The following is a 69,191-nucleotide window of genomic DNA, read 5'->3' on the forward strand; positions in this document are numbered from 1 at the left end:
ACAACGGGACGCAATTCACCGGCCACAAGTTCTTGACGTTCTGTGACGACCACCACATCCGTGTGGCCTAGTCGGCCGTGGGACATCCTAGGACAAACAACCAAGTAGAGCGTGCCAATGGCATGATCCTACAGGGCCTCAAGCCAAGAATATACAACTGGTTGAAGAAATTTAGCAAGAAATGGCTTGCCGAACTCCTGTCGGTCATCTGGAGCCTGAGGAACACCCCGAGCCGAGCCATGGGGTTCACACCGTTCTTCCTGGTCTATGGAGCTGAGGCCATCCTCCCCACTAACCTAGAGTATGGCTCCCCGAGACTACAGGCCTACAACGAGCAAAGCAACCGCACCGCCCGTGAAGACGCCCTCGACCAACTGGAGGAAGCCCGAGACGTTACGCTACTACATTCAGCCAAGTACCAGCAAGCCCTACGACGCTATCAAGCCTGACACATTTGAAGCCGAGACCTAAAGGTGGGCGACCTGGTGCTGAGACTGAGGCAGACCAATAAGGGCCGCCATAAGCTGACCCCGCCATGGGAAGGGCCGTACATCGTCGCCCAAGTGCTAAAGCCCGGGACCTACAAGCTAGCCAACGAGAAGGGCGAAATCCTCACCAACGCTTGGAACATAGAACAACTATGTCGCTTTTACCCTTAAATTTCCAAGCATTGTATACATTGTTTCTCAAAATACAATAAAGAAGCATTCTTTAATTGTTCTAATTTTTGAGAAACCCCCCGAGCCCGTCGTGGGCCTCAGCGTTACGACAACACCATAAGGGAGACATGGCTCTGCCTCTACAGAACCGAGCCTCCCTTAGGGGCTAGAAGGGGGGATTCCCCCCCTAAGTCCCATGCACCATTTTTTAGTCGTTTTTCAAAAAAATTTCTACGCCAAACTCTCTGGCGTACTCTGACAAATCGATTGTAAAAGACCTAAGGACCGAAAGTCTGTCTCAGAACCAAAAGGCTGGACCAAAAGGCTGGCCGAGTCACGAGACGGCCTACGCCTCTGGGCTACAGCACTCCCTCACCACCTTTTGCCCGAGGGGCAGTTTAGGCTCCGAGGAAGTTTTTTGCAAGAGATATGTTCAGCAATGAGACAGAGGGCAGAGGCTCGGAAATACCATAAAAACAATTAAGAAGCATAGACACATAAGTACTTTAAAAAAGGCCTCGACGACCACAAGCGTCACGATAATACCCTAATCTGTTTACATGGCCCCTTTGGCCCAGGTCAAGGCTCAGGGTCTTCAGCGTCGGCGGACGGCATGGGAGGAACCACCTCCTCTTCGAACAGCTTGGCCAGCACCATGCCAGGGCCCTCAGCCACATCCATCAGCTTCGTGACCTCCTCATTGGCCTCCTAGTCATCCTTAGCCAAGACGTAGTCGTCACTAACGACCTCGAGGTCGACGCCGGTGTAGTGCGAGGTGACGACGGCCAGGGCGCGCTTGACGCCCGTGTGCAGCACTCCCCGGAGTCGCTCGCGCACTTGGCCACTCAACGCGGTCAAGCGGCTCTTAAGGGAGCTGCCCGACTTGACCCCCTCAACCTCTAGGACCTCGTAGATGGCACGAGCGGCGCTCTGCAGCGCATTGTGCTTCCTGATCTCGGCCTCAAGCATCGCCTGCACTACGACAGAGGCCTTAGCTACCCGGAAGACCTCCTTCTCCAACCCTGCGCCAAAACAAATAGGATGAGGTCAAGCGCAAAAGAAAATAAGCCAAATAGGGGCGAAGCCCTATGGGACTCACCCTCGGCTTTCTCTTTCCAACGCTGGGCCTCGACCCAAGAGGCCTTGGCTTTCTCCTTCCAGCCCTAGACCTTGACCCGAGAAGCCTCGGCCGCCCTGGAAGCCTCCTTCTCTAGCTCTGCATCACACCAGGGAGTTAGGGGTCGAACACAAGAAAAACAAATAAAACAAGGGGAACAGGACTCACCCTCGACCTTTCCCTTCTAGACCATAGCCTCGGTCCAGGAGGCCTCGGCCACCTTAAGGGCCTCTGCTAGGGTGCCTTTCGTCAGCAGGTGCGCACCCTGCTCCGCCCCTAGTTGCCTAGCGAGGGCCTTGGCAGAGGCCGTCGCTTCTTCAGCCCAGGACCTGAAGGTGGCCCAGTCGCCGGCCACCCGGGTCAGCTCCTCCTCCAACTCCTTGATCCGCGCCGCCAAAGGGGTGGCCTGCTCCCGAGCTGTGGCCGCCTCGGCCGTCATATCAGCACAGCGAAGGCGGAGGTCCTCCACCTCTACGCTCCACGCTGACAGAAGCTCATTGGCATTGGAGAGCAGGTCCTTCTATTGCCAGAGCTGATCCCAGACGTCCCTCTCCTACCAGAGGAACAACGACTTCTTGAGGGACTAGGCCTCGAGCTCCTGGATAGGCAGAATGGACGTCATGCACTGCGAGAAACTCGAAAGAAGACGACACCGCACGTGAAAAGAAGGCGCGTACCTGGGCGACCCCGGGCAGATCGTCGGCCATGACGGACAGCGCTGTCCGTAGCGACCACTCTGCCAGACGGTGGTATTGCTCGAAGGTGTCCCAGTGCCCCCCTCGGCCGCATCCTCGAGGGCAAACAGAGGCTCCCCCTCAGGGTCATCCCGGCTCCGCCACAAGACACGTGGGTGATCCTACCCGCGGGGCTTGGGTTGTACCCGCACAAGGGCCGAGCTTCCCTCGCCAGAGGTCAGAGCCGGCTGCTCCATGGTGCCGGCCGCCTCAGCATTGGCCACCTCCTTCGCTCGGAAAGTATCATCGGAGGAGATCAAATGGACCTCCACTTCCTAGGCGTTCTCCTGCAATGGCAGTGGGCCTTGGACCGGCGACGGTATTGAAGCTTGCCCCGCCTTCGTCTCCAATTCCTAGGCCGCTGACTTCACCGCGCCCACGCCGGGCTCCGCCGCCTCGGCCTCGGTGGTCCCGAGGGCTCCAGCCTTCGCCACCCCGGGCTCGGTGGTCCCATGGGCCCCGGCCTCTGCCACCCCGGCCTCGGTGGTCCCGGACACCCTGGCCTCCGTCGCCTCGGCCTCGGAGGTCTTGAGGGCCTCAGCCTCAGCCTCGATGGCCTCAGCAACTAAGGGCGCCTTGGCCCCATCTAACTCGTGGGCCTTAGCCTCGCAGGGTGTAGGCGCTTCCTCCCCCGCTTGCGTTGGGGCCGCCTCAGCAACCTCTCCTTGGGCGACCGCCTCCTTTAGGTCGGCCCTCGCTGATGCCACGCCATGTTGTATGGCAGCTTGTGCCTCCACCACCCATTGGGCGGTGGGGCTAGTGCTCACCTTGAGCACCTTACATGGCGCCAGGGCAGGCACTTCCACCTAATGCTTCTAGCTGAAAGCAAAACACCGATAAGATCAGCATACGACCAAGGAACGAAAGGGAAATACTGCCAACTCCGCCGAAAAAACACTCACCTTGAACGGGGACACAACCGCTTCGGCACTGCACCCCTCCTCTGCAGCGGCGGTGGCGGTGGCACAGCCTCTGTGCCCACCGGTGTCGGTCGGCCCTCGCCGAACTCCGGCACCCCCTTGACCCTCTGTGGGGGTAGTTGCATCGCCCTCGCCACCGCCTGCTCCACCTCCGCTGCTGAGCCCACCGGGCTAACGGAGTGCTTCCCTAATGCCCGTGCCTCGGGCGTGTCGGCCTCGGCCTTAGGGCAAGCGATCGCTGACCCCGAGGCGTCCTCTCCTCCTCCTCCTTGAAGCACCAGGTTGCTCACCGACGCCTCGAGCGCTGCCCCCCCCCCCCCCCCGACGTCAGGGAGATAGTCTAGGGGACCCCGCCCCACCTCGCTCTCATCATCTTCGCCTGAAGAATCCGTCAACAGTGACGGCGACGGAGACGCCTCCACCAAGATACCATCCTACCTCTGCTACCGGCGGTGTTTCTCCAGCTCTTCGTGCTCAAGGATCTTCCTCTTGCGCTTTGCCTCCTTGGCGTCCTTTCGCTTCTTCTACGCCTCGGCGAGCGCCCGGTTCACTGCTCACCGATCTGCATCCTCGGGAATGGGCGGTAGGAAGGCTCGCACGTCCCTCATCCCCTACAGGGACGATGAACACAAATAAGGGATCAGAAAACAGTGAGGAACAAGGAGGCCTCGAGGGCCATAGCAGCGCATGACTTACCAGAGAGAGGTACCCCTATGATGGGTGCATTGCGATAGGGGTCAGACCACCGCTCTTCAGCCACCCCTCCACCATCTCCCTCACCCGATGTAGAATCTCCTCGTCGGAGAGGGCGACGGTGGACATCCGGATGCCCTCGATCGGCTCATCTAGTCTCATGTCGAACAGGCGCCGCTGCCGAGCCATCAGTGGCAGCGCCCTCCGGCGGTGGAAGGCCGCCACGACCACAGCCACCATGAGGCCACAGCTACGCAGCCTCTCTAGCCCCTCTAAGAGCGGCTGCAGCTTGGGCTGATCGACCAACGCGACGCCGTACCTCCACTTCTCCAATTGGCTCTCCACGATTTGCCCGGTGTAGGGGGGAAGTCTGCCGTCATCATTATGGAGGTAGAACCAGCCGGTGTACCAATGGTGATTGGATGATGTGAGCTAGGCCAGGATGTAAAGGTGTTGCCGGTCTTGGTGCACTTGGAGAGTACAGCCGCCGGCCCTCATCGCCTTCCTCGTGCCCGTCAACTTGGTGGTATGCCCTACCCGTAAGAGGTGGAGCCACAACTCCCAATGGGGGGTAATGCCCAGGTACCCCTCGCAGACGGCGACGAAGATGGCCGCCTACGCGATGGAGTTGGGGTTGAAGTTGTGAAGCTCCGCGTTGTAGTAGTACGGGAGCGCCCACATGAACCGGTCCACCGGCAGGCCGAGACCGCGCTTGTGGAAGGACACGAAGCTCATGATGTAACCATCGCGTGGCCTTGGCTCCGGCTCGCCTCCCGGAGCAATCCACTCCGGTCTGTTGGGGTCGGTCATCGGGCGGAGGAGGCCGTCGTTGACAAGCGACTGCAGCATCTCCATGGACACATCGGACGGACCCCAAGGATCTGCCTAGAGGACAACAGGGCCATCGGCCATTACGCAGTGGAGAATGCGGCTATGGCGGTAAGCCTCGCTCCCTTTCTCCCGCTCTCTCTCCCTCTCCCTTCTCCCTTCTTCTCCCCGGCGCTCTCTGTTCCTAGCAATGGCTCGAGGGCAGCAAAAGCAAAGGCAGGCAAGGTAAGGAGGAGAGGGGCGAGGCTCGTCGCGTATTTATGTAGGAAGGGGGCAAAATAGATGGGTGACGAAATCGGGGAAGTTTCCCTTAGATTTGGCATAGTTAATCTAGATCCGATTTAACCGCCCACGCGCCCACTTTTTCCTTATTAATCACGCACACAGTAACGTCCCATCCGCTAACACCACGTCGCATCTGACCACAGCAGTGGTAGGTGCCGTTCGGCCTCCTTGAAAAAACCGCCTCAAAAGGTGCGCCTGCCGTTGTCAGCCGATGGGAGGGGAATATCCCCCACCCGATTCCTTTCAGACGAAGGAACTAGGCACCAAGCCCGTTACGGTCCAGGGGTTCGAAGGCTGGGCCCCCCGAGGGTTTCGACAGCTACCCTAGGACAATAGAGTCAGGGACAACTATGGGCAAGCCCATACATGGCCGAGGCCTGAGCAAGCGATCGCTCGAGATGCCCTAAGTCATGTCCGAGACCGACAGGGAGGTATTCGAATGTGATCCCACCGTAGGGAGGCATCGAGCCCCCGGGGCCAATCGAATGGCCCTAGAACCCACTAGAGAAGCCCTCTAGTACTTTTGGAGTGCGTCTCTGGACCGCTAGCCGACCCCTATTGAATGGGGCATGGGCCTCCACTCGGACTTACCCGATAACAGCTCGCCAGAAGTGTCACCGCTCGCGCCCACCGAGGGTAGCCTGGCATATTCCACCCCTCCTTCTGAACAAAAAGGATGCATGAGGGTCACACAAAAAGCCAGGGGAACTCCTGATCGCCCTCTCGCTCTGTGCAGAGGCTCAGGGGCTCTTCCTGCAACCTTGCCGAGACCCAGTGACCCAGGCTCGCACCCGAGGGCTCAGCAAACAACCCCTCCTTTCGAACGAAAAGGATACACGAGGGCCACACAAAAAGCCAGGGGAACTCCTGATCGCCCTCTCGCTTTATGCAGAGGCTCGGGGGCTCTTCCTGTAACCATGCCGAGACCCAACGACCTAGGCTCGCACTCGAGGGCTCGGCAAACAACCCCTCCTTCCGAATGAAAAGGATGCGCGAGGGTCACACAAAAAGCTAGGGGAACTCCTGATCGCCCTCTTGCTCTATGCAGAGGCTTGGGGCTCTTCCTGCAACCTGGTAGAGACCCAGTGACCCAGGTTCACACCCGAGGGCTCGGCAAACAACCCCTTCTTCTGAACGAAAAGGATGCGCAAGGGTCGCGCAAAAAGTCAAGGGAACTCCTGACTGCCCTCTCGCTCCGTGCGGAGGCTCGGGGGCTCTTCCTACACCTAGGACGAAGACAAGCAACCTAAGCTCGCACTCGGAGGCTCGGCGAAATGCGATAAAGGGCATCGAGCCTGTTACGGTCCAGGGGTTTGAAGGCTGGCCCCCTGAGGGTTTCGACAGCCGCCCTAGGACAACAGAGTCAGGGACAACTATGGGCGAGCCCGTACATGGCCAAGGCCCAAGCAAGCAATCGCTCGGGATGCCCTAAGTCGTGTCCAAGACTAGCAGGGAGGTCTCCGAATGGGATCCCACCGTAGGGAGGCGTCGAGCCCCGGGGGCCAATCGAACGGCCCTGGGACCCACTAGAGAAGCCCTCTGGTACTTTTGGAGTGCGTCTCTGGACCACTAGCCGACCCCTATCGAATGAGGCATGGACCTCCACTTAGACTTACCCGCTAACAGCTCACCGAAGGTGTCACAGCTCACGCCCACCGAGGGTAGCCTGGCATGCTCCACCCCTCCTTCTAAATGAAAAGGATGTGCGAGGGTCGTACAAAAAGATAGGGAAAATTCTGATTGCCCTCTCGCTCTGTGCAGAGGCTCAGGGGCTCTTCTTGCAACTAAGTTGAGACCCAGCGACCCAAACTTGCACTCATGGGCTCGGCAAACACGATAAAACCCCTCGCTCAACACGTGAAAAGCCCCTAAAGGAATAAATCCACTCCTCTAGGGCCTTGGGGGCTACACCCGGTGGGTGCGCTCACACGCACCCACCGAGGCCTCGAGTATGAAACACCATCCCGCCAGGAGCTGCCACGAGCCAAGTCTCGTCAAAACCTCAGAAAGAGCGCTCACACTCTCCCCGAGGCTCGGGGGCTACTATCGGGTACCATAAAAAGGGGTCCCCTAAGCAAAAGCCAAAAAATCGCTTAGACCCTGTCAAAATCAAAGCCAAGAGATAACTACTAGCTAACCCCCCACCTTGTCCGAGGCTACCGATTCTTCGCCTCGCTCGAGGCCTCGCATGAAGGGCCTCGGACAGGGAACCAATTCTCCGTCTCGCTCGAGGCCTCGCGCATAAGGCCTCGAACAAGGTACTAATTCTCTGTCTCGCTCGAGGCCCCGCGCATAAGGCCTCGAACGGGGAACTGATTCTCTATCTCGCTCGAGGCCTCGCACGAAAGGCCTCGGATGAGTTGCCGATTCTCCGCCTCACTCGAGGCCAGCTCGGCAACAACCCTGTCGCCTCCACCTCGGCCGATCTGCTTGACAAAACGTCACGTCTAACTAACACGACCAACCACTCCCGCGATGCTAGTCGGACGACGGCTCGACACAGTGGAGTGACCAACGAGATGGGAGTCGCATCAATGCCATGCCGTCCAGGACAAGACCGGGTAAGGGTTACCGGTCGCTGTGCTCGGCACTGTGCCCATGACTGATGCCCATACTGCACTATGCTACCTAACCCCTGCTCCGAGGATAGCGCGGCGTGGGGAGTCAAGTCCATGTACCTATAGCCTTGGAATCAGTGTACACGACCAACTGCTCCCTTCGAGCCTCGGCAATCCACTTCAAGGTCTCGGTAGCCTCAGGATTCACGCCCGCCAAGCCCCTCATGATGGCTCAGTGTCGATGAAATATGGTCGGCAGTCCACCGAGGGGGTGCCTGTGGTGGTAGATTATTGGTAGGATACGTGTAATCAGGAACCAGATGGTTATAGAGACACAAGACATAAGTTTATACAGGTTCAGGCCACCAGTGTGGTGTAAAACCCTACGTCCTGTGTTCTATTATTTGTATTGATCTAGGGTGAGATCTGTTATGATCTGTCCTCTAGGAGGACCCTTGCCCCTCCTTATATATTCCAAAGGGACAAGGTTACAAGTAAAGTATCCAATTTGGTACAATTACAATATAGCGTGCTCCGCACGCTTCATCTTGCGGGCTAGGCCACCTCTGGTGGTGTGGCCCATGTATACCTATGAGGGTATAGGGGGTCTATTCCCCCACAGCTAGTCCCCGAGCGCCTTGTATCCTTCGAGTAGCGCCATCTTGAGCTTGCCAGAAGGATGTAAGGGGCTCAAGATAAGATTTGAAAAATATTTCCTCCGAAGTGTGCCCACTTTGACTCTTAGTCGAAAAGAGACATGGTCATCCTTATAGAATCGGAGGCGTTTGAACCATCAGAACAAGCACATTCACCTTGCGGTGAAGTGTGCCCACTTAGTCCTCGAGTCTGGTAGTAGCTGATGTAGGCACGTGGTGCCAGGGTCTAAAAAAGTCTTGTTAATTAGATACAGCATGCACCATCAGGTGCATCGTACCGATGTAGTCCCCGAGCTTGCTGGAAGGCGAGGTATGAGCCTTGTAGCAAGGTCTAAACGAGAGAAAAAAATATCCCAACTGTATGCGAGTCGCCAGTCGCATGTAGTCAAGACGCGAAGTCCCCGAGCTGTGGTCAGAGAGTGGTCGGGCCAGTCCCCGAGCACAGGTCAAGGGGTGAGCGGCAAAGTCCAAACTGTAGTCGGAGAGTGGTGCGCCAGTCCTCAAGCGCAAGTCGAGAGGCAAACGACGAAGTCCCCGAGCATAGCTCGAGATCCCTACAACATAAATATATAGAACGGTAGTACATGATGTACAAAATAATAAATTATAGAGAAAAATCAGCGGTGCAGAAATAGTGTATGACGCTCATCAGTCATTTGCAAATGAGCATGATGTGATAAAGCAGTTAGTGTTTTGTAAACATCAGTGTTAATATGAAGTTTGTGTTTATACTTGATATAAACCGCCCGACCAGTTAGTATGTAGCTGAGCCTTCAGCCCTAGCTAGCTTCACTGAAGCGTGGAGCGCAGAGCCCGTGTGCGTGTAGGAAGGCGTCACTAAGGAGCCGCTGCCGATGACCCGTAACACAGAGGGCGGACGCTCATACACGTGTGGAGAGAGCCGGTAGATAGGGCCGTTTCTGGAGACATCGAGCATCAACGTGACTGGTCGAGGATTTGCATTAAGTATAGCTGTATGTCATCTTTAAGATGGTATACATGGACAAACGTTATTTGAAGAATAATCATGACGAGGACGTTTGTGGAGAAACGTCGTAATGAAAATTGTATTAAATATAAATATTAGAAGTGTACTTATCTCTGGATAGAAATCTGGTCGATGGCGATAAAGTTGTCCGGTCCTTGTGCTTTTTGGCCTGTTGTGACGGTGGTCGCGGTTGTCATAGCACTATTCTTCGCGGCGATCATCATTGTGACGTGGTATGGTGGTCGAGGTGGTCGGAGCTCGGTGGTGCCGCTCGGGATGTGGTCGACGTGGTCAGAGCTCGGCGGAGCCGCTCGGGATGTGGTCGACATGGTCCGTGGTCGACGTGGTCGAAACTCGGTAGAGCCGCTCGGGACGTGGTCGACATGGTCCATGGTCAACGTGGTCGGAGCTTGGCTCCTCCTTTCTTGATAGCATGATCAGTTTGAATGACTTGATGGGCTCGGACGAAGTCGAACTCATGTTGGAGACGTGGAAGAGCAGCAACAAATCTATACGTAATGTACGGCTCACGTACATGCATACGTATGAATTTTTGTCCTTGCATGGTCTTCAATATTTAGCTTGCATGACTTTCTAGTAATCGGCTTGCATGGCACTTTGTAGATGTACGTATATATGTCTTTCTTTATTTGCTTGTCTTAGGACTCGGACGTGCCCTTGCTTGCCTATTTGGAGTCGTGGCCATGCGCCGCCGGACGCCGACAACAACTTCGATGGCTTCAACAAGTATATGTCTTCTTCGTTCATGCATGGCAGCCGTGGAGGGAAGCCAGTCCCTTGAGACGAAGCGGGACTAACTAGGCCATGATTGATCAGATCGACCTTTGTCGGACGTCGTGCTGAATGTTAGGGCTGTTGTTTGACTTCGTGCACATTGGTAGCTGTCCACGAAACGTGTCGTCGTAGTCCGCCCGCAGGATCCCTAGTTGTCGCGGATGACAACGTTGGTGAAGAAAATTCCCATCTGGCTCGCCAAAGGACCAGCACGCACAACCCCTAGAGGGGACCCCTACCTAGCACGCCACTGTCGACGAAATATGGTCGGCAGTCCACCGAGGGGGGTGCCCGTGGTGGTAGATTATCGGTAGGATGCGTGTAAACCAGATGGTTACAGAGACACAAGACACAAGATTTATACAGGTTCAGGCCGCCAGTGTGGCGTAAAACCCTACGTCCTGTGCTCTGTTATTTGTATTGATCTGGGGTGAGATCTATTATGATCTGTCCTCTAGGGGGACCCTTGTCCCTCCTTATATATTCCAAAGGGACAAGGTTACAAGTAAAGTATCCAATTTGGTACAATTACAATATAGCGTGCTCCGCACGCTTCATCTTGCGGGTTGGGCCACCTCTGGTGGTGCGGCCCATGTATACCTATGAGGGTATAGGGGGTCTATTCCCCCACACTCGGCCTTGGCACCAACTGAGCCTTGGCTCTTCACACTGTCAACACACAGCGACCGGCACAACGTCCGCCATACCCTACGTCAGGCTGTCACTAGAGCCCCCACGTCGCATAGGATCGAGCGTGACCGGCGCGTCGCTCCAGTGCATCAAGGACAAGACCGCTTCACTAACCATGCCACCATAGTGACAAGCTACAGGGCTCAGACATGCCGCCCCTGTTCACATGACGCTACGTAGTAACCCCATGTATCACCCCTGTCCCCCCTTCAACTATAAAAGGGAGAGACCGGGGCCGTTTCTAGGCACGCATAGACGCATACGGGCTCATGAGTTCACGAACTTAGGCATACACGCACAGACAGGAAAGAGGATATAGGAGATAGACGAACACGCACACACACATTCGCTTCCTCACCGCGAGAGATCAACATCTCAAGCAACCCACGCCGTTCCATGTAGAGACCTGGGGCTAGCTCCCTCTCTCACCCTGCTTGTAACCCCCTACTACAAGCACTTCGGTGCAAGGAATACAAGATCGATCTCTCAGACTGGACGTAGGGCACCTCTTGCCTGAACCAGTATAAACCTTGTGTCTCTTTGCATCACAATTCGGGATTAGGGGCACGCAGTATATTTTCACTAGTTGGTTGAGGGCCCGCTGGTCCAAAACACCGACAATTGTCATCAACAAAGTTTGTACTTTAAACTTTATTTAAGTATCACACACATGTTCTATAGTATTTTTGTTTAATAAAAATTGGTTTTAAACCCTACTTGATATGCATGAACCATCGAACCAACTTTCGTTTAGCATTTTTATTGATCATTTTGAGTTACAGAAATTGATCTACACACTTCACCACATGCATTAACAAACAAGTATGATGCTCATGACATGTTTTAGTAGATGATTAACGGGGTAACACCGAGGGTGTTACATCCCGTGTCGCCGCTCTTTTTTTTGATATGGGCTTCTTCCCGAGACCGGTGCCACTCACGAAGGGGAAGACGTGGGCAAGTAAGGCTACTTCGGTCTTTTCGGCCACGCCACGGATGCTGCTTCACAGAACATATCGACAGAATGGACGGAAGGGCCAGGAATCCAAACAAAACTCGATTTTGAGCCAAATAGCTAAGTTCGACTAAAAAAGGGTCAAGAAACTAAGAGACACTTTTTTAATGCCAAGGAAATAATTTTCTCATAAACCCGCGTTTGTCCCCTTCCGTTGCTCCTGCAGCCTGCCTTGCGCTGCTCCTGCTTCTCCGCCACCGCCGCCGCCATCCGTTGCTCCTGCCGCTCGTCCCGTGCTGCTCCTGACCCTCCTCCACTTCCTGCCCCGTTGCTCCTGCCACTGCTCCGAGCGCCTGTCCCACTGCTCATGCCGCTACTCTTGCTCCGCGTGGTCGTCTCGCTGCTCCTGCCGCTACTCCGCCGTTCGCGCCCGCTGCTCCTGCTCCGCCACCCTCTCGGCTTGACGACGCCGACAGGCGCCACCAGTGCAAGGAGAAGCATCAGGACCTGGCACAGAAGCCCTCTAGCCTCGCTTGCTGCTACGGCTGCGGCGTCCCGATGCAGATGGTGGAGGAGGTCGCACCGGGATATGATGCATGTTGCAAGCTCACATTTTAAATGTTTCAGATGTTTTAGAGGTATGTTGTAAGCGTTTCATGCAGATGTTGTAAAAGTAGATCAGGATGTTGCATATATTGCAATAGTTGTGCACATATGTTGCAAGAGTCTGTCTCCAATGTTTCATCTGTTTTTTAAACGAATGTTGCAAGTGTATTTATTTGGATGTTGCATATGTTGCAAATGTTTTATCTAGATGTCATGTATGTTTGCAATGGTTTTCAATTATTTTTCAAGTGTTTTTTGCAAGTATTTTAGACGCATGTTTCAAGTGTTTCATCTGTCTTTTTTATATTGTAAGTGTTGCATTCGAATGTTTTAAAATAGACTCGGTGTTGCACATGGGAAGATTGGATGCGGGAAAACGTACTGCAGCCGCGGACGTCGTCCGGACGTCCGGGCGCTAGCTGTGCCGTTCTATTATTCGAGCAATCTTTAACATAGCTACTATTCATGCATGGGGCATCTCCTCGTGGTACGTCTGGCCAACAAAAAAAGGGCACAAGGGAGATTTTGAAAACATACAAATTTTGCCGGTGTTTGAGTATAAGGAAGTGAATTGCAGTGCAGGTGCATATTTGAACCCATAGTGAGCACGGACGTTTGATTTTCTGAAGGAGCTAAATAAGAATGAAAACAACGCCTCTTGTCGTGAACACAACCATGGGGGGGCATCTTGCACCCAGCATGAGAGATGTGGGGGAACAATTACCTCATCAAATTCTACTCCACACCACCAAAAGCATCAAACAAAAAGCTCATACATACGGCATTGTTCAGCCCTGCTCCCAGATGCTATTTAGTCCAGACGCCTCTCCTCAGGGCCAGACACTACACTAGCATTCTTTCTTTCGCAGCCTCCCGTCTCTCAGTCTCCACCCACCTCCTCTGCTTCTTCTCACCTTCTTCCGTCTTGGTTCAACCTCCTCTCTTCCTGCTCAGCCATGGCGGCTGCCGAAGAAGGGCCAGAGCCACTCAGGTATCAGGTGAGAAGCTCGGAGTCCAGCCTATCCAAGACGCTGCTGCTGCTCATATTTTGATTGATGCTTCCTTTGGTTAAATGGTTGTGATGTTTATTTATTTTCTTGTTCTCTGTTGCCAGACTCTGGCCTTAAGGGTGAGCATCCACTGTGAGGGCTGCAAGAAGAAGGTCAAGAAGGTGCTCCACAGCATAGAAGGTATGGCATGCTTCACAAGAAACTGGAAGAACAATTTCAAGTTTCGTTTTCAGAACCTTCAAGCAGTGAGCAATCTTTTGTTATTTCTTCTCACTAAATCAGGTTAGTTCTTAAAGACTTGACAAAAATCTGAACAAGTCTTTGCCAGTATCGCCTATGTACTGCGCTTTTTCGCCTTCTGTTGTTTGATCTTTTTCTTTTGTGTATGTATATTGTTGTTGCACTGATGCACCAGCTCCTCTGATTCTGATCCAGGGGTGTACAAGACGGACATAGACACGCAGCAGCAAAAGGTGGTGGTCATCGGCAACGTCTCCGCCGACGTGCTCGTCAAGAAGCTCCTCAAGTCCGGGAAGCACGCGGAGCCGTGGCCGGAGCCTGCTGCTCCAGCTCCACCGGCAGCCGGCAGCCCCCCCGGGCCCGGCGGATCTCCCGGCAGCGGCGGAGGAGGCAAGAAGAAGAAAAAGAAGAAGAGCAACAAGAGCCCCGCGGCCGCGACGAACAACAAGCCCGCCGAGCAAGTGCCCTCGCCGGCGGAGGGTAACGGTGGACCCAGCCCTCCGGAGCAGCACGACAAGGCTGACGGCGGCGCCTCGTGCGATGAGGCATCGGATGGTGAGCAGGATAAGCCTGAGGCTGGCGGCGGCGGCGGCGGCAATGGCTCCCCTGACGCCGGAGAAGCCCACGAGAACGGTGCGAGCGGCAAGGTGGTCCCTTTCGCCATGACGCCGCACGGCCCGCAGCCCATCGCGCCCGCCGCCAACGGCAATGGCGGCGGTGGCAAGAAGAAAGGCAAGAAAGGCGGCCACGGCAACGGCAATGCCAATGCCAACGGAGACGGCGCCGGAGCGGGCGCCGGTGCAATCGTGGAGGTCCACCCCCCGCCGGACGGACCCATGAAGCCGGCCACCGGCAACTCTGGCCCTCTCACCGTGGTCGACGCCGGACCGTACCCGCCACCGCCGCCAGCCGCTGCGATGAGCTACCCGGGGTACTACGCCGGCGGCGGGGTCCACTCGCCGGCGTACGTCATGAGCTACAGCACGGCGCACCCGAGCTCGGCGCTCCGGAGCAGCGCGTACTACCACCCGATGGCCGGCGCCGCGTACACGCCGGGGGGCGGCGGCGGGTACTTCTACTCGACGGCGCCGGTGTCGGCGGCGCCCGGATCGTACTACATGTTCAGCGAGGAGAACGCCAACGCGTGCAGCGTCATGTGAGAGAGAGGATTATATTAGATGGTTAATCGATCAATTGATTTGGATTAGTAACCGTGAGAAGATGTTGCAAAGCCTGGCTGTGCTAGTTATTAAGCTCTTGTTCTGGCCAAGAACTGGTTGTGATGAGTTTCTTCAACCTGCAACGTTTTGCTGTATCTGGAAAATACATGATTTTTAGATGTGTTATTAGTTATATATTAGAGTAGTTTACTATATGAAATTGCAGCATCATTTGTTTGGTTGTTTAATGATTATTGTTACTACATCTTGCTGCATAATCTACACATATATCTGGGTATTCTTTGATGTATGCATATGGGCTTATGGGCAAGGAAATATGGTGTGAAGAAGGAACAAAGATAATCACAAAAAATGCTTCTTCTACCGGTTGCAACAAATTTCCCAAATTGGCTAGGTAGAGGACGGATCCTGGGAAGCTACTTGTGTGAGTTTTTTTTAATTTTTTTTTTATTTTTTATATTCAGCAATACGGTTATAAACATGTGTTATACTACGGGCATGTTTAGTGTGGCTCTAGCTCTGGTGGCAACATCGGCAGAGGAACCGGACCAAATGCCCAAGCCCAAAGAGAAGCCGTTTTTTTAGGGTATGGAAGAGGAGTCGGAGCCATTTTTATCGAAGAATGAGCTATATAGTTCCTATCTTCGGCTCCGGCTCCGACGGAGGAGGCGAGGAGCCGAGCACTACATACAAAAGTCATCAATCTGTAAAGATACCCGAGTCACAAGGCAACGTCTGTACTTTCATGGTATTGTATTTGAGAGTGTATCATATATATATCATATAGTATCAAACTATCAATATATCATACCTCTCTTGTGTACAAAATTGAGGCATACACAAGTACAAATGAGGCAAATATTTTTTTTTTGCCCACTTATCAAGTTAAAACTTTAGGGGTAGGTTGCGCTGGACTGCGTGCTAAAGTTGTATGTAATAACAAACAAATAACACTTTTGTAGGAGAAATACAACAGACGAATTTTCAAGTTTGGGTTTTAATGTTTCTTCATTGTCAAGGATAGCAACGTGGTATATAATGTATGACGTCAAATTTGTATGCACCTTACTCATTGGCAACTTGAGGGAAGACACAGATGCTCTGATTTCAAGACGAAGGTCTATTTGCAAGAATATACTGTTGTGATAAATTCTCTCTGTGTCAACGAAGAATGTCAAGGTCATGTCTCTGTAGTTTTACATTGAAGACAGTCTCAATTCTTGGGGAAAAGGTTAAAAGGTGATTGAGAACTTGATAGTGAGGGAAGCGTAGAAATTGCAGAATAGTTCATTTGGCTGAAAATGTATCACTTATTTTTAGTTATTCTCAACGACCCATGAAGTTTGTATGAAGAAAAAATGGAGATACGTTGAGCATCCACACGTTTTGAATTGAACTCAAATAAATTTGGAGCTATTTCAGTTGTGTTTCCCTAGTCAAGCTTTGCCGAAAACCAGAGTGTAGGGGGTTGAACAAGTCCAAAAATATATATTTCTGTTCTTGTACCTTTTCAAATTGTCTTTATACCTGAATTAAATTATATAACAATTCGTGATTTGCATTTGCATTAGCATGGAAGTAGTAGTGGACCAGTGGTGGGGTTACAAAGGTACTTTTCAAGCAACTAATGAGGCTTAGAGCAGATCACCATGTTTAATTATTCAGGGTCGCCAATCTTTAAGCCTTTGAAAGATGCATGGAGCAGAGGTTGTGGGAAACCAGAACACCAACCCGAGTGCCCAAGGAAGCGACCTCAACCTTCCTACTCTTGTGCTGCTAGGAGCTATGGAAACATCGCCATGATGTTGTGTTCAAAGGAATTACACCGAGCGTAGACAGGTTAATGGCCACTTGCAAAGCAACTGCAATCGATTGGCAATGCCGATTGCCAAAAAGATCCATCGACTTATCTACTTTCTGGAGATCCATTAGTCTCATGTAACTAAGTTGTTTTGCTTTCCCATTTCACATCATTTGTAACTTGGCGCCATGCCTAAACTGGGCTTATGCCCCTCCACCCACCAGGTTTTCCAGGGATTTGTGGTAATTCATCAGGTGGGGACCATTCGTCCCCCGGTTGCCTTCCAAAAAAAAATATGCATGGAGCGTTTTTTATTTGAAAAAGTGCCTTAGTACGTGCTTAATCACTTGAGCTCTATCATATTTTTTTTATCAGAACGGTCTCTAGGGACCTTAAAAGAATGGATTCAGATGGAAGGGGGAAAGGAGTGGAGAGAAAAACGAAGGAAGAAACAAATGATGGGACCTAAATCCAATTTAATGGCCTTTTTGGGGGTCAAATCAAGGCCCTAATCTTGGTGGGTTCAACATTTACGAAGCAAACTGATCCCAATTGTTTTTAAAAACAAATCAGCCACAGTCCAAGAAAGCCACTACGGGACTTGGGGCTAGCTATTTAAATTTTAAACTAGACCTAATGAATCTCTACTACTCTCGTTTTTTTAATGGTACAAATGTAAATATTTTGTTGGATTTCTTTAAGAAAAGTCAATAGATAAAATAAAAGGCTTGTCTGATCTTCGTTGGACAAAGCTCTGTATGATATAAAGGTGGGAACAACTGTCTTTTGTAGACGAAAACAAAACGCTACAATGTCTCCGGCGGTGTTTGAACTTACAAACTATGCCTTAAATATTGTGTATGATGAAGAGGTTGCGTTGTTTCTATGATGTTTTTGCTAAATTACCACATTGTACTATGTTTCTCTCTCCTTTTTTACGATTTTAAAATGAGTGGATCCTAGCTTGAGTCCAACTGCATGATTTTGCAGAGCCCAATGTTAATAAAGTTGGCAAGATTCTTGAAGAGAGAAAGCAACAATGGGAAGGTTTGCCCACATCAGTTTTCCAGTGTTCCTCCACCAAGGCAACACCAGTTACAAACAACACAGGAATATCACAGTGACATGGTACTAGAGACCTCAGGATTTTCTATCAAAAGATGGAACACCTCCCCATGGGAGGTACAATCTTCTTGTCCTTTGTTTCTTCCCCTCTCTTGAGCGGATTCTTGGCCTTGCTTTGTTCCCTAACCACCTACTAATATTATAGGCTTAAACTAAGCTACTCCTGACCAAACCAAGGCAGTGAAGGACAGGGCTGTATCCTATATCAATTGGCAAGCTCAGTGCTCTAGAGAAAAATACAAATGAAAAGTCTAATGCATTTGCATTTTCCAAGGGTTAGTCTAGTCCCATAGCCAGGGGTTTCCTCCTTCAACCCACCTGGTGGGATTCACACAATCTTGACTAGTTAACTTCCATCATCCATTTTTATGGCCATGATCATTTTTTATTCAAAAATATATTATCGACTCACTTGTAATTTCTGGCATAAACTTTTAGGTATATTTCAAAATTGACTTCGTGAAATTAAATTATATAGGCCATTTGTCCTTAAGATATACAATCATACAAATCATGCAGTGCTATTCATCCCTGCCTCTTGAAAATGCATGCATGTGTGTGGTAATAATGTGAATGACACCATGACACGTTCAACTGTGCGAGTGCTGCAGGAAGGCAAAGCAGCCTCTGACGAGAACAGCTTGTATGTCCTTGGATCACTCGCTGATTTGCAACAAGGTACATTTGATGTCACTTATCTTCCCTTTTTTTTCTCCTTTTTCTTTTGTGGCCCTTTTTCAGTGATCTGCATCTTAACCTGAAGTTGCAGAGAATTGAATTGACTCCTCTGATGGATGGATCATCTGAAAATGTTTTTTTGCAGAAAAGTTATCTCAAAAATCATGTAGCACTTTGCTTTAGATGTGCATGTCAGTAGCTTTCACTATTTCGACCCCCAAAATTGCTCTCACTATGCAGGTAGGCAGACAGTGCATGGGTAGTGTACATGCTCTCACTATGCCAGGACGCCAGGTACATGCATGGGTGGCACCTTGCTCTTGTTCCTGGCCACTTCCCTGTCCTCTTTTTGTTATATACATACATTTCTTGGAGATGGAATTTGATGTCAAGGGGAACCTTTCTTTCTTTCTTTCACTGTCCAACTTATCTCCATAGGCTAATTCTCAAGGGAGGACCCCGTTTCCATCATGCTGCATCTTTTTATCTGATAAAGTGATAATTCGTAGAGCATCAAGGCTCGGCAACCAACATATTCTCATGTCAGGAAATGGAAAAGGAAAAGAGTAAAAGAAAGTGGCATTCTAGGATGGATATATATTGGTTTTTTATAAGGGTCGGATATATGTTAGGTTAAGTGCGGCGAATGCGCATATTATTCTGTAAATAAGCTTGGCTTCAGATTGTTCAGAATAACTTCAGAACATGAAAATACGATTTGGATGAAGCAATATGGATGTATTTCAGAGGCCCTATTGTTTGGATGAAAAATATTTTTTGCAGAGTTAGAAGGACTTTGATTTAGAAAGCTGCTGGGCGTTTGGATACAACAATAGAACTATGGCCATGCGAATGCTGTAGCCATTTTGAAAACTCCAATCGAAACCTCTTTTTTTATAAGCTCAGGCCTTTGGCTTATGAAACTAAAGTTGTTATAATGGAAACGTTCCGGTTTCAAACCTCTTCAAAGAAAAGGCATGAATCCACCAAATTACAATTAAGAAGCAAATAAAATAGAAAAGTTGTTAATATCATAGTTTTCGTAAAACTATGACATCCAAAACGCCTGGAGCATTACATAGAAAAGATTCAAAATGGAGGTTCAATTGTTAGGCTCAAGAATCAGGACTAGATCATGCATCAATCTCTCTGCGACTCTGCCTAAAAGTGTACCTTCTGAATGAACGAAAGAAATATATATATGCAGATGTCAGATCTCGCAGCACTTTATTTCGAGTTGGACCCCCTTACATGTTAATCATTGCTGGACCCTCCCTGATGTTGCTGAGGTACCAAAAAAATGCAAAAGATCTATGCATCACTCCCAGTCTCGTACTGATTAAATTGATGTTTATGCAGGTCCAAATCCTGCTCTAGATCTCCATGTGATCCCTCCAACACTGTCCAGAATGTGGAGAAGGGAATCTGCTGAAGATTGGTCCGTCCGTCAGTCTCCATACACCATACTATTCCCATCATCTACTGCATCCCTGGCGGCTGGTGCTGCAATTGCTCCACCCTCTCCACCCTCATTGGGGTATTTTCTGGTAGCATCTTGAGAGCCTCCCTCTCCCCTGCCCATCAGCAACACCAAAAGAATCTGAAAGGGAGCTTCCCTGTCTTAGTCTCTCTCTGCCGTGAGCAACTGGACTGGTACGTGGATACCAAATATCCATGGCATCATTGGGCTCTTCATCCATGGACCAACTGTTGTGATGTGCCAGGAGATGCCGATATGAACAGATTGAGGTTCTTCTCGAAAAAAGAGAAGAGAAGAACAAACTGAGATATCTTAACTCCTGGCCTGCTGCAACAGCATGACTTAGGCCCTCTTTCAGAATCGTGGAAAGTCGCCTGGATCCATGAAATTTTTGATAAATGTCAAAGACCAATTTTTTTAGTTTTATCACAAATTATCACTTGGACAAGGTGTAAGTTGTAGGGGTGGGGTTTGGTCTACCCGAACTGAACCGATTATTTTGGAAGTACAGTCATCTAAAATTAAAATCAGAGATCAATCAGTTAGTTTTAACACTTAGGATAGAGTAAATTCAGTCTCGATTAGTTTAGTTTTAGTCTCAGTCATTTACGCAAAAAAAAAAAAAAAGTTTAGTCTTAGTCATGACCAAACTAACTGGATCAGACTAACAACCACGTAATAGCATAATTTGTAGCAAATTTTAGCAACATTTTCCTATTTCAAGACAAAAATGACAAGACACCATATAGATTAAACAAAATTGATAAGAGTGATAGTTGATATATAAATCCACTAGAGTGAATGTTACATCACTAATAATAGCCCAAAATACATATTATGTTAATAATGTCCAAATATTATGTTAGTTCGATTACTTGAGACATATAACCAATGACGGAGCTTGTTTAAAATCTCAGGTGGGGACAAGGACGAAGAATCCAAGTCAAATAAATATAGCAATTTTACACTACAGTTTATTCATCAACAAAATGCTTATAACCCAACTAACTGTAAACAATTCGGATAGTATAGACCCATGACTAAACTAGTGATTGAAAACTTCGGTCTCGATTGGTTCGGTCTTTGGTCAATATGGCCAGCCCTAGTAAGTTGTATCATTGTGTAGGCATACGGCGTGATTGGTTGCTTGTATTAGTTTTAGCATTTCATAGGCTTTATTTATGCAACATAAGACCATTCTCATATAGAGTTTTATGGTATGTTTTCAAGACTGCCACATCATGTAATGAAATGAATGAAATATTGATGAACTATCCTTAATGTATAGTTTCATTCTATTGTCTCATAAACATTTAATTCTATGACTCATATGAAGTTGGTAATCGTGGTAAGGGGGTTCAATTCTTCTCTCTTATTAAAAATGTTGTTATGTCATAGAAAAACGTCTATGTGATAGCCTATTAAATGAAAATGAAACTTACACAAAACTTCTATTAAGACTCACTTAAACCAAACCAGCAAAACTTATCCAGTATCTTGGTGTCTGGTTCTACATAAGCAAGTTGTGTTTAGTAAAATTATATTTGATATAGTTTATTTATATTTTGATGCATGTAGTCTCCTCCGTGTTCTAGTAGATATCTCATGTTTCTTGTAGAGGTAGGGAATGAAAGAATAATTTATTTATATGGCCATCGACTTATCACTTATGCAAATCGGTGTATACGACCAAACCTGGCATATACACACACTAGTTAATGGTGTATATTGAACAATGTACAAAGGTTGCATAATAATCTCTACGAGGAATCAAACACGAAATAATTGCACGACTGGATCCAGGCTAACAAACAAGAAATAATAATTGTACTAGGCACGAATCAAGACTGGGGGTTGGGCCTCGAGAATAAAGAATTTGTTAGGCCTGTTTGGTTGCTGTATTTGTCTAGACTAGATCCAGTAGGCCCAATGGGCCAGTCTCACCTAACCCACTCAGCCGAAGATCCCCACAGGTCTCATCCGGAGTCGTCGCCACCACTCCCTCGCCAAGAACCACAATGGCGCAGATCATCGACGGCAAGGCCATCGCCGCCGACATCCGCCGCGAGGTCGCCGCCGATGTGGCCGCGCTCTCCTCGGCTCATGGACTCGTAAGCACCCCGCTCCCCTTCTACCCGCCGCCTGGGAGTTCTTGGATTGGGGCGCCACGCTCGGGACTGTGTGCTGACGCCGTGCGCTCTCGCTCGCTCGCAGGTGCCGGGGCTGGCCGTGGTCATCGTGGGGAGCAGGAAGGACTCGCAGACGTACGTGAACATGAAGCGCAAGGCGTGCGCCGAGGTCGGCATCTGCTCCATCGACGTCGACCTCCCCGAGGACATCTCCGAGCCCGCGCTCGTCGCCGAGGTTCATCGCCTCAACGCCGACCCCGCCGTGCACGGTACCGCCCCCCATTTCTTTTCTTTTTTCCTTCCTTCGCCTTGCTTGCTCTTGGTCACTTGGTTGGTTGTCAGGCGTCCAGCATGGTACTCTGATTGTGTTGCGAATGTAGTAATCTCTCTGCTTGCCTGGTCACTCTGGAGATGGTTAGATTTCCGTTATATTGTGAAAACAAGGTGAATGGTCAGATGCTTACATGTTCACTTGTTTTATCTGATGATGCTGAATGGTCAGATACTTAGATCACCGCAGCCTGTGGGCTGCGGTGATACCATTCCTTTGCAGACCGGCATCCGTAGTCCTCCAGGTTTGAAGTTCAGTGGATTTGGAATGATCCTGTCTCCATCGAGTGTACATTTCTGTTTCGATGCTAGGAATTGGAATCCTTGAGCGCTTTCACACAGCAGGATCTGAAAAGAGTATTCTATAAAACTGGTATCAGCTCTGCACGGTATATATGTGTTATCTTTTGGAGCTGTCACTCACTACACTGGGCATCACAACTTATGTATCCCCCCAGTTGCAAATTCGCATGGATAAGTAAAGGGAACAAATGGCCAAAATAAATATCACTCTAATGTTTTGTTTTGGTATGATTTATTTCTTACCTAATGCTACAGCATTCTCCCATGAACTCGATTTGCTGAGCTTTCAGTTTGTGTTCTCATTCTATTACACAACACCGGAGACTTTGGTTGGCCAAGTTCAGATACAATATTAGTTTCGCCCATGGAGAGCTCAAACATTGCATTATTTCGATTGTAAATTAGAATCCATAGCTAAAAATCTGGGCACGGTCAATCTAAGCTCAATGTTTTCCACAAAATTTGAACTTTGAGCTCTGTACATTGTCGATCGGTTTGTCTTTTCATAACTACGTAGATGAGTGTCATGCCATATGGAGGGGTTCTAAAATGAACTTGTCTACCTCCCCATTGGATTCGTAGAGAGGCTGCAAGATCAGTTTGCTGGTGCTTGTATGAGGCAGTTATGTTTAATTTGATTCATGCCTTGTTCTAATTTCTTGAAATACTGACTATTTGATCATAATGGTTTCATAGAATCCAAATCCTTGTTCCAAATTATGAAGGAAAGCTAATTCAGTTTGCTTTCAGGGATCCTTGTCCAGCTTCCACTTCCTAAGCACATCAATGAAGAAAAGATACTGAGCGAGATTTGCATTGAGAAAGATGTTGATGGGTTTCATCCTCTCAATATTGGCAAGCTTGCAATGAAAGGCAGAGAGCCACTGTTCGTACCATGTACACCAAAGGTATTGGAACAATTGGCACAACATTTCTCTACCCTTCAATAGAACACTTAATTTGTGTTGCTGTTTTCACTTGCCATTCCTAATCTTAGTATCAGTTTTTTTCCTCAAAAAAAAAAACTTAGTATCGATTTTTCCTTTGAAGGGATGTATGGAGCTCTTGTCAAGGAGTGGAGTCACTGTTAAAGGTAAACGGGCAGTTGTAGTTGGTCGCAGCAACATTGTCGGGCTACCTGTATCCCTGCTCCTTCTGAAGGCAGATGCAACTGTATCTATTGTGCACTCACGGACCCCTGATCCAGAAAGCATTGTACGCGAAGCTGACATAGTCATTGCAGCAGCTGGTCAGGCTATGATGGTATGTAGCTACTGCAACAAATTCTCACAGTAAGATGCAATGTCCTGCAATCCATCGACCATTGCTTGCTGAGTCATTGTGCTCTTTTCTTGGTTGTCAGATCAAAGGGGATTGGATCAAGCCAGGTGCTGCGGTTATCGATGTTGGGACGAACTCTGTTGATGACCCTACCCGGAAGTCTGGGTACCGACTCGTCGGCGATGTAGATTTTGCAGCGGTGAGCAAGGTTGCTGGTTACCTGACTCCAGTTCCCGGAGGCGTTGGCCCAATGACAGTTGCAATGCTGCTGAAGAACACGGTGGATGGGGCAAAGCGGGGAATAGTCGAGTAGGGCTTTCAAAATGACGGTTGCAATGCTGGGTTATGCTGCTGAAGAACACGGTGGATGGGGCAAAGCGGGGAATAGTCGAGTAGGGTTTTCATCTCAGTTCTCATTGCTGCACGATCTGTATTGCAAGGATGTGAACTGACTCAAAAGTGTGTTGATGTAAGAATTTGTTCCTCATTTTGGCTGTTTCAACTCCCCAAGAATAAGAATAATAGTCATAGCAGCTTTCCTGTATAATAAATGCAATGAAAAAAAAGTTTGCTGGTTTTGCTGCTGCTCCAAATTACAGGTGACACAAAGCTTATGATTGAAAGTCGAAGGGAGGAATGGGCAAGAGGGTGGTGGTGGTGTTTATAGATTTAGGAGAAACACATGGAAACTTATAGGATTCTAATTTCTAAGGATTTAGTTCCTGTAGTAGCCTTTGGTTCATAAGAATAAGTCATATGAAAACTAAAGGAAAAACCTCTTTCCCTCTGATTCCATAAAAAATTCTAGTAAACACCCTCTAAGGTTTTTAAACCGTAAAAAAAATATTTCTAAGCTTCTAAAAGTTCTAGAAAATCCTAGAAATATATGGCGTTGGTATTTAACGTTACAAAGGTTTATGGCATTTTTTTTTATCACAGGCTCTTGGACCATGCCACGTAGGCAGATGCTTAAATGTTAACATGGCGCTTAGTTGAGAAATCATGGAAACATCATAAAATTAAAATTAAAATGTGGCCTCTTAGAGCCCATGTAGTAGGAAGGCATATAATGGGTCATGCCAATTGTTTAGGCTGATTTTTTCCGTAGCAGCCTATTATTTTGTTTTAGGACAAAATTTTTATTATAGGCCAAACTCATCCCACAAATATTTAATGTAGCCCAGCCCATTCACATGTATTTCGGTTGGCCCATCACATACTAGGCCAAACTCATCAGGCACAATTGCCAATGACCAAGCCCGTCCCATTTAAACAATCACCGCAAGTTATACCATTCACACAGCCCATTCAATCATTATCACAATTATTTTTTGAGAATTACACGGTACAACATAGACGTCCATAACACGCGCACACACTCACCTCTATAAATACACTACGCAAACCCTATCCATATGAGCACATCCGAAAGACTGAGCCGACAAATCTTGAGATTCACGAAGTCACCATAGGCGTCTCAATGATGAGCCGGTAAATCTCGAAATTTACGAAGTCACCACAGACGCCTCACTGTCGACAAGAACGTATGTACTGGCAAATCTTGAGATTCACGAAGTCACCATAGGCGCCTCACTGATGACCACTAAAAGCATAGCGCCAATAAATCCAGTAAAATGCGAGCATTTGTGCCCAGTCGAGGAGTTGAACCCATGTGGGCAGGTTCCACCAAGAAATCTAACCAACTAATCTATGATCAGTTCGCAACCATTATCACAAATTGATGATACATAATATTTGTTTTTGTTTTTTTGACAACATACATAATATTTGTTAGCACAACCTCACTACTAGACGTCCAGACCAAGGATCGTAGAACATATATTAAAGACATGATACCAATATAAATTATACAATAAGTACGTGTAACACCCTAAAATTTGTACTTCTGATAATAGGATTAAAATAATTTATTTATGAATTTTTGTGCACATGAAATATAGGAAAAATAATATTTTTTCATTATATTAAAATTCATCATAAGGAGTAGAAACTTGGATGTGCATTAATACCGGTGCATTTGATTTATTGTAATGAGTGGTTGAATCCAAAATTCAAAATGAATTCAAAATGCTTTTGAAAATGAATTTGAAAGTGGCTTTGAAATAAAGAAAAGAAAAGAAAAAGAGAATTGGAAAATAAAAGAATTTTCAAAAGTTTGCAAAAGTTCAATTTTGGAAACCTCCCAAAAATTCTCATCTTGAAAAGTATATTTAAAACTATATTTGAATTTGATTTGAATTTGGATTTGAAAATGTGTTTAAGAAAAAAGAAAGAAATTTTTTCTCACTCCTCTCCCTCTCTTCCGCGCGGCCCAGCAAGCTGCATCGGCCCAGCTGCCCTGCATCGCGTCTCCCCGCGCGCCGGCCCAATCCGCGAGCAGCGTTGCCACGCCATGCCTCTCTCCGCGCTCTGTCTCTCTGATTGCCCGGCCCCGCGCTCTGTACCACTACCAGCTCAGGCCTGCTTGTCAGCCGTCTTCTATCTCCCGCTTATGCCCGAGCCGAACATCGCCATCGGTAAGTGTAACGCCCCAGTCCGAGAAGACGGCTAAGATCCACTCTACAAGTTGAATGGACCACACCTGCTAATTAACTCTCTTACGCTTTCGTCCTCGCTTCGCGCAAAAGATTCGAACTTAACTGCTTCCCAGACCGAGACTTTTAAGTTGGTTCGGTACCCCTTCAGGTTCCGATGTGGGACTTAAGTTTTGTAGCTACAGTGTTCGGTAATGTTTCGTAGCTGCAGTGTTCGGTAATGCTACAATACTCGCATCACACTTTCGCTACAGTCTCGGCCATTCGGCCTAGCCCAACTTGGCCCATTAGCGGGGTCTCACATACACCCACCCTTAGGACTCGACGTCCTCGTCGAGGGCCGAACCAACCTACCCAAATGGGACAAATGTCCAGGATCGACTTTCTTGGCCCACGTCCATATTCCTAGCTCCCCGGCCCAAGTGCCATGCTCTTGCAAAGCCATGCGCAACCTGTCCAAGCTCTCGAGCCATACGTCCGTGAAACCACGAGAGTTGGCTCTGAATACCATTTGTAACGCCTCAGCCCAGGAAGATGGCTAAGATCCACTCTACACGTTGAATGGACCACACCTGCTAATTAACTTTCTTACGCTTTCGTCCTCGCTTCGCGCAAAAGGTTCGAACCGGAGTTAACTGCTTCCCAGACCGAGACTTTTAAGTTGGTTCGGTACCCCTTCAGGTTTCGATGTAGGACTTAAGTTTCATAGCTACAGTGTTCCACAATGTTTCGTAGCTACAGTGTTCTGCAATGCTACAGTGCTTGCATCACGCTTTGCTATAGTCCTCATCCATTCGGCCCAGCCCAACTTGGCCCATTAGCGAGGTCTCATAGTAAGTCCGCGTCCGCGCTGTCTCCTCCCTTGCCTTGCGCCCCACGTCGCTCCGCGCCATAAATAGCAGCTGCTCGTGCCGCGCCACCATCCCATCAAGACCCTAGTCGCGTGCGTCGCCATCGCTCGAGCCACAGCAGCCGCAGAACCCTAATCCGCCGTCGCCGCTTCGATCTCCACCGTCATTGATCTTCTGCCACCATAACCACATCCCTAAGCTTCACAAGCTGGTAAGGAGTACACCGGTACCTCCCTTGCTCTCTCCCTCCCTTCCTCTTGCGTAAACACGCTCGTCGGAGCAACGCCATCGACTCGAGCCGCCTAATCGAGCTCGGCACCGCCTTCGCTTGTTCGTGGCCTTTTTCAATCCCCGCTTCGAGTTCACTGTACTCCTCTCTCCCTCCCCATGCTTTTATTTTGACCAATGCCGCCGCGCACAGCACCGCTCCGATGACCCCATCTCCCTCTCTTCAATCTCAATCGTCCAATCTCAATCCAACGATCCAGATCACGCGATACCCTTTCGCCTGGTAAATTTGCAAAAGAGCCCCCGTAAGATTTTAAGTTCTACCGTCGTCCCTGCAATTTTGTTAAAGAGCCCTTGTCTTTTGATAAAATAGTGTCCGTAGTCCTTGGCCGGTTTAAAATCAAATTTTATTTATTTTAAATTTGAAAATCAAGTTTCATCTATTTACAAAATTGCCACTATCTTCAGTAGGACCTATCTTCTCCGTTTTAACTCTGATTTGACCCGTTCAAGTTGCGTTAGATTCGTAACGACATAATCTACACATTAGTATCAATGTTTTCCATGTCAAGAGCTTTGGAATTTTATGGTTTAACGCCTAACTTGAATAATGATTATGCAATTGGATTTTTTTTAATTAAAAACAACTTAGGCTTTTTACCTCTGTCTTTTGTAAATAAAATAAGATTAAATCTTATATTGGTTTTCTAATACAAATATAATTTGGCTTAAAACAATTTAGATATTTCTCTGAAGTATCTTATATATGTTTTATAATTAAAATAAATGAAGCATATAGTTATCTTTTTAAAACAAATCTTTCGGTAGTTGTATCTTCTTCACCGTAGCTCCGATTAGAGTGCTTTTCGCGTCTGTGTGATCGTAGCAACGTGTAGATTTAATTTTAAATTCTTTTTCACCGATTGGTGTATTATTCTAATATAGTTATGTTTGAATGCTATGCATGTTTGTTCGGATGCTTGTGTGGTGCTTAAATGATCTTGTCCAGTCGGTGAGTTTTATGTGATGATCAAGAAGCAGTTCTTTGCAGGCTACGAATCAATAGAAGAAGGGTATAAGTTTAACGCAAGTATAGCATGGGACTATCCTTATTACCTATTCACCTTTAATCACTTAATTCATATTGTATGTGTCTACCTTGTTGCCAATAAGGATATCCTAGATATTTGATATCTTATACCTTGACACCATGGGTGATTATGCATTGGGTAGTATGATGCTAGTGCTTAATTAAAGACTATGATCTTGTAACTTGACTAATGGAATATGCAATAGATACTAAAAGATGTTTTTAGCAGCATAGAACAAGGGGGCTAGAGCATTGGGCCATTTTTATGGTGCTATAGATTTCTCTCCCTAAGGACTTATCTATAAGTGATCATCCAAGACTTACAGTACAACTACGAGGGCTACATAGCTCTGGCTTTAGTCAAGTATGATGATATTTTTTTTAGCTTGTTAGTGGTTACCTTTATGACGTAAGAGGGGCTCCGACATGTATGACCTTTGCCTACCAGGTTGAGTGCATTTTGGTTTCTTAACCTTTTGTCAGTCACTCCTAGAAGGGGAGTTCGTGCTTATTGATGGGAAAACCTAGTGGCCCTAACTTGTTAGACGAACCTTTAAAAGGCTTCATAGTGAACCCTGTCGACCTTCCTTGGTAGTGGGTCAAGAGGCTCATCACCTCGGGCAAAAGGGTAAATCACAACTCACAGTAAAAGTATACAGCCTCTACAGAGTGTAAAATTAGTATATCGGTCGTGCTCACGGTCACGAGTGGCCTTGGAACCCTTACGAAATAGATGATGAACACTAATAATACTGATGATGAAGATATTCACTAATGATTACTGTTTATGCTATTCATTATTCATGTTTACCTGATCATGTGTTTATATGGGCTTGTGAATAAACTTGTTGCCACCCAATTGCTAAAAGATGCCTCATTAAAAGCTAATCACAGTTAAACCAGTGTTAGCTTTTTGAGCCTCATGAACCACATGTTATATTTGTTGAGTACGACATGTACTTACGCTTGCTTTATTTTTCAATTATTTGGATAAAAATCCTGGATGGGTACCGGATTGCTAGAGTTTGGGAGAATTAGGCTTGTGATCAATCAGTCAGTTGTCCCGGTGGAAGTAGAGTTTTCACTCGAAGATCGAAGTTGTCTTTCCGTTATTTGTTGTCTAAGGTTATATCCTTGATACTAAGTACGTTATATATTGAGCATTGTCTTTCGATATTACTCTTATTTGTAGCTATATGTGAGATTTGACTTTCTGAACTCACATATGATGTGTATCTGGTTTTGTTCTTAAAACCAGGTGCTATAGTACTACTTTGATCTCGAGGAGTACATTTTCATAGCCAGAGGGCATCCGTAGCAAAGTAGCTCAAGTGAAAGGGGCAAAGAGTATATAAAATTAACATTGAAGTGGCTCCATTAATCAACAAGAGGTGGATTTTATTCGACAATGGGTTGGCAACTTATAGACAATTTTGATCCAATTAATTTTGAAGGTTGAAAATACACTTTTATAACTTTTATCAACCTCTCCTTAAAAAAATCAGACCTATCAGCCTGTTCGTTTGCTTATATACGATCGTGGATTATAAGCTGGAATAATATTTTTCTCTCACATCAAACCAGTCAGCAATAAATAATTTATGATCATTTACGACGAAACGAACAGGCTGCAGATGCAAGAAACCAACAGGCTGCAGATGCAAGAGGCCACGATCGCGCTCACTCGCTCGAGGCTCAACTAAACTGCTGCCCACGAGGTGCACGAGGTGTTGTTTTCTTTATTTCTTTCTCGTAAAAGTATTTTTCTCTTAAGTACTTTTTAATTTTGTTTCCACTTAATCTCTTATGATAGATCAGGCCAATTCGTTCGTCCTATTATGATATTCAAGACTAAAAGGTCCTGAATTCTCTTTCGGATAGGCCCTGAAAGGAGAAGAGAAGCTAAAATACTAACGGACCTCTATCTAATTCACCCAATCCGATAGTACATATTTAATATTTTTTTAACAAAAAAAAACCATGACATGTACTTCCTCTATTTCAAAATAAGTGCTCATCTCACATCTTAAAAAGTCAATCGAAGTTAAGTTTGACTAAATATATATAAAAATATACTAATATTTATAATACTAAATAAATATCATTAGATTAAACATTCGTTGTAAACTTATTTAGTGACACAAATATCAATACTATTTTTTTAAAATCTAGTAAAACTTAAAATTAATTGACTTGTTAGGATGGAAACGTGCATTTATTTTGTTTACCATTTGTTTTATATAATTCCAACACATGAATTTTTTTACACCATAAGATTAAGATCCAACAACTTTCACCTTCTTCTACCTCTAGCCTTCTTTTACCTCTAGCCTTCTTCTACCTTCAGATAATCACAAGATCACAAATCCACAAATCATAGATCACATATCACATAAAACAATTTTTTTATGGAAGGACAAATTATACAACGGTTGGTTCCATCCCGTACGTAATGGGTCGTCGCGCCGTGGGGCCCTAGACAGTCCACTTAGGTGCTGCCGCCGTCGCGCGCCGCGTGCGCTGCCGGTGCTGCGCTGCCCACACAACAGTCGAGGCGCAGAAAGCGAAAGCGCGCTGCTGCGCTGCCGCGTGCGTTTCTTTGTGTAAAAAATTTATGTGTTTTTTCGTATTAAAATATATGTGTTGTATAGTATTTCTGTTTATTTTAGAAGGAGTACCATTTTTTAAAGTTATCTCTAGGACCGACCGACAAGAATTGAAGGTGGTGTAAAGTTGGCTCGCTAGCTAAACTCACTGAAGTAGTCATGTGTGATTCCCAAGCTCTCTCGATCTCGAGTCATCTATCGTCGATCGTCGTCGTCACTCTCGCATCTCGCTCACTTGCCGCCGAGACCGCGATGGCGCAGATCATCGACGGCGAGAGCATTGCCGCCGACATCCGCCGCGAGGTCACGGCCGAGGTCGCCGCGCTGTCCTCCGCCCACAGCATCGTAAGCACAAGCACCCTACCCCCCTCCCCGTGCTCTGTCGACGCGGAGACAGATGACCGGTGCTCTGCTCGCAGGTGCCGGGGCTGGCGGTGCTGATCGTGGGGAGCTCGAAGGACTCGCGGACCTACGCCGACATGAAGTGCAACGCCTGCGCCGACGTCGGCATCCGCTCGGTCCTCGTCGACCTCCCCGAGGACACCTCCGAGGCCGCGCTCGTCGCCGAGGTCCACCGCCTCAACGCCGACCCCGCCGTGCACGGTCCCGCATGCCGCCCCTAGCTCCTTGCTTGCTTTCTCTTCTTCTCTCCTCTGTTGCTGGCAGTGACACTCTGCTTACCATTAATGGGAGCAAAAGAACACATGTTAGGATGCTCCCATTGTAAGGCCCCGTTTAGAAGCCAAAAATTTTTGGTTTTGGGTACTGTAGCTCGTTTGTTTGTATTTGGTAATTAGTGTTTAATTATGAACTAATTAGGTTCGAAAGTTTCGTCTCGTGATTTCTCACCCAACTGTGCAATTAGTTTTTTTTTCGTCTACATTTAGTACTCCATGCATGTGCCGCAAGATTCGATATGACAGATACTGTACAAAAATTTTTGGGAACTAAACAGGGCCTAAGCTTAACGGCCTGAGGATAGTCGTCATAAAGTTCCCAGATCGATGGATTATCGGGGACGGACGATGTTCCACTCGCATTGTACGGTTGATGGTTTCAGCCGGCGGAAGCTGATTTGTCATGAAAAGAACAGTGTACCATACCTATAAATCTACGGTTCATATGTACTCCCTCCGTCCCTTAGTATTCGTCGTTTTTAGACTTGTACACGGTTATCAAGGACAGTAGCCTGTGACTCCGCCAGACCTATAGAGCAACCAGTCTGAGACTCCACCAAGTCATTATTGCTTTGTTCTTGTGTCGGTGGCGTGAGAGGGGGAAGGGGTAAGGCTGCAGCCTTCTACACTGCGATAGACAGGTGGATGTGATAAGATGGTACTACACATATACACTTGCTAGGCCAATGACAGTTAATTAGGGACAACACGTAAAAGCTAAAACGACTAACATAAAGGTACAGAGGGAGTACATATTATGTGGACATGGATAGGGTTGCGTGTCTTGAAAGAGAAGAAACGAGAATGATGATTGATGAGATGCTTAGATGGTCACTTCACTCGTGGTGTAGTACAGTACTGGTATCTGATGATGATGCGTTGATGCTAGCCGTGCCTGCGGGCTGCAGGATGATTTCTTTTGCTTCGACATCATAGGGCGCGTTTAGTTCGGCAAAGTTTGCACCTGCAGATTTTGCATAGTGCACGATTCTCCACTGTAGCATTTCATTTGTATTTGTGAATTATTGTCTAAACATTGACTAATTAGGCTCAAAAGATTCGTCTCGCAAAGTTAAAGCAAACTGTGCAATTAGTTTTTGATTTCGTCTACATTTAGTACTCCATACATGTACTGCAAGTTTGATGTAACGAGGAATCTTCTTTTTACATAGCGTACTTTTGGAAAACTAAACAAGGGCATAGTATCCTTGCACCTCCAGGTCAGTCCACTGGATTTGGTCTATCATGCCATTGTCGAATAGGCAAATCTACTCGTCTCTGATTTGATGCATAGGATTGGATGAAGTTGGATCAGATGAGACCGAGTAGTCCACGTTTGAACCCAGTTTGCTGCTAATGATTAGCAACTAAGAATTAGCAACAGTAGATCCAAACATGCTAACGCTAAAACGTGTGCTAGTGACTAGTAGAATTAGCAATGTGAAGGTTAACATCCTGTTTGATGGACTAGGAGGACTTGTTTGGATTGTTAATTAGGTAGTTAAATTTAGCCAAAATTAGTTCTAACTCATCGAAACAAGGGCTAATGGATAGGTTAATTTTTAGCCCCAGCTAGTAGTAACTAGTCTTAGCTGATCCAAATAGGCTCTAATTGTTGGTTGGTTATTAGATAGAGCTAATTGTTTGGATCCAAGGACTAATAGATAATACTATTCCCACGTAAAGATGTTTATGCCCCTTGGCCCCTGCTAGCACACGCATATCAGGGATGGGCGTCTTAATTAGACTTTTCCGACATTGGTTGCTCCTATTAGTCCCATTTAGTTGGGTTTGGCCAACTAATAATGGACTAACCAGTAGTCGAAGGCTTGGATAAAAAATAGCCCACCTATTAACACTATGTTTGGATGTTATTAGAGTCTTAAAAATTAACCAGCTAGTTGTTAGTCTGATCCCATGGACATAGGCGAGTAGTAAATGGGTGGCACTAGGCTGAGCGTGGTGTCCGATGGATTAGTGGACTAGCTTGGCGTGTAAGTTTTGGAACAACCTTGGATAAGGACTCCCTCATCTAGCACTCAACATACCCTAATTATAGTTCTCCGAACGGCACCTCAGTCCCCTTCTCCTTCCATTCTGGCAGCCTACCCAGTGGTGACGAGGAAGCGAGACACTAGAAAGAAGAACCCTTTCTAGCAGGGAGGGGCGTCTAAAATGAGGAGATTCCCTTGACGAGTGCTGCACATTCGGTTCAAGTTGTCAGTCGTCCTTCTCACAATTAGCCTCTAACGTCAGCATTGCTTCATGGGAGTGTGCTTTGTGTTGATCTCGTCTCCTCTCAGTAGCCTTCAAATCACAGCCCTTATTTTTTATTTAGGTGCCCACCCCTATTTTTGTTGGCCCTCTATTTTGTATCCGCTCGAGCAGGAACCCCAAATCAAAGCCCTCAAATCCTTTTAATACACAATGACAAATGGGACCCACTTGTCATCTTCAATGTTTTACCCTGTGAACAGAGGAAGGGAGGGGCTCGGCTCGACGAGCGCCGGGATCGAGCGGCGGGCCTAGGGACGGAGTGGAGGAGCCGAACTCCTAGATTCGGAGCAACCGGGAGCCGCCGGGAAGACCTCGATTCAGAGCAGCGGGGAGCTTGACGAGCGCCGGTATCGAGCGGCGGGCCTGGGGACGGAGGGGAGGAGCCAAACTCCTAGATTAGGAGCAACGGGGAGCCGTCGGGAAGACCTCGATTCAAAGCAGCGGGGACTGTATGAGCCGCCAGGAAGACCAAATCCACGCCGCCGGCCGTGCGGGCTTGCTGTGCTGTCACGTCTGTCGCGCCGAGGAGGAGGCCGCGCCAGGAAGGAGGACACGTCGGGAAGGAGGCCGCGCGCCAGGGAGGAGGCCGCACTGTGGAGGAGGCGACGAGCAGGGCGGCGCTCCACCGTGGGACGAGCTCCGCCTAGCCGTGCGAGCAGCACGACGCGAGCAGGGCAGCGCAAGCATAGCAGCATGCTGGTCAAGAACGGAAGCAACGACCAGATGGGGGCCTGGAGCTGAGTCCCCATTCTTCTAGATGAATGGGTCTGTGGGGAGGATTTAGGTGCCCACTCCAAATTGGGGGCTTAGTAGGAGCCCTATTGGAGTGTTATTTTTAGCTTGTGCACTCATATTTAGCTATGAGGGCTGAAATAGAGGTCTTGCTGCAGTTGCTCTAAATAGAGGTATCCGCCTTAATTGGGTTGTATCTCACATCTAGCCAGCACAAAATGTGCTCAATGCCGGTATAGGGGCAAGCAAGCTCAGGGATCTCAGCTGCCTCGACACTGATGGGACCTGCCTCAGATCAATGGAGTGGTCGTGATCATGGTTGGAGTCATCGGGAGGGAGCTCTGCATTGTGAATCTTGGCAGATCCCAGACCCTAACCCGGCTTGCCTCCTCTCCGCTCCTCTCCCTGTCGACATCGGCACATTGTTGATGGTCATTGTGCTGATTCAACTTCTAGATTCGTTAGCACCAGGAAGAGTAGTTCAAGTTCATGGTGGAGCTCCTAGGTACTACATCCAACGATTCTATAGTCTACACAAGGTACCAACAGCACTACATCGTTAGGAGGGACCAAGTCAGGACACACAACAACAATGGTGTGCCCTAGCCGGTCTAACCACCCTAGGGTTCCCTATGAAGTCGTAGAGATGAAGGAGAATGGACATCAATTATGATTGGAAAAGTGGAGTGGGATATAGCTAAAAACTAGTAAATTGATTTGATTGATTGTCCTTAAACCATATTTATAGGCCTTCTTTAAGACAATTTAGTCAGAAACCCTTCAAACCTATAGTTTTGGTTGCCCAAGTTCAAGTAACAAATTGGTTCGTGCATGGAGAGATGAAGCATTCTATCGTTCCTGGATAAAAAAATCTAGGCATGGTCATGAATCCAAAATGAATATTTTCCCAAAAAAAAACTGAGCTAGTTCATTAGCTTGTTTTTCCATAACCATTAATAGAGGACTAAGAGGAGTATTATCCAATGTGGAGTATCTTTTTTAGAAATGATGAAGTCCTTTCTAGCTCCTCTTGCCTTCATTTCCTAGAAAGCCTACATCATTAGTTTGCAGAGATGCTAGTACAAGCCACATGCATCTCATGACGATTGATTGATTCATGTCCATTCTACCTATATTTAATACTTATTGTTTGGATGCAAAAGAATCAAATCCTTGTTCCAAATTATGAAGGAAACTTATTGACTTTGCAACTATGTGCTATCATTCCAGGCATCTTTGTCCAACTTCCATTGCCTAAGCATATCAATGATCAGAAGATACTAAATGAGATCCGTGTTGAGAAAGATGTTGAAGGGTTTCATCCTCTCAACATTGGCAAGCTTGCAATGAAAGGCAGAGAACCTCTATTCATACCATGTATAGCAGAGGTATCTTGCATTATTATTAATGAAGACCCCAAACGGAGTCGTCCACGTAAATCCACAAGACGTCCACGTAAATCCACAAGAAACATGCTAGAAACAAATCTTACCAATTTTCACAAAAATCAGAAACATCAACAGCTATCAAAGTAGTCTCAAATATGATTGGCAAAAACAATGATTCAATCCATTTGTTTTCTATAAAAATGCGCATATTTTGCCATTATGAAAAATAATATAAAGTAACACCCTATATCTACATCTAAATTACTCACAGGTGTCACTATGAAAGATAAAATAGCCCCTAAATTTGCATGTAAATTGTATGTCGTTATAAAAGATAATATAAAGTAGGGATAAGTCCTACTTTGGTCATCAAATTATTGATTGAGTTTATTTTCCTCATAAAACTCCAAAACTAGGATCTTGGGCCAACAAAGTAGAAAAAAGGGACAAATCTGGCATCTAGCTAGTTTCAAAGGTATTTCCATTTCCTAAATAACGACAATAAAATCTGGTTTGATCTCAAAAAATTCACAAGTGAAATTCACTTTAAATTATAAAACTAGTATCATATTTTTTTCTTAAGATATACTCCCCCTGTTCCAAATTATAAGTCGTTTTGACTTTTTGGTTCATCCATTTTACTACGTATCTAGACATAATATTATATTTAGATGCATAGCAAAATAAATGTATCAAAAAATTCAAAACGACTTGTAATTTGGAACGGATGAAGTAATTTATTGTCAGTGCTCTATTTGCATAATCTTATTTGTTTCTGTTTCTAGTGTTTTGTTGATCGCAGTTGCCCCTATTATTTATTTAAATTGTCATTCCATCCTTTCCTTTATGTTGTTTGCATCATTAGTTGATTGCAAGATGTTTGAGCCCCTTGTTGTTATGAAACCTATTACCTAATATTATGATGAACATAAAATTAGTCTCTAACCATGAAAATTCATATGGGATCTTTATGAATGGAGCATGCCATCAGGGAGGTTGGTGTCATCTTCTAGATTTTCTATGCACTCAGCCATCCATAGGATTCTCTTAGATGATCCTAGGGTCTAATATAGGCATATAGCGCAAAAAAGATAATTTAATTAAATAAAAAGCACAATTACAAGCAATAAAATACTAGGAACACGAACAAATAAGACACAAATAATTCCAAGTAAAGATGACCGTGTAGATAATAGATTTTTTAGAAAAAAATATCATTTCCATATTTGTTTTGATTTAAAACGAATCACTTATGAATATTAGAGAGGAAACCGGATTTTTTTTCCCAGAAAACGAAAACCCCACCTTTGAACTAGTTTGATGGCCAAATTTGTGTAGTTTTGATAATTCAATAGCCAAATGTTTCTGGTTTTGAACTTTCATGGACGGAAACAAACTCGAAATATAGTCGGATGCCTAAAAATAGCCTTCTCACTACAAAGTAAGCCCCCTAAATTTGCATCTAGCATCTCAACCATTCTAAAACATAATGTAAATCACTCGCCTCTGCTATTACAAAATATGATCTAAGCAACCTTTTAAATCCACGTCTAAATTACCAATTCTCTAGCATTGTTAAAATATAAACTAAAATGTCTGATCAAATTTACTTCTAAATTATCTAATATTATGGTAAATCAAATAACCATAAAGTACGCCATTTTTTTCTGATCCCACTTGCGATTAGAATCGATTTTTTTTCCTTTGATTTGAAGGCATGCATGGAGCTCCTGTCTCGGGGCGGGGTCAGTGTCAGAGGCAAACTCGCAGCTGTAGTTGGCCGCAGCAACATCGTCGGCCTGCCTGTGTCTCTGCTCCTTCTCAAGATACGCCAAGCTGACATAGTCATTGCAGCCGCTGGGCAGCCTATGATGGTATATGTACTATGTATGTATGTACCTGCCCACAATTTGATGCTCGCAACATCCTGTAATCCATCACGGATGAGTCTTCTCTGCAGTTGAGTCACTGGTAAGTGGGTCTGATTTGGCAGAGGAGCCGGCATTGCTCACGGTTTCATGTTCTTGGTTTGTCATCAGATCAAAGGGGATTGGATCAAGCCAGGTGCCGCGGTCATCGATGTTGGGCACATAGTCAGTGCAGCAGCTGAGCAGGATGTGATGGTATGTACACACATGCAGCTACCACAACAAAATCCTCATAGTTTTGGTGCAAACCATCTCCCAGTGCTTACTGACTACTGAGTCACTTGCTCTGTGTGCTCTTTTCTTGGCTGTTCTCAGATCAACGGTAACGGAGATCTGATCAAGCCAGGTGCTGTGATCATCCATGATGCTGACACCGACTCTGTTGACGATGACCCTGCCGAACTTGTCGGCGATGTAGATTTCGCAGAGGTGAGCAAGGTTGCCGGTTTCCTGACTCCTGTCCCAGGAGGCGCTGGCCCCATGATGGTGGCGATGCTGCTCAAGAACACCGTAGATGCCGTAAAGCAGGGCCAGGGAATATGCAAGGATGCCAAGTGACTCACAAACTGTGTTGGTGCAACGTTCTCTTACTGTTCCCCATCTTGGTTGTTTCAACTTGGCCAAGAATAACAACAGTAGCCATACTGATGTCCTGGACTCCTGGTTAATAAATGCAATGAAAAAAAAACAGGTTGCTGGCTTTGTTTCTGTTCCAAATTACAGGTGAGGAAAAAAACTTTTGATTTCAAGCACCAAAAATATAATTCACAATATGTCGCGGCCTGATTCATCAGCATAATGCATTGGGATTCAAGGGATTCCAATGACTGTAACAAGTGGCTCTCTTACCAACCCGACTGAAACATTCACATCAGTATAAACTGTAATGCTGCAATATCATTCTCATCCTAATTGATTTTGTCTCAAATGGATGTCAAAAGATCAACGCCTAAAATTTCCCTTAGGATCTACTCAATCTATTCTTCAGCTCTTCAACAAAATCCTTCCTATCAACCTCGTATTCCTGGTTGGCTTCAACATCCTTCAACTTCACAGTTCCTTTCTGCAGCTCCGACTCGCCGACAAGCACCATCCACGGAATGCCTGATTGCAAGGCATACTTGATGTGGTTCGCCACCCTGGTAGTGAGCTTGAACTCTGCCTTTATCCCAGCATTCCACAGCTCGCTCACGAGCTCGGCAGCTAGTGTAAGGTCCTTTCCCAGAATCGACACCAGCACTTCTGTCTCTGTAGGCCGGATCTTCTACAGTTCAAGAAAAATTTATTAAGTTGCTACAAGTACCCTTGAAAGAAGAAGGATAAAATGAGCGCTCAACTACCTCATTTCTTTCTTTCTCCTGTTGCTCCATGATTGCAAAGACTCTCTCAATTCCAAGGCTCACACCGACAGCAGGGATTTGCTTCCCGCTAAACATACCCACAAGGTTGTCGTACCGACCGCCAGCCGCGATGGAGCCAACCTGTTGCCAAATATTGTTAGTACATGAATCAACTAAAATGGTCTTTAGTTCCTTGAGAGTTAGAAAAGGGTGCGTGTAACTGCATATGCGATGACAAATAGTAAAAAGACAAAATGTTGAATACATCAATTATCAATGAATTGATTTTTCTTTTTTTTAGAAAGCAATGTATTGAGTTGATGAATAATAACAGTATGCTTTAAGAAGATCCAGAGTACTGATGAATTAACTTGAACATCACTGTGCAGTGATAAGTAATTATTTCTAACCTGAGCCGCACCCTTGAAAAGGGCTTCATATATGACGCCAGTGTAGTAATCAAGGCCCCTGGCCAAACTTAAATCAAAAACTATCTTGTTTATTGCATTTGATTTATCCAGAGCCTTGAATAATATCTCCAGCTCATTCAGTGCAGCAACAGACCCTTCATTATCCATAAACTTGCTGCCCTCCTTTCTCAACTCCATCAAAACTTCCAACGGGGGTCCTCTAGTCTTCACTAAATTGCCAATTTCATCTGCGGTTTCATTTGATATACCTTTCTCATCGACCTATTGGACACAAAAAACAGTTAGGACTACTATGGCCAACATGTCTACAACTCATTAAGGTGGCATGATGAAACAAAAATATAATGAACCCTCAGCCAAAACCAGTTAATTCAGATGCTTACCAGTTCCTTCTTCACCTGTTCGAACGTTTGTTTGTCCAGCTTGTCAATACTCGAGCAAACTGTTCTGAACTTTTGAGGAGGCACACCACAAATCTCCAACATACCATCAAGCAACTTTCTGTGATTCAATTTTATCTCATACGTGCCTATATCCAGCTGATTCAGCAATTCAGTCAAAACACTGATGACCTCAAAATCCGGTTCCATAGGTTCATATACACCAGCAATGTCGAAGTCACATTGGTAGAACTCTCGGTACCTTCCCTTAGATGGATTATCTCTCCTATATACTTTCGCTATCTGGTATCTCTTCAGTGCACTTATGCTATTCATGGCAACATACCGGGCAAATGGAACAGTCAGATCATACCGCAAAGAGCAAAGCTCACCACCCTGCATGTTATTTTAACAGTAAGACATCAAACCATAATTATGAGGGCACTATCTAAGGAAAACACTGCAACAAATGAATAGAATGAGAGCTCCAGATACTGGCAATGATATCATTAGCCCTCTGCATAATCTATAGAAAAGACAAGTACATGACAAATCACAGCATGAACATGAATTTTCTTCACCAAGCTAAAATGTAAGAGGACACTGAAACAATACCTGATCAGCCAAGTCATATATCAACTTTGAGTCTTCACCATATTTTCCCATAAGGGTTTCTCTCAGCTCAAATACAGGTGTATCAAGTGCAGTAGCACCGTGCATCTTGAATACACTAGTTATAATTGAAAATGCTCGCTCCCTTATCGCCATTTGCTCTTTCCCAAAGTCACGTGTACCCTAACAGGAGTAAGCATAAACATTTAGAAAAATGAGGAAAGGGAACAGCATTACAATCTGATGAGTACCACTAATCAGACCATATAAATAAAACAGCACCGTCTGCGAATAGTATGATTCTCACCTTAGGAATTTTAGGCAATCTCCTGACTTCATTGCTCTCAACAATCTCCTTCACCTTCTCCACAAGGGACTCCAATCCGGGACATTTGGGATCAAATAGCAATGACAGAGAGGTTGCCCACTCTGCAACCAACGCAGAATTCACGGAAGCAACAGCACTTCCATTTGTCACATAGTCCCTGAGCAGCATCAGCACAGCAGAAGTACCCTTCCCCAAAGTTTTCTTCTTCTTGCTCTTCTTGTCACCCTTTCCTTTGTCCCCACCAGCCTGTGGCTTCTCAGCTGAACTGGCTGCTTCATTCTCAGCAGCAGCTTGCGGCTTCTCAATTGAACTGTCTGCTTCAATTACTGCCATGGCCACAGCTGCTTCCCAGGCAAGAAAGTCCCTGAACTTGAGCAAGTGGTTGTACACCCCCTTCAAGACCGACACAGCATCTGAATCAATCAAAACCTTGTCAAGCATTCCCTTCAAATCATCCACGCTAACGCCACCAGTAAGCTTCTCCCGAAGCTCAGCATCAGCAATGCCCTCCGCACAGAGCCTTGCCCGGGCAACACTCAGCTTGCACAGTGCCAGCACAGCTCTAGCGAGCTGCGTGGCCAGCACCACCAGTGCCTCCTCCTTTCCCTCACCGGTTTGACCAGCATCCCTCTTCCCTAATTTCACAGGCGCGTTGAGCTCGATGCGCACTAATGCGTGCAGCGCCCGCACCGCCTGACGGAAGATCCCATTCAGGGCGGGCACCTTGGCGAACGTGGCGGCAGCGGGGGCGCCTCCCCCCGCAGCGCCGACAAGCTTGGAGCCAAAGACGAGCACCTTGATGTCGGCGGCAACGTCGGCCTCGTCCTTGGCGGAGAGCCCGTCGCCGGAGGCCGGCACGTCGAAAGCCCCGGCGGCGTCCCCGCGCGCGGCCTCGCACGACAGAGCGGCGACGGCGTCGGCGACGCGGGCCAGCGGCGCGGCGCAACAGTCGACCAGCGCCGCGAGCGCGACGGCGGCGGGCGCGGACGCCGCGGCCACCGCGGCCTCGTCGCGGGAGCCCAGCGGCAGCGCGGCGGCGAGGTCGAGCGAGCCCGCGAGGCGGGCGGCCGTGGCGGCGGTGACGAGCGCGGAGGCGGAGTCGGACGCGGTCAGGACCAGCTTGTTCAGCAGCACCGCCGCGGCGGCGCGGGACTCGGCGGGCGCCAGTGACGCGATGGCGGCGGCGAGCGGTGCGGGGGTCTCCTGCGTCGAGGCCGCGCGGGTCGAGAGCGACTTCTGCGCGGAAGGGTCGATGCCCGGCGCGGCGAGGCCGAGGGAGAGCGCGTAGACGGCGGCTGGCGACAGGGTGGCGCCCTTGCCGCCGAGCATCACGGTGGCGGCGGCGGCGGCGGAGGTGGACGCCATTGAGACCGATGCTAAACCCTAGCGCGGGAGGAGGAAAGGGATTCACGATCTGATCCGATGGACGGCATGGATGCGCTGTCTTGTTAAGCTTTTTTTTGGAGAGAAAAAAAAACGTCACTGTTGCAGAATTACGTTGTGTCCAAAGCTACCTGTTGCAGTGTTGCTGCAATTGTCAAATGACAAATGTGATCTTCACGAGTTTTTTCCCCCTCGAAACACTATTGAAGAAAACGTCCTCTTCAAGTCACCGACTGCACTAATTGCCAAGTCAGCTATTCATTACAATTCGTTTAAAAAAGATCGAGATGGTAATTTGACAAAAATTTGCACAAAGACGAGATCAAATACAATAAGCAAACGGAGTAATGTTGAGTTGAAGGGAATCATGATTAGCACCTTAGCTCTCCAAGAAACGGCCTTCGCGTCATCCATTGGAGACTTGGTTAGCGCCTTAGCTCCTTCGCTGCCTCCGTTTCTTCACTCCACCATCCAACTAGATATCATTTGAACACATCGGCGAATGAAAGCCCTTTCAATCTCTCTAAACATTTGTGCTTAGAGCATTTCTAAGAGTTTTTCTGTTCGTCTGCCTAGAGCTAAAATTATGGTTGTGTAATAAAAATCACCCTCCAACAGTCCCCCTATTCAACATCCTGTGTTTAGTGCTATCCTAAATTATCTTCTCTCTCTCTCTCCTCTTAAATTTGAGATGTCATGTTGTCCACCAGTTAGTGACATTAGATCAAAACAGCTCATAGATATTGATCAATCAAACCGGGCACAGTACTATTAGACTGCAAGGTTGTAGCATTGCTGACCCTATATCAAGATTTCAATGCACACATGCTATAAATAAATTAGCTAAAGAAACAGTGTGACACTATTCTTTGTAAAATAAACCTACCTAGACTTGCAGTTAATTTATTTATAGATTATATGGGAAAGACAAGTCAGTCCACCATCAATCACCGATAATAATAATAATAATAATAAGATATGAACACCAGAATCTTGCCTTGGTTACAAAAAAGAGGATACACATTAATAAGGGTGTGCCTTGCCATATAAGTTGCTACATACATACGATACATGATTCAGGAAAGTTATATGCATAATGAAAATTTAACAGCGCGGCAGTGGCACAGTAATGCTGTGCATCGCAGAAATCCTAGCCTGAAATGTCCTTTCATACAAGCACTGTGGACATTCAAGCAAGACATCGTACTGTAGGGATATGCTAATATCTCTGTTGGTTTCATAATGATGTGAGCTTGGCACGGATATTCTAGTTATTCGTGTCAGTTTTATAGCATATATAAACCTCGGTATAAATGTGGCCACTTGTGTGCTTCACTATCACGATTGTTTATTTGTCATTGAACCGGATCTTTTCCTTTCAGGCATGTGAGCATCTGGTGTAACAAAGGGCAAGGTAAATAAAGAGGGTACTAATACTTGACGACATTTCCCTTTTCTTTTACTAAAGTGTAGAACAGATCTCCTCTCACAGGTAGCGGTCCTTCAGTTTTTCTACTTTGATTTGATGCTTTGTGCTTTCATCAAGCACGAGGTCTTTTTTGTGTGTTCTTTTTGATAATTCAGCAGCCACGAGGTTGGTTGTCGGATACCTTACTTAGAAGGATGATATGCTTACATCCTGGAAGAAGGACCAACCGGCTGCTCCAGACCACGAACATACACCGACCATCTGTAGTGACTTTTGTTTCTCTGCTCCGATCCAAATTTAGACATTGATTCCAGCAAATGCCTGTAGCCTGATTGAGCGGAGAAGCAAGCATGGCACAACAAGCCACGGCACCGGCACATCTCTGGGTCCAAGCCCAAGGAGAACAATACTCGAAGTCGAAGCCTTCGTGGCAGGAGCAACCACCCTGTTGGTTTTGCAGCTCATCTCTGGGTTCTGCAGGCGGCGGTCAAGCAGCATGTGGATCCAAGGACCTGTGTGGCTGGCTTACACACTCCGTCACGGCCTATGATCTTGACGAGACCAAGCAGTGGAAGAAGCAACTCTTTGAGCAGGTTGATTCGGGAGGCTCTCGCTCTCGGTCCGAGTCTCAGCTGCTGCAGGGGTCCAGGACCAGGTCCAGGTCCGAGTCTGAACCTGACCCTATCACGATGGAAGGCGGCAGGCACCTTGTTCGGTAGTATGGCTACTTCCTCAACACTCACGGTGCCACAGCCCATGGTTACAGAACTAAGCTATCTGAGGAGGATATCATCACCGTCGACATGATCTGGGAGAAGTGCAATGATATGCTGCCCTTCGATCCAAGCGGCGGCTCGCAGTCGAAAGATGTGTGCCTCTCATTTGCCTTGTTTCACCTGCTCAAGCGCCGGTACTTTGGGATCAACTGCTATGAGGCCGGTCTCCAGAAGACGCGCGGCTTCGTACTCAGTGGGCTCCTGGCGTCAGAGGATGGCAAGAGAGCATTCAGGATCACTGTGGAGGTATTGCAAGCCATGCTGTATTTGGCATCAGATTGGTCCTTGGTATCAATGGCATGCTACCATGTGAGAAAAGGACCATGCCAAGCCATGTACTCTCTTCTCCATAAGCTGATATATATGCTTAGAAAGCGAAGTTTATTCAAGTACTGGCAAGACGAGATGCGCCAGTACTCAATAATTGAAGGCAGCCGTTGGCATAAACCTTCCCCGCCACAAGGGCCGCTACCCAAAGTAAATGTGCTTCTCTTCTTCATTGTTGCCAAGATTTATATGCTACTCAACTGAAATTGCATGGAAGATTTGCACATGCCAGTACTGCCGTAGCATCGTGCAGGATGTGAAGCTGCCTGATACCGTGAAGCCTGAGATTGATTCATCCCTCAAGTCCATTGCCCCCACTGATCATCTAACAAACGGAGAAGCATCGCTGCAGCGGAATGAACTGTTCATCACCCCGTTCAAGGAGACACTGAGAAGGGATGACTGGGACCTAACAGACACCATGCTGATATGGCACATCGCGACCAACTGCTGTGAAACTGGGCTAACTCCTGCAGTGGAGATCTCTCGCCATGGTAAACTCAGGCACTACCGCGAGGTTGCCACCACCTTATCCAGGTACTCTGCATACCTCATGGCCTCTGTCCCGGAACTGCTCCCTGGTAACCCTACAGATATCAGCTTCACATTTGACAAGGTAATGCAAGAAGCAACAGTGGTTCTGTACCCAGGGCAGGAGGAGGATATTCGCGAGCGTGCAATAGCAAACAGAGACATGCTGACAGAGGCTCTCAACCGCTCAAGACCATCAGACCAGGAGGATCACAATGACACTATATTCTTCAGAGGACTAAAGCTTGGGAAGGAGTTGGAAGGTGCTAGCCGAGTTCTGGGCAGAGATTATCCTCTACGTTGAACCATCTGACAATGTAAGAGGGCACGTCGAGCGGCTCGCTAATGGTGGAGAGTTCATAACCCACATCTGGGCGCTTCTCTCTCATGCAGGCATCCTGACCCGCCATCTCAGGCAACAGGAGTCATCCCAGCGATTCACTAGTTAACAGTCAGCTGAAGCTGCTTCTTCTGACTGAAGAACAAAAGAAGATGGTGCCAGCATGAGTCCACTCTGAATCTTACTATGATGCATGTGGCCATTGTTGTGTGGGGTGTGTGTGCTTCCCGTGTGATTGCAGCAGGCTAGATTGTAGCTTCTCAGTGCTAGCTCTTTCAGTTGTGTGCTTCTGATTAATTATTCATTCACCTGGACTTGTCTTGTCTGCCTAGTAAGAGTGGTGTTGGTTTTTGCCTTTGGATTGAAACCTTTTTGCCGTACCTCAAAATGCCTACAGTAGCTTGGAAGGCACGTGGAAAGTGGAAACCCCCTTGTTTCCCTGGGTTGTGAATCCCTGTGTTGCTGTTTGGGCAAAGGAACGGAAATCCTGGATATACCACAAAAGATTGTTTAATAATAAAAAGTCAATAAAAAATCAGGAAAATTTGATACAACGAGAAACTTATTGCAAGGAACTTACTTCAACACAAAAGAAAATCAGTAAAATTCAATACTATGAGAGATTCATGAACATATTTGGCATCAGATCATTATGCAAGAATCTTCGGTACATATAAAATGTAAAATGAGAAACTTATTGTAAGATAAGAAATCCAACAACAACAATATAGCCTTTCAGTCCCAAGCAAGTTATGGTAGGCTAGAGTTGAAACCCACCAAGAGCCTCAAGTCATGGTTCAGGCGCTTCAATAGCTGTTTTCCAAGCACTCTTATTCAAACATAAATCTCTAGGTATAAGCTTTCAAATCTCTTTTATTGCCTCCCCCATGTCAATTTCGGTCTTCCTCTACCTCTCCTCATATTATTAGCTTGGCTTAGGACTCCACAATGCATTGGTGCCTCTGGAGGTCTCCTTTGGACATGGCCAAACCACTTCAACCGATGTTGGATAAGCTTTTCTTCAATTGGTGCTACATCTAGGCGATCACGTATATCATCGTTCCGAACTCGGTCCATTCTTGTGTGACTGCAAATCCATCGCAACATACGTATTTCTGCAACACTCAGTTGTTGAACATGTTGAATCTTTGTAGACCAACATTCTGCTCCATACAACATAGCCAGTCTAATCGCCGTTCTATAGAACTTGCCTTTCAGCTTTTGTGGTACCCTCTTGTCACAGAGAATGCCAAAAGCTTGTCGCCACTTGATCCACCCTGCTTTGATTCTATGGCTAACGTCTGCATCAATATCTCCATCCCTCTGTAGCATCGATCCCAGATATCGAAATGTATCCTTCTTAGGCACTACTTGACCTTTCAAACTGACATCTCCCTCCTCCTGTACAGCTTCACCAAAGTCGCATCTTATGTATTCGGTTTTAGTTCTACTCAATCTAAAATCTTTAGACTCAAGTGTCTGCTGCTATAACTCTAGTTTCCTATTTACTCCAGCCTGGCTTTCGTCCACTAACACTACATCATCAGCGAACAACATACACCAAGGGATATCCCCTTGTATGTTCCTGGTAACATCATCCATTACCAAGGCAAAGAGATACGGGCTTAAGGCTGACCCTCGATGAAGTCAAATTTTAATCGAAAAGTAATCTGTGTTACCATCGTTTGTTCGAACACTAGTCACAACATTGTTGTACATGTCATTGACGAGGGTCACGTACTTTGATGTGACTTTATGTTTGTCCAAAGCCCACCACATAACATTTCTTGGTATCTTGTCATAAGCCTTCTTTAAGTCAATAAAAACCAAGTGGAGGTCCTTCTTCTGCTCTCTAAACCGCTCCATAACTCGTCTTATTAAGAAGATTGCTTATTTGGTTGACCTTCCGGGCATGAACCAAATTGAATTGTTGATATCTGCGTCGTTTCTCGCAGGCGCTGCTCGATGACTCTCTCCCATAACTTTATAGTGTGGCTCATCAACTTAATTCCCCGATAATTAGTACAACTTTAGATATCTCCCTTGTTCTTGTAGATTGGTACCAATATGCTTTTTCTCCACTCCTCAGACATCTTGTTCGATCAAAAGATATTGTTGAACATCTTGGTTAGCCATACTATAGCTATATCCCCGAGACATCTCCACACCTTAATTGGGATACCATCAGGGCCCATCGATTTGCCCCCTTTCATCCTTTTCAAGGCTTCTCTGACCTTCGATTCTTGAATCTTTCACACAAAGCGCCTGTTAGTGTCATCAAACGAGTCGTCCAACTGAACGGTGGTGTTCTCGTTCTCACCATTGAACAATTTATCAAAATACTCTTGTCATCTATGTCTGATCTCATCCTCCTTCACTAAGAGTTGCTCCCTCTCATCCTTTATATACTTGGCTTGGTTGAAGTCTCTTGTCTTCCTATCGCGAGCCCTAGCCATCCTATAAATGTCCTTCTCTCCTTCCTTTCGTACTCAAACGTCGGTAAAGTTCCTCATAGGCCCGCCCCTTTGCCTCACTCATCGCTCGTTTTGCAGTCTTCTTTGCCACCTTGTACTTCTCTATGTTGTCTGCACACCTGTCACTCCAAGCACCTCTGAAGCAATCTTCCGAACGCATGTTGTCATCTTCTCCTATATACTGTTTGCATCGCTTTCATCCTTCCAATGGCCCTCTTCAATGACCTTTTCCTTAAAGACCTTTGATGCATCCCCTTCTAATTTCCACCACTTCGTTCTAGCAACCCTAGCTTGTTTGTTTTCACGAGCTTGCACCAGAAAGCGAAAGTCAGCCACCACCAACTTGTGTTGAGCGACCACACATTCTCCAGGTATCACCTTACAGTTCACGCATGTTCATTTATCCCTCCTTGTAAGATAAGAAATCCATTGCAAGAAAATTATGTGTGCTGAAGCCTTGGGCTCAGAAGTACCTACGGCACATATAAAACAGAGATCCTTCCCACCGTCACTAAAATGTCACTTTGTAAGCTACTATAACTTAATTCACACAACTAAAGTATGGAATTGAAGAGCACAGGTAGATAAGTATAATTCGGTAGCATATGGGAAAATTTGGTGGCTCCATCAGTTGACATAAATAGCTGAAAAAATGGTTTGCATATTTTCTTTCTTCTGCACTCCTGAGTTCAAGCTTATGTTCTCCTAATAGCAATTATGATCCCTGAGATATCTGCGGTTAAGATAAATTGACATACAAATTAACATAGTCTGATAAGATGTATTCAGATCTTAAACTTGAGAAACATCAATCCAACATATTTAGGTATGCATTGGACTACATTGAACAATAACTTGAGCTTTACAGCTGCAGTTCAGAACTGCAACTTCAGGACAGTTTGCATTGCACAGCAGCAAGAAATGCAAAAGCGGACTGCTGATCGATCAATGGATGGCGGAGCCCACCGTTCAACAGTTTGGTTAAAAGGGTACAGAAGAAGGCCAGAACTCCATATGGTCATCTGACTTTGAATTACTGGACTGAATGCCTGCTCATAGCTTTATGCATCCCTCTATATAGTTTCAGTGAATCTGGGAGTTGTTCGCTTGGCAGCAGCATGATCACGAAATATGTGAAATCCAGGAATGAATCAGCAAAGCCGAGTGGAAAAAAGAGCGATCCATCAATGCCTTCGGCGAGTGAGAGAATAAATGTAAGCCAGTAATTTGCACACATATATTGCAGTTGATGAAAACCAACAGCACTTAACTGCAAAGCATCTTGTACCTGTGAAGGTATGATAGCAGAGATTTTGTTAGATTCGCACAACACCAATATGGAAGCACCACAACCCAAAGATATTTTGTGAGTACTGCTGAAAAAAAAAATATTGTGACCATGTGCAATGCAATGCAGCACTACATGCCTCACCACATTTCTGAAATTCAAAGACTGGTCCATCACTTCTTGCCAAACTTTTGTAAATAACCACCATACCATGTGTGTCCACCACCTTGTGTATGTGCAGAACCTTGAGATGTTTGAACAGGAGGTGGCCAGGCAACCTTGGACTGCACTTCACCACGGCAGCATCACAATGTCTGTACCAGTACTTCCTGTTATGGAAATAACAAGCATCACTGGCAGTGATTTCTTCAAGTGCGCAGCAGTGGCCAATGAATTGGCCTGAGAATCCATCTCCCTTGATCACAAATGGCACATGTAGTGTCCATGGCCCCGTGTCAACCATGCAAATTACCAGTTAGTGGCCAAAGCAACTTATGAGCATCATGCGCATCGGTGGCAAGACACGGCAAAACACCACCGAGTGAGCAGGGGTGACGGTGACCATGTACCTGCGCTACACGTGGTCGAGTGAGCAGCACTGTTCATGTCCAGTGGGAACTTAGCTGTGTGTACTGAGCCGACGTTGCAGTAGGACTGCTTGCTGACGTGGTCAGCGTGGCAGTGAAGTGGTTGAGGCCACACATCGAACACCTGGTGGATGAGTCGGCGGGGACACTGTCCTTGAAGCAGGAGGTGCGATGCGAGGTTGGCCGCCGGGTTTTGCTGGCATGGCCGTGTGTGTGGCCTAGCCAGCGCAGTTGTTGTGAGGTGGTTGACGACGGCGGTGGTCGGTGAAGTGGTGTGCGTGTGCGTGCAATCAACGAAGTAGGCAGCAGCCCGGTGGTCACGGACGCGGGAACGCGCGCGTCGTGGCTGCGACTGGATGTCCAACACTTGATCCGCTGCACTTGGAGAAGAGAAGTCATCGCGGGCGTAGGTGTCCGGGGCACTTATCACCGGTTGCTCGCCTCGCCAAACCAACCACGCGGAGTCACGGGGATCGGCGTAACGAAATTGGGAGAGAATTTTCCGGAATTTCACCAAATCCTGCAAGTCCGCGATGGAGTATAAAAGTTCCTGGCTCCGGGATTCGCAACCAAAAACTGGTACCAAATGTCATGATAGCGTCGCGCGCGGCAAATAGTGCTCGGCGGGCGGCGGCGTGTCGGAAGAGGAAGGAGAGGAGGAAGGAGAAGACAGCGAAGGCCGAGGGGGAATACAAACAAAAGTCTTGGGCCGACACACACTGGGCTCGGCCCAATATGAAACGGGCACCAGTTAGGCAATGTGTTCAGTGTCAAGTCATCAACAAGGCCGCTCCAAATTTACACTTCTCAAGCAAGATGGTTTCAAAATAATTATGATTTTTTTCATACCATAGATAAATCACAGTTCTTGGAACTTATAAGTTGCTGGAACTACTATCAGCTTGCAACACTATATGATGTTATAGTATTTTTGATGAATCTATGCGAGCTGGAAGAAGCCTCTGGCGATGGTACCGTTGGCACCCCTGGGGAGGAACCCGCCGGGGATCTGCTCGTTGCGCGAGCCGTAGAGGATGCGGAGCACCTCCGCGGGCGTGCGCTGGAACCCGAGCGAGTCCTCGCCGGCGCCGAGGATGTTGCTGATGGTGCGCCGCTCCGCGCCCTGCTTCCGGTCCAGCACCTTGACCCCTTCGTCCTTGTCGCCGCACCCGGACATCCGGTTGCGCCAGTCGGAGATCCGGCGCGTGAAGTCGGCGACGGTGTGGCCCTGGTACGGCGGGACGAGCTCGTCGGCGCGCTGGTACAGCAGCAGCCGGATCACCGCGTCCTGCCCGGCCTCCACCGCCAGGATGCTGGCCTGGAGGCGCTTGGAGGCGTACCCCATCAGGCTGCCGCCGATGCCCATGGCGGCGGCGGCGGTGACGTGCGGGAACACATAGGAGGCGAGCAGGAAGTTGACGGGCCCCGCGTACGCGTCGAAGGGCGGGTCGAGGCGGACGCCCATGGCGTCGTCCATGACCATGGCGAAGCGGTCGGGGGCGAGGTCGATGGGTGGGCGCGGGAACCCGCCCACGGTCTCCCTGATGGCGCGGATGTGGCCCACCTCCTGGTACCCGAGCTCGGCAGCCACCTCGGTGGTGCGGAAGTCGAGGTCCGCCTTCCTGGCCCCCGACGGCCGAGGCCCGCCGCCGGACAGGTTGCGGTCCAGGAAGTCCACGCCGCGGCCCAGCGCCGCGTGCAGGAACCACTCCGCCTCCACGAACTTGGCGTTCAGGAGGAACTGCAGCTGCTCCATGTCGCTCGGGTACACCGCCAGCGCGCCGCGCCGCGGCGCCATCGCCCGGCACCGCGGGTCCTCCGGGGCGGCGGGAACCGGAACACTCGGCCGCAACACGGTGGCCTGAGACACCACGGCGAGAAGCAGGAGTGCGCCCGCTGCCAGGAGGAGGAGGTGGTGGAGGGCGGCGTTGCGCGCGCGCGCCATGGCTGCCTGGTTCAGTGCAGTGGTTTGGCTTGCTGCTGCCTGCTGGGCTGGGCTGGCTGGGCGAGGGAGGCCAGCTCGGGAGAGTGGATCATTTGTAGTGTGGGCCTGTCTCCTGTGAGGTGGAAGTTAGTTAATTTTAGTTAGTGTGGGACTGTGGGTTTAGGAGGGGAGTGTGGGGGTAGATTGTGTTCTGGCAGGCCATGAAATGCTTGTGTGGAGATTGTTAGGTTCAACCACATATGAAAGAATCTACTAAAATTTCATCATAATATCGATCTTTCAAAAAAAAAAGGCATAAAATGTAATACAGTATAACAGAGTGGTGTTTATATAGTTGAAAACTTACGACCACTAGTATAATGCCCGTGCTAACGCCACGGTTTTATTTTAGGAATGCACATGAAAACAACCAATGTTTTTTTTCATACTTTAACTTTTACATAATTGTATTTAAGCATGTATACAATCCGGAAAACACTTTTGCACCACGGCTTCCTCCTCGCCTCCACGAAGGGCGTGAGCGCGGGCGATCAGGGCGATCGGGACGCTGACAGCAGGCACGCGGCACGCACGTGTCTAGTATTGCTCGACAACTATATACGCGGGAGCACCTTACGGAGAAGAATGTGAGGTGCCTCCTATGTTAGGACTTAGGACCGTCTAGCACTGTTGAAAATGTCAATTGTGATTAACCAATTCTATTATGCTCTAAAGATCACTTATTTCCTATTTGAATTAGTTAAAGTTCAAACAATTTCAACACGTAAAAAACATTAATGTTATTCATTATATACAAAATCACCTATATATACAAAATATAAAAACTTCTAATCTGTCTATGATATCAAATCAAACATGCAAAAAATATATGTGCTACACGAAGACGATAATCAGCCGACGAGATGCTCACTCACTCCGTATCAGCCTTGTGTGCACTCGCTCCATATCAGGTATCAAGTTTAGAATAAAATCAAGTTAATAGCATAGAAAACCAGTTAATCTTATCAAATTTGTTATCGAGTTTTATTCTAGACTTCACATGAATAAAGCAAGCGTACCTGCTGATGAGTAATGACGCTGCTAAATATCCCTAACACCCTTCATGAATCTGCATTGCAAAACAGAATATAGCATCAGCAACTATCCACTATGTGCATGAATCTAATGGCATGACAACCTAGAGAAAAAGAAGCAAGGGGATAAGCAAGAATTAGGACACCATCCACTGCCACGAACAAAGTAAAAAATCCATATAAACAAGCAAATCCAACAGGGGCTAATATTATGGACAACCAGATTTTTTTAGCTCACCAAAAACAGTACGAGCTCCAAGAGGAGTTGATAAAGCATCCTGAATTTGAGTAATACGATAACAATCATACAAGGGGCCAATGGATGATCTGCTATCAATATGTTATCTGTAATATGTTAATTTGATAATCGATATTGTATCTTGGAGAGCCAGAAACAGAGTATAATTTATTTCTTTCTGCTTCATTTCGGTGAGCTATATATTGGCATTGTCTGTCATACTATACAAAAACACTAATATATTATTCATCACATAAAAGCATACTTGTTAAGATTGGCGTCACATACATATATTTTTATCCCCAATAAGCAGCTGAGTGATTCGATATAGCTTGCAACCCACACTCTCTACTGTACCACTGAACACTCCCTCCAATCCAGTCGTCCAGGTAAGATAGATTACCTTGTCGAGTAGGCTCGAGGTGTTGCCTCGCTTCAGCATGGCAGCGGCCAGACAAGCGACGTCCTTGCGTCACCACTTGACCAGTCGAGACGCTGGCGTTGGGCCACAACCGCAAACTCATTTGGCTTCAAGCCATGCATAGTGATCTTGATGATACATTTGTGGCACCATACAATCACCAGCTTGGGCATAGCAAGTCAACATTGTAGACCATGCAACAACATCCTTCTGATCAATCATTTTGAATATAGAAAGAGCTTCTTCAGTGCTGCAAAGCTTCGAGTAAGATGCCAGAAGTGCAGTTCCAACAATTGGTGTATACCGGTAGTTTGTCTTGATCACCTGAGCTTGAATTTGGAGAGGTATGCTGGCCACTGTTGCTGTCATAATTGTCGAGTAGGTGAAATTATTCAGAGCAACACTATCTTCTCTCATTCTGAGATCCTGGCATCAACAAGCCAACGAATAACTGAACTAAACCATTTTTGAAACCTACTTACAGAGTTTCAAGCAATGAACAACCACCAATCTCAGCATCTGAAATTAATACGAGGAAATAATGCACCATCACTACATTGAGACAACACATGGCAGACTGCCGATGGCCGTGACAAAGTGATGTTGTCACAGACACATAGCACGCCACACCACGAGCAGAAGCCCTGCGATGAGCCGTCACCGAGCCAATCGTACAGCGCGTTGCCACCGCCACGAAAATTTTTCTTGATCCCCAGCAGTGTTGCACCTGGATTAGTAAAAGCAACATCAGAAGAATTATAAGCAAAATCAATTTAATAGAAAAACCAGAGCGAGCACATCACAAGCAAGACCAAGCACCCGTGGCCTTCCCCTGAATCTTGTCTATCTGCTCTCTTGAGCAGTGCAAAACCTACCGCCCGTAAAACCTCTGCGGGGACCGAACTCCTACACAGGAAGCCGGCTGGGAACCAATCGTCACCTATAGTCGTTGGCGACGACGGCGGCAGGACATGGATGAGATCAGGTGGATGGTGGATTAGCGATTTGCATCTGTGCCAATGGATCAAAGAAGGGGGATGCCGGTCCTGCGCGACGTGTGCCGTGATGAGGACCCACGCATCACGCTCCTCCAGCGGGTGGCGGCGGAGGAGAAGGCACTGCGCCCTGCCCTCGGTAGCGGCGGCGCAGGGTGGGCAGACAAAGGCATGGAAGATCGAGGTTTTGCTGGGGCTGGGGGATAACAGGGAAGACGGAGATTGCGCGCATGGGTGGGGCGGAGCGGTGAAGTGGGGAGATCGGGGGTGGGAGATCCAAAGAATATCGGCCGTCGGATGTGGTTGAGTAAGGAGAGAGAATGAGCGAGAGTTAATTTGGTGCGTACGTTTTTAATATTATGTTTTTTTGTGTGCGTTTTATGGGGTGGACGTAGTTTAGGTCATGACTGTAGAGGTGGGATTTATTTGGTAGCTGTAGGATAATTTGAAGTGGTGTATTATAGGGGTAGAGATGCACTATACCATTTTCGTTTGTTGCAGCAACTTCCCACCGACGGGATTTCTTTTTTTTTCTTTTGTTTTTATTTTTCCCCTGTTAGAACTTGCAGTGTAAATCTTTTGGGCACTGGTGTGACGTGTCATTGCGTCATCAAAAAAAAAGGTGCAAGTGCTAGTTCTCTATACCACGCCTTGTTTTTTTTGCAAACCTTTCTTGATCCTATTTCGTAGGAACTCGTTTTTGAAAAGTTACATGCTACTTCCTCTGTTCATAAAAAATATAACTATAGCACAATACGATATTAAAGTAACTTAAGCTTAACTAACTATACATAAGAATGTATCAATATTTATAATATCAAATAAATATCATTAGATTTGTATTGAGATACCGTTTCATATTATACTTATTATGTGCCGTAAGCATTAATACTTTTATCTATATATTTGATCAAACTTTAGACGCAATAACAAAAAATGCACCCTAGAATTGCATTCTTTCTTGGACAGAGGTTTAATTATTCAAAGTGATCCAAATGAGTAGAGAGCAACTTTTTTATTTCTCTAACAATTTTCAATAATTGGTTGCTAAAAGAAATCAAAACCATGGTGGAATCGCATGTAACTGAGAGAAACCAGGGAGAAACTAGTGGATAAAAGAGCGCCTAGCGATGCTGATGTGTGTAAAGTCACATGAGACTGAAGATTTACTAAGGGCGTCTCCAAGAGTCTTTTCTAAACTTAATTCTTGTAAATCCTTATATATATATATAGTACATTCTAACAAAGAATCCTCTATATATATTTCTCTTCTTCAACATTTACCCTATCGCTAATAATATATAGGGTGGACAACATGACATCTCAAATGAGAGAGAGAGAGAGAGAGAGGATAATTTAGGATAGCACTAAACATAGGATGTTGAATAGGGGGACTGTTGGAGGTGTTTTTTTTATTACACAAACCATAATTTTAGCTGTAGGGAAATGAACAGAAAAACTCTTGGAAATGCTCTAAGCACAAATGTTTACAGAGGTCTAAAGGGCTTTCACCGATGTACTCGAACGATATCAAGTTGGATGGTGAAGTGAAGAAAGGGAGGCAACAAAGGAGCTAAAACGCTAACCAAGTCTCCTGCGGATGACGCGAAAGCTGTTTCTTCTTGGAGAAATATATATTGATGTTTATATGAATCATGATTCCCTTCAATTCAACGTTACTCCCTTTGCTTATTCTATTTGATCTCGTCTTTGTGTAAGTTTTGGTCAAATTACCTTCTCGATCATTTTTAAACGAATTGCAATGAATAGCTGACTTGGCAATTTTTCGGGGGAAAAAAAAAATCTCGTGAAGAGCAATGCACCTCAACAGCACTGGGCCTAAATCCATTGCTGACCCAATCCATTTGGAGTCGTCGCTGCCGTGCATGCCAAGTCAAGTTTGGGCCTTTACCTGTTGGACCCATCATCGAAGGCATCAGCACCAGCATCCATCCACGCCTCCGCCGCCGCCGCCGCGCCGGAGCCCGGACTCACCCCCGCTAGGTCCTTCCTCCTCCTGCCGCCGCAGCCGCCTCCCAGACCGTCTCCTCCGCCGCAGCCGCGATGCCGACGGTGAGCGTCGGCCGGGACCGGCTCTTCGCCGCGCTGGGTCGAACCTACAGTAAGTTCGACGTCCTTTGCTCAGTTCCTCCCCCAAAACCCCAGCTCTTCCCTCCGCGACAGCTCGTAACCAATCCTACTGGCTGCAGCGCAGGAGGAGTTCGAGGCGCTCTGCTTCGAGTTCGGCATCGAGCTCGACGATGTGGTGAGCATATCTCTCCGCCATTTCCCGTCCGCTGTGCTGGCAGTGGCGTTGTCTGAATTTTGAGGGTTTTGGGGTGTGCGTGTGCAGACGACGGAGAAGGCTATTATCGGGAAGGAGAAGCACCTCGAGGACGACGGCTTGGTGGACGGCGATGACGAGGTCATCTACAAGATAGAGGTCGCCGCCAACAGGTCAGTGGATTTTGTTTTTCGCAATTGAATCGATGGTGTACTGTGCATCCAGGATTATGGTAACCGAACAGAAATATGGGCCAATTACACCATTCTTGTGTACCAGTTGAACATGTGTAATGCAATTTGAGAAACCTAAAAATATCAGCTAAGAATCTGTAGCAGAGAAGCTACATTACTCTAGTGTCAGGCAATACTATCCTCCTGTGATGATTTAAATTTTACCTTTTGAATATTATTGGTTGCTCTAGTCTGTATAGTGATACATAGGTATAGTTCCATTGTGGTTCATGCCCTCCCTGTTACCTACGGCTCTTCCGTGAATGGTGTATTTGAATGTAAGCATCAAATAGGCTACACAATTTTACATAAATGCACAAAAGCAAGTCATATAAAACAGGTGCGAAAGCTGTTTTTGCCGTGTTTGGCTGTAAGCAAACATCATGAGGTATCTATTTGGTAGCTAATTTTTGCTGCACTGTTAGTCTTTTAGTTCAAGTTGTTTGGTTCATGGGGATTTTAGTAAGTGGGAAGTTTATGTATTGAGCTAAATATGAACCAAATTTTATTTTGCTCTGTTTCTGCTGATTCGTTATTTCCTTGAGTTTGAAATCTAGTCCAATAAGCTTAATGTTGTATAAGGACCTGCACATAGTATAAAGTTGAGTTGAATTTGGACTTAAAATAGTTGAACTCCAGTAAAGCACATTGCATTCAGCATGCCAGTTTGCATGGATTGATTTTCCATCTACACAGAGAGTCTCTTGTCTGGCTTGCTACCAGTCACCTCATTCTTCACTGATCTTTCAATTCCTGAACCGATACCTTGTGTTGGTGGATGAGCTCTTAGTTTCAAAGAACACGTTGAGATCTCATGCTTGATGTGTTTAATGCTCATTGCCTACGTATGCAGATATGATTTGCTATGTCTTGAAGGATTAGCAAGAGCTCTTCGTGTTTTCACGGGGACTGAAGCAAGCCCTGTATTCCAAGTTTCATCTATCCCTCGTGGTTCAATTATTCAGATGCATGTTAAACCAGAGGTGGGTTCATGTTCTTTGGACTCGCAGTGCATTTCAAATAATATCCTAGAAGAAAAAACTAGATTTCTTCAGTTTTCCATTTCTAAGTAGTGCATTATGGGTAGGCTGTAGAGAAAATTGTACAGAAGCACTGTTTGGTGTATGTTATAACCTGGCAATGCTCTTGAACTAGTTGATTCTTTTTGGATATTCGGATATGGAATGTTATGTCTCAGGAGTAATGGAGAAATGATGTGTGAAACTGCCATTCTTAAGGGAAAAAAGAAGCAATACCCTACTTGCATTTTCCATGCCATCAAATATGTATATATTTTTTTGGTGCATGCTCGTTGTAATGTTTTATTATTGTCCTGAAAACGATTATAGCTTGAAGCTGGCGCTAAAATGTCAAGACAATAACATGTTCATTTTGATATTAGCCTGTTATTACTAATTCTAGAATCTATGTATTAACGGATTAATGCTGATCGTATTCTCCAGAATGGTATTGTTTATGTTCTTATTTTCTTCCAATGTAAGCCTTGATTTGCTTTTTTTTTTCCAGACTTCAAAAATTAGACCATACGTAGTTTGTGCTGTCCTAAGAGGGGTAACTTTTGATGAAGCAAGATACAACAGCTTCATTGATCTTCAAGACAAGCACCACCAAAATATCTGCCGGTATAGCTTGTCTTATTGCCTTTTTCTTTTCATTGCATTGATATCAAGATTGTACTCAATACAATGATTAATTAACTCATACTACTACATGATGGATAACAGGAAGAGAACTCTCGTTGCTATTGGCACCCATGATCTGGACACTCTGCAAGGACCCTTCTCATATGAGGTAAAATTATCACAGTGCTGCAATGAGCTAATTTTGTAGCTCAATCTTGGGTATTATCTTATTCACCCTGCGTTCATGGCAATCTCTGTCATGGACTTGCACACTGTTCCTATGTTTATGTGTTCCATGTTTTTTTTGTGCATCCAATTTCCCCCTTTTGATGGGGCAAATGATTATGTCTCATGATATGTGCTTGCGGCCTTGCACTATCAAGGGAACGAACTGCAGTTACTTTTATACCATAGTATGAAAAGATAAATGCAAGGACATGTTGGTGCATGTTTGGTTGATTTTATTCTCTCTCCATTGATGTGTAGAAGCTCCCTTCCACTGGTTTTGAATCTTATCTTTGCGAAATTTGAGTTTGTCTATAGTCATAACTTCACCAAGTGTGTTGCCTTTTTGGGGGAATTTTAGAGTAAATCGTGGACTGTAATGTGTTCTATGATCTTAGTTGCAGAAAAGATCCATCCTTTTTTCACCAGTCACAGTTAAGATGATACCTTATGGTCATAAGGTCTCTCAAAAGCCTAAATCAATCAGATCTTATTTTGTTTTGCTGCCTTTTTTTTGAAATGAAATACAGCAGGGGAGGCTCCTACTGCAAATTTCATTAAAATAACAGAGGCACAAATATACTGAACAAAAGGACGAAGCTAAAGCGAGAACAAATGGAGAAGGGAACTAAACAAGCTCCTCTCAGGGGAGGACAGGGAAGAGAGTTAGGGAAGTGACTGGATCCAGTTTAGGAACATAAGCCAGTTGTCGTCATTTAGTTTATGAGATTGGAGTCTTGCTTCATCTACGAAGTCCTTATTTTGCTGCCTTGTTGGGGGCAGATTGCTCATCGGGGAGTGGATCAGTGAGATAGTGCCCCACATAATTTGTCTACAGTGGGGGCTTCAGGAAGCTTTTATGGCCATAAAAATCGGAGTTTTAGTTCCACTAGCCAAAAACGTGTATTTTCCTCGAATTTTAATCAAAAGTCGGTTTCAACCCCTTTTTGTATGGATAATAGAAAACTCATCTTGGCCAGCTTACCGAGAAGACAATTTGGAGGAAGTTTAAGCACTACTCCCTATGCCTTTCGAGTTTATATTTGTTCAGAATGCATGACAGCATGTATACATGAAAGTATTAACTAGTTTTTCCCATAAAAGTGATAAGAAATTGTTAATTTAATAACCTTTTGACTAGGAAAAGTAATAACCATTGGTGTATAGTGCAGTCTGAATATCCAAACCGACTATTATAAAAGAACTATTATTTAGCTTCTAGCATCGAGGAACCTTAAACAGTTTTAACTTAAGATTTGTGGCTTTATAACTAGCTTACAGCTGAATAGTTTATTTATGTTGGTCAATATTTTTGGCGGAGAAGATAGATTTCTTAGGAATTGGTTGACTATGTTATATTTCGTACCATGCATATATGGACAAGCCTCTTAAATATAACATTTTTCGTTGGTAACCAAAGATTTAACCATTGCTGACATGTGGCTATATAAATACCACTGGTGGTTTCTCTCATCCTTTATATCTGACATTTGATTTTTTTCTCTCCCTAGGCTCTACAACCACATGAAATCAACTTTGTCCCATTAAAGCAGGTAAAAGTAATTGATTTAGTTCAATCAGATGATTTTTATGTTATATTTCTGATCGTCATTACAATTTTTAGTAAGTTGCTGAGAAGGCAACACTTTTGGACTCACTGTTCTAACTTTTGTATGATTCAGGAGAAAAGCTTCAGAGCTGATAAACTGATGGAATTCTATAAAGTAAGTAGCTACATCAGAGTGTTTGTTGTGTCATTGTGCACTAAATTGGACCATGTATCCGGATGGAAACTGTTAACTTTTCAAGTTTTACGCTTAATATCATAGGTTCTAGATCTTAATACTATTCTTTTAGGTGCTCTGTGCCTTGTATATTTTTATTACTGACATCTCTTGCTTTGTGGCAGTCAGACATGAAACTGAAGAAGTTCTTGCATATAATTGAGAATTCTCCAGTGTACCCAGTTATCTATGATAGCAACAGGTAAAACAATGACATGCTCTTATCATTTCATTCGTTGACCTCTTTCTTTCAAGGCCTATGTTCTTTTAGAAAAAAGACTAATAGTTACTAGAGAGGACAACGATAATTAAATCGAAAGATTCTGTTGGCACAGCTCTCTGGAAATTTGTCTATCTAGTTAAACTTCAAAAAACATTGTTCATTTTTCAAGGAAAAGCTGTTCTCTTAAATATATTCATTTTACTGATAAAGTGGCCCATGTTCCGTCATGAGTGCCATGCTTTCTTTAACGTCTATGATATAGAAACTATTAATACTGGTGTCGCTGCACAGCTGACATTGCAATACTTTGTAGGACTGTATTATCATTACCTCCTATCATCAATGGGGCACATTCAGCTATCACCCTTGCAACAAGGAATGTCTTTATTGAATGTACAGCTACTGACCTTACCAAAGCAAATATAGTGCTGAATACAATGGTGGGTGATGTTATGCTGTATTTTGGATGGGAACATGTCCTCTATTTTAAGAAGTTTAAATTTATTGTATTGATGCGCTTGTTACTTATATTTCTAGGTTACCATGTTCTCTGAGTATTGTGAGACTAAATTTGAAGTGGAACCTGTTGAAGTGGTACATCATGATGGCAGGAAAACAGTTTACCCTGATCTTTCATGTTACAAAATGGATGTTTCATTATCTGACATTATTGGGCCTATTGGCATCTCCCAGGACGAGAAACAGGTACCTGCAAGTTCCTGAAAGTTTTAGCAAGGATGTTTTCAATCTGGTTTAATAACTGACTAACTGTGCATCTGAAACTGCAGGTTGTCTCTCTTTTGAATAAAATGCAACTGCAAGCTGAAAGTCACTCATTGAAGGGGGAGCCTCGCATTTCAGTGTCTGTTCCTCCAACAAGAAGTGATATTCTGCATGCTCGTGATTTGTCGGAGGTATATCTGCTATTATCTAGCTGTTTGAACTGTTTTGTAGGTATTTGTTTGCTGTCATTGTTAACTGGTTTTAATTTCTGTTTGGCTTCTACAAAGGACGTTGCTATAGCTTATGGATTCAACAATGTGCCAAAATCAAAGCCGAAGTGTATGACAATAGGAGGAAGGCAACCATTAAACAGGTTCTCAGATAAAATTCGTGCCGAGGTACTTTAGGCATTCGATACGTCTTTGTGGCATCTTGCTGATATCTGATGTCTTTGTGTTTTTTTTCTTGTTTTTATCTGTTCATCAGTTGATCGTTACTGAAAAATCCTTTATATCCAGGTTGCAAGAGCTGGTTATATGGAGGTGCTTACATTTATCTTGTCTTCACATGAAGAAAACTTTGACATGTTAAACAGAGCAGATGATAAAAGTAAAGCAGTCATTATCGCAAACCCTCGCACTTCTGAATTCGAGGTAATTTTTCCCCAATTTTATCGTCACCCACCCCGGTGCTGGGTGCAGCCATCAGTCAGCTCTCCTATGTGCTCTCAATTGACTGTAGTGCAAAGAATAGTGCAAAATTTTGGTTGATTGATGCCTTTCTTGCAAAACAAAAAAAAAGTTAATTCATAAACTAATTGTAGCATAATTATCTTTGCTGCGTTTATTTACTGATGCATCTTGCTGGTGTATCATGATTCTGCATTTTCTGTTATTCTATGACTTCTAGGTGTAATTAGCCGTACATTCTTGTAATCCTATCATTTAACTTTTGATGACTGTTCCTCCTTATCTGACTTCTCAGCCTCATCTTTCATTTTAGTTCTGCATGTTCTACACCAGCAAACCGGAGAAACAGAATCGAACTAACCCAGACCGAATCCGAAATGACAGAAACTGATTTTTTTGGTCTCTAGTTTGGCCTCAAGAGCTAACTAAATGAATTAAGTCCCCGGTTTATTCGGTCTTAACCCGGTAACTGAAGAACCCGAAAAAAAACAACAGCACTGCACATAGAAGCTGAGTAATACATTCGGTCTAACCCAATAACCCTTCCCAACCCTCTCTCTATATAAGGTGCCGCTTGGATACTGGGAAATGTGGGGTGGGATAGGGAAATGAGGGGAGGGAAATATCCTATCCATTGTTTGGATTTTTGGAATGGGAAATGAGAAAGGATAGGGATAGGGAAATGATGGTCTTTTCCCTAACCTCCAAACCCAATGGAGGGGGTGGGTTATGGCCGGGTTATGACTGAGGCTGCACGTCGCTTTGCCGCGCAGGCCGCCGGAGCCTGCGTCGCTTCACCACGTAGGCCGCCGGAGCCAACGTCGCCTCGTGCTGCCGACCGAGGATGCGCGTTGCTTTGCCGCGCAGGCCGCCAGAGCCCGCATCGCTCCACCGCGTAGGCCGCTGGAGCCAGCGTCGCCTCGTGCTGCCGACCGAGGCTAGCCCGGCGGGACCTTGCTGCTCACTTGCGTGGTCTGCTGTGTGAGATCGGAGTTGGCTGAGGCTAGCAGAGAGAAGATTGCAGACGAAAGGACGAGAAGGTGCTGACTATGGGTACAGGTTCTAGTATCCCTATCTGTTTCCTTCTCTTCTCAACCCATCTTATTTCCTATTCCCTAACCCAGGCTCCATCCAAACGCCACCTAAGAGATATCCCACTCTTATTCCTCACCACCTGCCCCCAATTGGTCCACTTCCTCTTGGTCACCAACAACACTCCACCTGTCCTCTCTAGCATCGTGGCACATAGCGATGAGTCAAAGGCGCCTGCACGGCTATGCCTCCTCCTGACTTGACCACTTGGTAGTGCCTCAGCAGGTCCGCCTTCTCCTGCCTGTGGCCTGCGCCTTCTCTCACATATGTAGAGCTGTTGATAGGTGGCTGACCAGGGAGATGAGGTTGCCCTCTGAGCTGCAGCAATGGTTGGCGACCTCCCTCCTCCCCAGTCCCCGAGGACCAAGCCAGTGATCATGTCTAGCTGCCGCTGGCCGAGGCAGCCACCCGATGTCAAACCTAGCTGACGCAGATGATTTATGCTCTCCTTTGTTGATCTGTGTTTCATCATGCTCATTTGTGTTCACTTACAAAATCTACCATTATATTACATAGGTGATTCTGTGATTTCTTTTTCGATGTGTGTGTTGCTAGCTTGGTTAGTGCAGTCATGGCCGAGACCGAACCAAACTACCAAATTTGCTTCATCCTGATTTTTTTTTTGGGAAAACATCTTGATAATTTTTAGGAACCAATCAGTACCCAGTTTCTGATACCTGAAATTTGTGGAGAACCGATGAACCGAACCCATTGATTTGATCTGACCGAATGCCACCTACTGACAACTCATGTTTTCTCTATATATTTGATTCCGAAGGAAATAAATATTGTTCTACAATGTCATTCATTTGCTATAATCATTCTTTTACTTGTTAATCTTGTTGGTTTGTTATAATCATTTTTTCCTTGTTACCTTGCAGGTTGTTAGAACTAGTCTGATGTCGTGTTTGTTGAAAACACTGAAACATAATATAGACCATCCAAGACCTATAAAGGTACTTTTTTGAAAAGAAGCAATATTTATATTTGCTATATAAGTGATAAGGATACTGTCTATGGAATGTTGTCACACATAAAATGCCAACTAACTTAAGAAGAAACCAGAAAAAAAAACTTCAAATTTCTCTTGCTGTCAGTAGTGTCATTTTCCCTTCCAACTTAATTGTGATTGCATGATAATACTCTCCGTCAAATACTACATTTCAACCATAGTATAAGCCCATTTAGGATTTCTTGATAAAACCATTTAAACATAGACAATGAATATCTAAAAAATCAAGTAGATTGGTAACATACGTTTTATGTTGCTAGATTAGTTATAAAAAGTACTTTTCATAATATATAGCTCTTTCTATTTGGAACTACATGTTATTTAGAATATTACCTGTCAAAGTGTCATTGGAGACCATGTGTTAATGTTCTAATGGATTTTGGGATTGGAGAAAGTAACTATCTAGTCCTTCATTTTTACCCATGTTGACTTTAATTTATCAATACATAATCAATTTTAAATGGAAGAGCTTTAATACAGCTTCTAGTATTGGATATGCCCAAACAGTTACTGTTGCCATGGTTACGATCTTCCTTCTAGACGGAAATGTTCCCATGATTTTGATCTTTCAAATATTTACCATTGTAGATTTTTGAAGTTGGTGATGTTGTGATGCTGGACTCGTCACGTGATGTTGGTGCCTCTAATAATCGCAGGCTTGCAGCTTTGTACTGCAATAAGGTTTCTGGATTTGAGGTATACGCTTAAGGAAAAAACATCTGTATAGGCATGTATTTACATAGCTTCTATGTAGGCCTATGCTAACTTGATTAAATTGTCCAGGAAATTATGGGATTGGTGGATAGTATTGTCAAAGTTGTCAGAGCTCCACATGTCAACTTTGGCGAGAATTACTATGTACCTACAGATGTAAGCGTAACTTCATAAATTGTCTTGTATTTTGCTGTTGTCAACATTTATATACTGATTTCATTTCTTCAGGAACCCGAGTTCTTCCCGAAAAGACAATGTAAAATTGTTACAAGTGCTGGCAAGCAAGTTGGCTACTTAGGAATTGTCCATGCTGGGGTACTTACACTGCCTCGCTTTTGAATGCAGTTATAACCTGTGCTGCTTAAGTACCAGTAGTTTAGCTGCCATATGAATGAAGATTTCTGAGGATGAAATGAATAAAGTTAGCACCATATTATATATTTCTTTTTGTTTCGTAGCACAATCTTATATGCTTGAGTTATGAGCTACTCCAATTCCATAATTGATTTATACTAAGAGTAAGAGATGGTACTGGCAGAAATAAGAACTTAGGAACACAAGTGATATTATCTGAGAATAATAAAATCATAACATGGATACACGTTCTGATTTGTTTTGCCAAATGTAACAGCACTATTCCTTGAGTGCTAGTCATACTCTGCGTTCCTTGCAGGTGCTAAGGAAATTTGGCATTCCGGAACCCTGCACGTTCGTTGAGATGGACCTTGAAGCACTGTTGTAATGCCGTCAACCTGAAACAAAGGAATGCTTGAATCTGATACCTGCTACATATTGGGTTTGTTCAGTAAACATGGTTGGGGTACCAGCAAGAAGTGCATGTTTACCCAAGCTGGAATATCTCAATGTACTTCTCAATTGCTTTGGATTTTACTATTGGAAAAAGGGTACAACGATACAGTACATACCCTGCCTTTTTTGTTTGTTAGGGACTATTTTCATTATGTTTCCATTGCAAGAGCTTATTCCTATCCAACTTTCTATCGAAAGTGTACCTTGTAAACCATCGGGTGTCCAAAAGTTATTTCTGCAACTCTGTGCACCTACATGACTACATGAGATCGCCATGATGTAAAGCAGCCTCAGAATATTAGACTTGTAATATCTCCTTGTGAAACACAGTGGATACGGTTCCCTTGAGAGCCTCCAATTGGCTGTGGGTGGCTCGGAGCAGGAGGAGAGCAGCCGTCTCCGTCGGTCCTAGTCACCTCCAACTCCAGAAGCTCCCTCGCACTCCAGACTCCAGAGCCCAGTCACCTGGCATGGAAGCTCCATAGTTTAAACGCACCCCTACGACACGTGTCACCTTCCCACCACACGTGTCCACACGCGAGCAAGCCTCGCACGTATTTAGAGCGCGTCTTGCGACGATCCTCCGGGCGGCCTCTCCCGTCTGAGAGATCGACTTCGACTCGATCATCGCGCCACCAAGCAACCTCACCACTCCCACCGGTATCGTATCAGCCATGGCGGCCGCCGCGCACGAAGGCATGACCCAGCGCGTCGCTGCCAGTGCCAGCAGGGACGACGGCGGCGGCAGCGCGGCGACGGTCTCGGGTCCCAACAAGAAGCCGGGCGGCGGCCGCGCCAGCACCAGCAGGCGCGGGCTCCGCTCGCTCGCCGCCGCGGTGTCCCTCTCCGCGGCGCTGATGGCGCTGTCCTTCTTCGCCGCGAGCCACCACTCCTCGCCGCAGTCGTCGCCGTCACCCAAGGCCGCCACGGCATCGACGGTGGCGGTGGTGCGGGCGGGGTCGGTGACGTCTGAGGCGGTGCTGGCGCTGGCGGCGTGGATGGCGTGGGCGGAGGGCGGGGTGCACGCTCGCCCGGCCGCCACGCTGCTCCCCTACGCCGCGCAGCTGGGCGCCGCGCTCGCGTGGGCGCCGCTCGTGCTGGGCCGCCACGCCGCGCCGCGGGCCGGACTCGCCTGCTGCGCCGCCATGGCCGCGGCCGCCGTGGAGTGCGCGCGCGGGTTCGGCGCCGTGAACCCTGTCGCTGGCGACCTCGCCAAGCCCGCCGTCGCATGGGCCGTCATCCTCGCCGTCGTCAACTACAAGATGCTCTGAGCTCGAGATCGAGAACACGAGCGCGTCGTTCGTGCATGTTCATGTTCGATCCATCTTGTGCAGGCCTCCGCACCCTCCTCTTGTTTCTTCTTCCTCGCGAGTGCACCGTGTTTGGTGTGATACTGTATGACGCTTTCTAGCTACTTATACACATGTACTCTTGTCGTTGTGTTAACATTTTACATATCCTCTGTTTCTTGGTTTACTCGTGTGTGTATATATATATGGGGGAATTATTTATTTGGCACTGAAACAAATCAGTGTTTCGTATTTGGCATTCGAAAATTTGAACTTTCTTATCTGGCATCAACTTAAAATTTCCTTTCGTAAATGGCACTGCCGTCCATCTAGGACAGTAACGGTGTCAAGTGACCGGTAAAAAGACATAAATACCTTTATTTTGCAGTAGAAATCCACAGTGCCAAATAGGGAAGTTCAAGTATTTTTTGTATGGACGTTATTGCCGGAGCTCTTGCGTAGCCCCGTGCCATCGCCCTTGCCGCCATCCCCGGGCGCCGGCTCGTAGCTCGCTTTGCCGCGTGTTCAGTGCTGCCCTGCGCGCGTCGCAGCTCGCCGCTTGTCGTGGCCTCGGGGATGGCGGCGGCTGCATGGGCGGCGTGGCTGATCGCCACTACAGGGAAGCCGAGTGCATGAGGGTGGAGATGGAGGAGCTCCTCTACGCCCACGGCGTCGACGTAGTCTTCCCCGACGTGTCCGATCGACGCGGGTGTCCGATCCACCGCCGATATGATGCCATTGGATTTCCATGTCGCCGCGCGCGTGCGTGGTGGCTTGCCTTGGATTCACACGCCCTACGCCTGCGTGAACCACAAGTTGTCGTCCATGCTCCAGATGCTCTCCACGTCGAAGCTGCCAATCTCGAAGTCCGCGACGCCTAGCTCGGGGAGCTCGGACGACGCCCACGTCGTCGTCTCCCCGAGCAGGCACGACGATTGCTGCTGCTGCTGCCCGGCCAGGACGGCGGCGGCGCTGGAGGCGTCGCAGGCGGTGGTGAACCACTCCGCGCCACCGACCGGCGCAAGCCAGCAGGGCTGTGCCCCCGCGCCGGAATCCGAGGACGGGGAGGACGACCCGGCCGTGGTGCTCGACAGCTCCTGGCAGACGGCGGGGTTGTTCAGTAGCTGGTGATCACCGACGGCGGCTGGGTAGTAGTCTGCGGGAGGCCAGCTGCAGGCGTCCGTGGGCAGCTCATCCG

At 46.4% G+C, this 69,191-nt stretch overlaps 7 protein-coding genes and 1 pseudogene across 8 annotated transcripts; 5 read left to right on the forward strand and 3 right to left on the reverse strand.

The window, feature by feature from the left end:
- The first annotated feature begins 13,316 nt into the window (after window positions 1-13,316).
- On the forward strand, window positions 13,317-15,159 carry LOC136518339 (heavy metal-associated isoprenylated plant protein 35-like). 2 transcript variants are annotated; one of them, XM_066511989.1, is made up of 3 exons: window positions 13,317-13,482; window positions 13,599-13,776; window positions 13,930-15,159. In XM_066511989.1, exons 1-3 carry the CDS (start codon window positions 13,441-13,443, stop codon window positions 14,892-14,894), a joined length of 1,185 nt encoding a protein of 394 aa, XP_066368086.1. In that variant the 5' UTR covers window positions 13,317-13,440; the 3' UTR covers window positions 14,895-15,159. The 2 variants fall into 2 exon arrangements, with proteins under 2 accessions (XP_066368086.1, XP_066368087.1); XM_066511990.1 differs by having other exon boundaries at window positions 13,599-13,674.
- Window positions 15,160-21,957: 6,798 nt separating this feature from the next.
- On the forward strand, window positions 21,958-24,620 carry LOC136516999 (bifunctional protein FolD 2-like). The gene is made up of 5 exons (XM_066510513.1): window positions 21,958-22,110; window positions 22,214-22,397; window positions 23,512-23,669; window positions 23,812-24,024; window positions 24,125-24,620. Exons 1-5 carry the CDS (start codon window positions 22,018-22,020, stop codon window positions 24,353-24,355), a joined length of 879 nt encoding a protein of 292 aa, XP_066366610.1. The 5' UTR covers window positions 21,958-22,017; the 3' UTR covers window positions 24,356-24,620.
- Window positions 24,621-31,609: 6,989 nt separating this feature from the next.
- Window positions 31,610-38,992, forward strand: LOC136517307 (bifunctional protein FolD 2-like). Its single transcript, XM_066510855.1, has 6 exons — window positions 31,610-31,717; window positions 31,792-31,975; window positions 36,289-36,446; window positions 38,162-38,320; window positions 38,486-38,532; window positions 38,746-38,992. The coding sequence occupies exons 1-6, from the start codon at window positions 31,625-31,627 to the stop codon at window positions 38,930-38,932; spliced, it is 828 nt and encodes a 275-aa protein (XP_066366952.1). The 5' UTR covers window positions 31,610-31,624; the 3' UTR covers window positions 38,933-38,992.
- Window positions 38,993-39,132: 140 nt separating this feature from the next.
- LOC136517306 (histidine--tRNA ligase, cytoplasmic-like) lies at window positions 39,133-42,879 on the reverse strand. Its single transcript, XM_066510854.1, has 6 exons — window positions 41,445-42,879; window positions 41,141-41,320; window positions 40,529-40,921; window positions 40,125-40,406; window positions 39,715-39,855; window positions 39,133-39,638 (listed from the first exon to the last, which is right to left on the reverse strand). The coding sequence occupies exons 1-6, from the start codon at window positions 42,828-42,830 to the stop codon at window positions 39,336-39,338; spliced, it is 2,685 nt and encodes an 894-aa protein (XP_066366951.1). The 5' UTR covers window positions 42,831-42,879; the 3' UTR covers window positions 39,133-39,335.
- An 8,661-nt stretch (window positions 42,880-51,540) lies between these two features.
- LOC136516518 (ferritin-like catalase Nec2) lies at window positions 51,541-52,545 on the reverse strand. Its single transcript, XM_066509925.1, has one exon. It carries the CDS (start codon window positions 52,543-52,545, stop codon window positions 51,541-51,543), a length of 1,005 nt encoding a protein of 334 aa, XP_066366022.1.
- A 4,633-nt stretch (window positions 52,546-57,178) lies between these two features.
- LOC136517046 (phenylalanine--tRNA ligase beta subunit, cytoplasmic-like) lies at window positions 57,179-66,946 on the forward strand. Its single transcript, XM_066510559.1, has 19 exons — window positions 57,179-57,394; window positions 57,483-57,538; window positions 57,626-57,729; window positions 58,643-58,772; window positions 59,317-59,432; window positions 59,535-59,601; window positions 61,169-61,210; window positions 61,340-61,381; window positions 61,567-61,643; window positions 61,978-62,104; window positions 62,202-62,369; window positions 62,453-62,578; window positions 62,675-62,785; window positions 62,906-63,040; window positions 65,050-65,124; window positions 65,769-65,876; window positions 65,964-66,050; window positions 66,123-66,209; window positions 66,568-66,946. The coding sequence occupies exons 1-19, from the start codon at window positions 57,337-57,339 to the stop codon at window positions 66,634-66,636; spliced, it is 1,785 nt and encodes a 594-aa protein (XP_066366656.1). The 5' UTR covers window positions 57,179-57,336; the 3' UTR covers window positions 66,637-66,946.
- A 185-nt stretch (window positions 66,947-67,131) lies between these two features.
- Window positions 67,132-68,213, forward strand: LOC136517047 (translocator protein homolog). The gene has a single exon (XM_066510560.1). The coding sequence runs from the start codon at window positions 67,379-67,381 to the stop codon at window positions 67,973-67,975; it is 597 nt and encodes a 198-aa protein (XP_066366657.1). The 5' UTR covers window positions 67,132-67,378; the 3' UTR covers window positions 67,976-68,213.
- Window positions 68,214-68,357: 144 nt separating this feature from the next.
- LOC136515435 (transcription factor MYB2-like) overlaps window positions 68,358-69,191 on the reverse strand; it is a 1,307-nt pseudogene continuing 473 nt past the window's right edge.

The sequence above is a fragment of the Miscanthus floridulus genome, chromosome 17 (assembly GCF_019320115.1).
Source record: "Miscanthus floridulus cultivar M001 chromosome 17, ASM1932011v1, whole genome shotgun sequence".
Classification (NCBI taxonomy): Eukaryota; Viridiplantae; Streptophyta; class Magnoliopsida; order Poales; family Poaceae; genus Miscanthus; species Miscanthus floridulus.

Excerpts from the sequence above, each read along its gene's own strand:
- LOC136518339 (XM_066511989.1), top strand. The coding sequence starts at position 13,441 with ATGGCGGCTGCCGAAGAAGGGCCAGAGCCACTCAGGTATCAG. Across the intron at positions 13,483-13,598 it reads CAGAGCCACTCAGGTATCAG|ACTCTGGCCTTAAGGGTGAG; the intron begins GTGAGAAGCTCG and ends CTCTGTTGCCAG. Across the intron at positions 13,777-13,929 it reads ATTTCTTCTCACTAAATCAG|GGGTGTACAAGACGGACATA; the intron begins GTTAGTTCTTAA and ends ATTCTGATCCAG.
- LOC136516999 (XM_066510513.1), top strand. The coding sequence starts at position 22,018 with ATGGCGCAGATCATCGACGGCAAGGCCATCGCCGCCGACATCCGCCGC. Across the intron at positions 22,111-22,213 it reads TCTCCTCGGCTCATGGACTC|GTGCCGGGGCTGGCCGTGGT; the intron begins GTAAGCACCCCG and ends GCTCGCTCGCAG. Across the intron at positions 22,398-23,511 it reads CGCCGACCCCGCCGTGCACG|GGATCCTTGTCCAGCTTCCA; the intron begins GTACCGCCCCCC and ends GTTTGCTTTCAG.
- LOC136517307 (XM_066510855.1), top strand. The coding sequence starts at position 31,625 with ATGGCGCAGATCATCGACGGCGAGAGCATTGCCGCCGACATCCGCCGC. Across the intron at positions 36,447-38,161 it reads TCATACCATGTATAGCAGAG|GCATGCATGGAGCTCCTGTC; the intron begins GTATCTTGCATT and ends TTTGATTTGAAG. Across the intron at positions 38,533-38,745 it reads GCCGCGGTCATCGATGTTGG|CACCGACTCTGTTGACGATG; the intron begins GCACATAGTCAG and ends CCATGATGCTGA.
- LOC136517306 (XM_066510854.1), bottom strand. The coding sequence starts at position 42,830 with ATGGCGTCCACCTCCGCCGCCGCCGCCGCCACCGTGATGCTCGGCGGC. Across the intron at positions 40,922-41,140 it reads TATATGACTTGGCTGATCAG|GGTGGTGAGCTTTGCTCTTT; the intron begins GTATTGTTTCAG and ends AATAACATGCAG. Across the intron at positions 39,639-39,714 it reads AGGAGAAAGAAAGAAATGAG|AAGATCCGGCCTACAGAGAC; the intron begins GTAGTTGAGCGC and ends CTTGAACTGTAG.
- LOC136516518 (XM_066509925.1), bottom strand. The coding sequence starts at position 52,545 with ATGGCGCGCGCGCGCAACGCCGCCCTCCACCACCTCCTCCTCCTGGCA.
- LOC136517046 (XM_066510559.1), top strand. The coding sequence starts at position 57,337 with ATGCCGACGGTGAGCGTCGGCCGGGACCGGCTCTTCGCCGCGCTGGGT. Across the intron at positions 57,395-57,482 it reads CGCGCTGGGTCGAACCTACA|CGCAGGAGGAGTTCGAGGCG; the intron begins GTAAGTTCGACG and ends TACTGGCTGCAG. Across the intron at positions 57,539-57,625 it reads GCATCGAGCTCGACGATGTG|ACGACGGAGAAGGCTATTAT; the intron begins GTGAGCATATCT and ends GTGCGTGTGCAG.
- LOC136517047 (XM_066510560.1), top strand. The coding sequence starts at position 67,379 with ATGGCGGCCGCCGCGCACGAAGGCATGACCCAGCGCGTCGCTGCCAGT.